The sequence below is a fragment of the Leuciscus leuciscus genome, assembly GCF_965113295.1.
Source record: "Leuciscus leuciscus genome assembly, chromosome: 25".
Taxonomy (NCBI): Eukaryota; Metazoa; Chordata; class Actinopteri; order Cypriniformes; family Leuciscidae; genus Leuciscus; species Leuciscus leuciscus.
The window spans coordinates 21,413,380-21,485,468 of record NC_138724.1 but is presented as its reverse complement, the minus strand read 5'-3'; the positions used below and the strand labels follow the sequence as shown (position 1 = coordinate 21,485,468).

The window sequence follows — 72,089 nt, the reverse complement described above, 5'->3', positions numbered from 1 at the left end:
CTTCTAGTAGGATTCTGATGTTTAGATAATTTGCCTCTCACTCGTTCTGCAATCTGTAAGCACTGGCCTTGTTCTTTGGCTCTGAATCATTATTGTCACAAAGAAAAAAAAACGTCTCGACGTCTATCATGAAAATAAAAACACGATAAAATGATGTGAGCAATGCTTTCCTGCCATCACAATGCAAAAAAAAAAAAGTGCTGGAATTAATGACAAAAATATTAAGGAAACCATCATTTATTGTATTTATATAGACCTATTATAAAGAGTACTGTTATATGTGTAAACCTGAAAAAAATATTAATCTATGACTGTCAATACAACAAATTATATTTGTAACTATTTTAAACCAATTTTAATTTGTGTTAATGTAATAATAATATATTATAAAAATATAATCATAATTATGATTATTATTATTATTTGTTGTAGTAGTAGCAGTAGAATTTGTTTTTATTTATTTATTTATGTAACCACAGTTTGACCTTGAACAGAAGAGGGAGGTAAGTCCGGCAACAACCTTCAAACTTGAATGAATGAATAAATATTTTATATAAAAATGTATTTATCTATTAAACATTATTAAAAACCAAAAATTCTATCATCATTTGCTAAACTTCTTCTGAGTTCCATAGAAGAAAGTCATAAAGGTGAGTAAATGAAAAGACCTACAGTGGATTATAGTGTACAAACCACATTTATGCTACATTTATGCTACATTTATGGTGTTTCTTTATCATTTTTTGAGAATGACAGGCCATGGTCATGTTCACTTTGATGGAAAAGAGCAGCGTAAACATCCATCTAACCATCTACTTTTGCGTTTGACGGAAGAAATAAAATCATGCAGGTTTGGAATGACATAAGGGTGAGTAAATGATGAACTGCATTTTTTTTTCATAATAAGTGCCCCTATTATGCTTTTTCGAATATGACCTTTCATGCAGTGTGTAATATAGCTGTTTCTGGATGTAAAAGGTCTGCAGAGTTTCAAAGTGCAAGTCTCACTTCCTGTTACACACCTATGTAACAATGTAACACATTTGCATAATGCCAGATAAGGACTTGTGCTGGAATTGATACGGAGAAAAAGTTACGCCATTGTTTGTGTCACTGTATCAAGTGCTGAGGAAGCCTTCGGAGCTGAAATTCAGATATGGTAATGTGTGTTTAGTTTCCAACCCGCTATAATCGGTACACTCGGTCGTCTGACCAATCAGAGCAGAGAAAGCTCTCAGAAAGGAGTGTAGAGACTGTATCTTCGAATGAACCGTTTTCAGACTCTTTGAGAAATGAGGTAATATGCAGTGTATATTATTAGTGTTTTTTTACCTTTGATGCATGTAAAATGCAAGACAAAATTAAAGTGGCACAATAAGGGCACTTTAAAGTGTTTTCTCATTTCATCTCAGTCTGAGATGCCGCAATCAGCCGGATCTCTCTCAGAAAGGATCGTTTTCTCTGTCAGAATGGATGAGAATGTATTGCTGGCATGAATGACCCTCTGCACCTGCATGCTTCCCCCTGAGATGTCTGGAGGAGCGGCGTAATGACAGTAACAGAAACTAAAGAGTAATGGAGTCTAGAAGTGCCTTACAGTACATGCCATACACGTATTTTCTAAACTTTCAGCTTCTGCTGCAACGTGTTACTCAAGCTATCAACTGTACGTCTTTGCTGATGTGGCTAGTGGGAGGGAGGACGTTTCTAACCTGTATCCTTTAATTAGGGGGCGCCGGCAGCGTGGATTTAAATCTGCTGTGTGCCACAGAAAAGATAAAGGAACGAGGTCTTGACTGTTGAAAAATGCACTGTTTGCAAAATTAGCGCCTTTAGGTCAGAGAAGTCCGTTCCTTAGTTCTTGACAGTAATGAGAGGCTGCGCTCGTTAAAAACCATGGAGGCGCCAGCGAACAGCTCGACTGGCTCGTTCGTGAGTAGCGTAGCTTAGTTTTAAGCCCCCAACTTGTTATGTAATGCTAAAGCAGAGCTAGCATCCGTCAGAGAACTTGTGAAAGCTATAAAGTTTGCATATGAATCAATCTACTGTTTTTAAATGAGTATACGCCGCCCGAAAAAGATTTATTGTCAAGGGGTGTTGCAGTAAACAGCTCTGAGAGAGACTGGGCACCTTTGTTTGAGTATGTGAACGTAATTGCTTTTAAAAGGGAAAATGAATCCCGCTACACAACAGCTAAAGTCATTAAAGCATTAGAAGGCTTTATTATTGAAGCTGCTAACGGTTATGAATAGCTTCTCTTTGGGATGCTTGAGTTTGCAGATCATTCATTGTGATTAGCCTCCAGACAAGACGATTTGACGTGAGCGTTTGAATAGAATTAATGGAGGACATGTCTGAAGTAAAAAGCTTTTTAATCAACAAGCTGCTCTTTCTTTCCTGCACTAAATGGGCACTAGAGATGATCATTGCACACCAGACAAATTGTTGGGGTTCATCTACTCTGAGTAATCAGGAAAGAAAGGCAAACAGAAATGTCCCTCGTCGAGTTTGGATGTCTGCTAACATTTAAGGACGCTTTTGTGGGAAACGAGGGATATTCGTTTCTGTCTCGTATAGCCATACGCTGTCTCACAGTGAGAGTCATTGTCCTAATCATCGTATCAGGTGACAACACAATGTAATAAAGTTGGCTTGAAAGGAGATGGGGTTTCTTTTGCACAATCTCGCCATTTGTTCGGCTTAATCTTGAGCCCTCGGAGGAAAAACCCAACAGATCGGTGAAGTCAGGCTTGGGTCATCTTGGTTTCTCATGATTAGTCAGTTTTAGGTGAACATGGAAGAACATTCCCTCCCATTTCTGCTGGTGTTTGGCACACATGAAGCTATCGGCTAACGCTGAGCACAATGTTTGGCAACCATGGATTGGGTCAGGTGGGGTTTGCTGACATCACTTTGGTGGCTTTTGTGGTTATGTTACTCTTGTGGACCAAGAAAACAGACTTAATGTCTACTTAAAATGCATTTCATTATAAGTAATAGACAATGAGTCAGCAAATTTATAGAAGCAATCTAGAAAATTGACATAAAATGGCAAAATATAACTTGTTGGCATGAGCTTTAAGGCGAATTTACATGAATACAGATTCCTTGATATTTTTCATTAAGGAAAATAGACTATGAGTAAGCAATTTGGGGGAAGAAAATGTAGTTAAAGTGTAAAATAAACCTTGTCAGCATGATTTTTTGAAATGATAACTGTTTGCTTGATACATTTCTTTGTTTACGGCCATTAAAATTTTTTTTAATGTGAATTTCAATAGAAATCTAAATAATAAAGATTATCTGATTATTTCAACCAAAAATCTGTCATTATTTTTCATTTAATGCCTGTAACGAGGTATGTTGTTACGGGAAGAAGGAGGCGGGAACCGGCGAACATTCAACAATATTTAATGAATAAAATGACACAAATACAAAATAAAAGTAAAAGCCAGCAGCCCCTCACGGACGACTGCTGGCAACATAAACCAAAAACAAAACATCAACTAAAACACAGGCCTGTCCTCTCTCGCTCTTCACTGTCGTCGCTCCTCCTTTATGCTTCCGCTCCTCCGTGAGAGATGCGAGACCGGTGCGTCGCGCACGTGTCGCTCATTATCAATCGCGCCACCGGCCTCGCGCCGTCCTCCCACGGCCCTCGACCTCGTCGTGCTCGCCACATACCCCCATCGCCCCTCGCAGGCCGGGGGGCACCCACGAGACTGCGCTTACTCCCCCTCCCCCCCTCCCCGGGGGGACCGATCACGGCGGCTGCGGTACCTGGGCTGGAGGTATGGATAGACGAGGTGAGGGAAAAGGAGACGGAAGCACGAGGAGCGACAGAGACGAGAGAGGGGAGAAAAAAAATAAAAAATTCTTGATCCGGTTCCCGGACACACTGCCGCTCGGTCCTCAACCAGCTGAGAGTCACTCGCGGTGCCATGCGATGGTACTGGACATCCGTTGGGGAACAGCTCGACGCTCCTCCGCCTCCTGGCGGACGGCGATGGCTCCTCCGGTTGAGGGCAGCCGGCAGCGAGTCTCCCGTTCCCTGCTCCGCCCCCATCATGGCCGACGGCAACAGGCTCCGGCCCACGGCAAACGGGACTCCTCCGCTCCCTCTCGGACGGCAGCCACCCCTCCTCGACCCAGGAGCACGGCAGCGAGCTCGAGCTCCGTCCCCCCAGTTCTTCCATTGCTCCAGCACCATCGCCTCGGGCAGCAATCGGCGGCCATCGCTCCCTCGTGCTGCCCGACCTCCTCAGCACCGCGATCCCCCCCAGCAGCGAGGGCTCTCCGACAGCGTGTCCCTCCTTCTTCCCGGGTTTCGGCACCAGTGTAACGAGGTATGTTGTTACGGGAAGAAGGAGGCGGGAACCGGCGAACATTCAACAATATTTAATGAATAAAATGACACAAATACAAAATAAAAGTAAAAGCCAGCAGCCCCTCACGGACGACTGCTGGCAACATAAACCAAAAACAAAACATCAACTAAAACACAGGCCTGTCCTCTCTCGCTCTTCACTGTCGTCGCTCCTCCTTTATGCTTCCGCTCCTCCGTGAGAGATGCGAGACCGGTGCGTCGCGCACGTGTCGCTCATTATCAATCGCGCCACCGGCCTCGCGCCGTCCTCCCACGGCCCTCGACCTCGTCGTGCTCGCCACAATGCCATTCCAAACATGTATAATTTCTGTAGAACATAAAAGAAGAAGTGTCAATGGGGTCGAGAGTTGTTTTGGACCCCATTGACTTTCATTGTATGCAAAAACTGTTGAAAATATAGTCAAAATATCTTGTAAAAGAAAGAAAGTCATACAGGTTGTAAACAACATTAGGGTAAATAAATGATGACAGAATTAAAAATTTTGGGTGACCTATCATTTTAATGAGAACAAATGTTAATCAACCTCACTTGGCGCAGTTATCGGCACAAGAGTACAACGTCCCAGAGGCCGAATGGGTTTGTTTCACCTTTTAAAGGTGAGAAGTGAAACTTGAGGCCCCTATTGGCTCCTCAGGAAGTCTGCTTTTGTAGGTGAGTGAATGGTGTCTATTCGCATCGGTGTGTGTGTGTGTGTGTGTAGCAGATGCTGGAACTGGTGGACAGAGGTGGCGGCGGCAGCTGTCTGATGTTTGTAATGGGGCCCGAGGGATATCTTTATGGAAACACACAGCCTCTTATTACTAACATCATTGCAAAACATGAGCTTATTCAACTGGACCAAAGCATTCTGAATACAAATCCTGGGTCTTCAGACTCTCTCATTCACCACCATCTAAAATCAATGAGTGTGTGTTCGGGCATGCGTGTTGTCTGCATTACTGTCTAAATAAACAGATATACCTTCAGGGCTCAGGAATGAGAATTTTTGCAGCTGGCCTGTCGGTGCATTATAGACAAAATATTTAAATGCTAGATTTTTTTTTTTAGAAAATGTATATATACACACACAGGTTTTATCTTTAGGGATAACAAGTTCAATATTTAACATTAGGTTTTGAAAATGTGATCAAAAATTAAGCGTACATGTTTTAAAATGAATACTTTTAAATGTGTAAAAGGCTTTCGCAAGAGTCTCTTCTGTAAAAGATCTTTCCGTCTCCACATTTCTTAACATCAACCGGTGTTCAGACTATTGTACCCATTCACCAACTCTGCCTGGCTAACTGTTTGATAACTAGAACTTTCTTTGTTCTAATGAGCTCTAATTCTTCTCCGACTTCTGGTAATTTGTCTATAAAAGCTAATTTCTACAATTGATATTCCTTCACAGAAGTGCTAATGACTTCCTTACACTAAACTGATTTTCTTGGGTATATAAACTTTATATAATAGATACATAGACGTGTTCAGCATTGCAAGTCGCTTTAGATATTGTGTACTGCTTGAAATTTAAAGAGGAGCCATTATAATATGCTATTTTGATTTGAAATTTCATTACGTATAATCTTATTTTAATATTTGGTGCAAAGTTTGCTTAGAAAAGCATGTTAAAAACAGATGAATGAATGAATTTATCCTGCTTTCCACACACACAGACCAGAGTTTCATTTATTTTCTAGTCCATTAGCACTCCATTTCATTTAGGGCCTTGCCTAATGAATGTTGACATTGTATCCACTCTCCATCCGAGGCATTTCACTGTCAGCCTGCCGCGACTGGAGTCAGGTTCAACGCATCCCTCTTTGAAATTCAGTGCGTGGCGCTTACATCGATACAATCGCCCTTACACATGCCATTGGACACATGTTCACTTTGATATCTGTCCTTTTGCGCGGAGCAGATTTGCACAGGCCTCAACATCACAACAAACACAGCAATTAGATGTCCCTGGTGTCCCAAATACAACATTATAAAACTGTTTAATATGTATAAGGGTCTGTTTGTTTTGTTTGCCACCTATCAAACAAACAAAGGATAATCCACCCATTGAATATGTCATTGTAACGACCTGACACCATTCATTTTGAAGATGCGCTTTGTCAAATCATGGACGTAACTTGTCACAGGCTGCTGCTCGCAACTGACTGCAGGCGGTCACCCCCCCCCCACACACACACAGTTGTGATCAGAATTATTCAACCCCCATTGCAAATCAGGTTTCTTGGCAAAATTTACAGACTTTCAGCTGTTTGCAAAAGGATGTTCTACAAAGTACTAAAGATGCTTGACATGAAGGGGTTGAATAATTGTGAGACTGCAGAAGGCATTAAAAGTTGAATTTGGGTAAATCAAACATTTGTTGTGTTGAGCTATTTCAATTACTTTTGTTTGATTTGTTCATTACAAACAGCTGAAATTCTGTCAATTTTGCCAATAAACCTGATTTGAAATGGGGATTGAATAATTTCTATTACAGCTCTATATATCACATCACAATGGTTGTAATAATAATAAATCTATCTATCCATTCATCCATCCATTATTCATATCACAATCAGGGGACACCCTGAACAGGTGGGCAGTCCATCACAAGGCAATTATTATAATCATCATCATTATTAATATTACTAATGATAATTTATTTATTTATTACAGTACTGGCAGTTGGGGGGTGGGGGTTTAAATATGCTTACTTACCATGAAAATAATAAAGATAAAATAATAAGCATATAGGCTTGAATTATCTAATAATATATGACTAAAATGGTTAATGAATGAATGATGATGCAATACGGGCCTATATATAATTATTATTATTTTGCATTACTGACAGTGTTGGCGCGGGATTAAATATGCTTAATTGTCATGAAAATAATGTAAAAAAAATAAATAAAAATTAGCCTAATAATGGGTTTCATTTTCTCTATGTAAAATTAAAAAGGACACCTTTATATAAAGGGTGAAAATATTTTTTAAGGTGAAAAATATCCTACTAGACATTCCTTGACAATTTTCATTTGCCTTTATGATCATGCAGCAAGACCACTGATATTTGAAGCACAACATAATTTACTCAAACAAGACGTTCCTGATGTTTTTCCTGAAGCAAAGTTATTATCAATTAATCATGGTCTTAATTCAAATACCAGTGCTAAAACGTATAGAGCAATGACTGGATGACAGAAACATCCAGCTTCAAGAGAATGCTGATCTAAGAACATGTTCTGAACATGTTAACATCATGTTAAGCATTATCTCAGCCAGCCGAAAAGTCCATTTTTTTCTATGTTTTTGCCTCCAGAATCCTCAAGCTTCAGTAAGCTAATGGCTATTGTGATAGTTCCACAATGAAGTCTTTTAATGTGAAGTGTGAGACTGTACTTGTACTATTTCGACTTGGTGAGAAACAGAGAGTTATTAGGCTCTCCCGTACAGAACTCAATCCTTTAATGATAGCTTTGGTGAAGCAAATGAGTCAAGGGCCATTTTAAAAGCTCTTAACCTCTAATTATGTTAGAGGTGAACAGATCCATAATGGCACCGCAGTGGTCATCTGAAGCCTGTGTATTTCTCTTTGATAAGACACATGACGTAGACAATTCCCAGACGCCACATCAAACCCAGAGTCTAATAACTTCCACCTGCTTGGGTCCTTTGCTAGAAAGAATGACACTGATGAGAGAGGCTGTTCTTTTTACTTTGAATATAGTCCTGTTATAAAACAAGTCTAGAAATTCTCGATTTGATTGACAAATCTCTAATTATTAAAGCCTGTTAGTCGCAAAGGGATTGTGTGGCACATTTCTAGATTTGATATGATTCAGATTAACCAGCTCTCGATTAGTTTCTAATTAAATTTTTGTTTGATTCTTTCCATTTATTACGGTATATAAATGGTTATAATATGCATTTTGCATAAATGAGAGAAACTCTCTTAGATATTGCTGTGAATTACGGAGGAACTAAAAATTATGCAAAATAAAAATATAAAAATTAACCACAACTCGAATCTATTCGAATAGATTATTATCCTTTTTACTATATAAATTATGAAGGTTATATATATATATATATAATATATGTGTATATATATATATGTGTGTGCACGGCAAGTTTATTTATATAGCACATTTCATACACAATGGTAATTCAAAGTGCTTTACAGAGAAGAAATGATAATAATCAAAAGAAATAAGAATAATTAAAACAGTATATAAAATGTTTAACCATTTTTTATAATGTCATTTTTATTTTGTTGGCCATGTCTGTGCTGTGATTGACAAAAGAACCATAAAATATGCCAAAAATGCACATAAATTCACAAGTAATCAGTTTAATTTGAGCGCTGTGATCCAAATCTTTAGAATCCATACGTTTGCAAGGAACAGAGAGACCCAAATTCGAAACTTTATTCTGCGACTGCAAACGTCTAACCCCACGCTCATATAACAAATGAAAAAATTGCCGCCCCATGGAAGCTTCACGACATGTTTACGGCAGTGATATCAAACGCTCATTGGCTCTCACCAAATGCATCACATATCGCGACATGCCGTGTTTTGGGTGATGTGCGTTTGAATGAGGAATGCGGATTGGGATCAGCGTTGCAATGTCCGAAGTTTTCCCGCAGAATTGCGCTAATTGTGCTGGCTTTGTTATGATTTTCAGCAATAATTTAAATTCTTCTCTGTACCTCAAACAAAACTAGATGCGAAAGTTCGTCGAGACAAACTTTAAGTTGGCTTGGAAAAGTTTGGACGAGAAGTTTAAAGTAGTTTGAAGTATTACATTATAACTTGATTTTGTCTTTCTCGATCCTTTTATAACAATTACAAATATTTTGTTGCCGTCACATGAAAAACGATAAAATTATCAAATAATTGTTCTGGGTGCACTGTAAAAAATGTATAACCTCTCCAAGTCAAAATTTTCTAGTGACCGGTCACATCAAAATTTTTAAATTGGCCCAAGTGTTTAGATGTTATCAGTCACTAGAAATTTTTGACTTGGGGATGTAATTTTTTTTTTACAGTGTGGTTGCTAAGTGGTTGCCATTGTGTTCTGGGTGGTTGTTATGAGATAGATAGATTAGAAATATTAGATAGAATGGAAAATGAGTCTGGATGGATTAGAAATACTAATAGCCTATAGAATGGCAGCTAATCAAGTCTGATGAGCCTCTCCAACTGTCAAAATTTGAATTTAGTTTTGAGTTAGAAAGAAAGAAAGAACGAAAGAAAGAAAGAAAGAAAGAAAGAAAGAAAGAAAGAAAGAAAGAAAGAAAAGAAAGAAAAGAGAGAAAGAAAAAGAGAGCGAGAAAGAAAGAAAGCTTAAATGAGTCTCAATGAATTAGAAATAGTACATAGAATGGCAGCTGATGGAGTCTAATGAGCATCTCCAACTGTCAAAATTTGAATTTAGTTTGGAGTTAGAATGAAAGAAAGAAATATAAGATAGATAGATAGATAGATGGATAGATAGATAGATAGATAGATAGATAGATAGATAGATAGATAGATAGATAGATTAGTTAGGAAGAAAGAAAGAAAGAAAGAAAGAAAGAAAGAAAGAAAGAAAGAAAGCTTAAATGAGTCTCAATAAATTAGAAATAGTACATAGAATGGCAGCTGAAGGAGTCTAATGAGCCTCTCCAACTGTCAAAATTTGAATTTATACAATTGAAGTTTAAATAGTCTTGGCTCAATTTGAACATTCCGCAATGAAAGTCTATGGGATTTTTCCAAGTCTTGATCAGCAATTTTAGGAAAACTGTTAGTCTGATCAGTCTGAAAAGAGCAAGCAACTCGAGTCAGAACAGTTTGAAGGTTTAGTCTGAGTTTAGTGGTTGTAGCTTGAACAGTTTTTAGGAGGAGTAGCGTGGAGAAATTTTGGCTAAGAATAATACTAATAAGCTTAAATACAATATCAGTATGTTGGCTTTTCCAAGCCAACTTAATTATTATTTAGCCTACCACCAGAGAGGACTGTGACTGCAATGTAATTTGAACATTTTTGCAATAAATAAATTATTGTGTCTGTCGGTTATGTTTTTCTTCATAACTGTAGACCTACATATATATTTTTAAAATGGTTATGGGTGGGATTATCGGCTCCAAATATAGTTTGTTATGCTATATTGTAACTAAAAGTGTCATTTTCCTACATATTTCTGTCCATTACGTTTCATATTCTTTTCATATCCTCTATAAAATGGTTATGTTTAGGGTTGGGGTAGGGTTAACGGAACTAACATGTATCTATAAAATAGTAAAAGGGCAATTTTATAAAATCTTTAGGATATAAAAGATTCATAAATATTTTAGATTTCTTTAGCTGTAAATTCATTAAAAATGTACGTTTAAAAGTTGTCGATACGTCCATATTGTATGGTTTAGCATCTTTTAAATGTACGTTTTGCAAATGTTACGTATTAATAGCCTTTGTATTGACAGTGAGACCCAGGCTCTTGATCAGAAAAAGCCTGCTAACACCTGCCTTCAAAGCCCTGATTTAATATAGCACAGTGAAACTTTTCTCAACATCCTGCTTAAGTTTTTGACAGCTTCAAAGACGGGTTAATATCAGAGAGAAGGAAAAAATGGCCTTCAAACAAAGCCAAGTATAAAACCGCAGCGTTGAAGTAGCTAAAAAAGTATTAAAGCATAAAATATCAATATCACACAATGAACCTACAAGATATGAAAATCAGATACTGAATATTAAATGTCCTTTCAGAGCAATGTAAAGTGACTAATCTGAATGGGCAGGAAGGAAATTGGTTTATATTCAAATATGCTTGAGTGAAAGGAGATTAGAATACAATACATATTCAAATGCTAATGTGGCACATTTGTCTGTGAGGCAGTGGTCCATACTATTTGACTCTCCCCTCAACATAACAAGTGCTAACTCAGGCAGGAGATTAGCAAGTGGAGTGTTTGTCAGAGTTCTGTATGTGCGCGTGTGAGCTGTTCTCATTTTTAATGTGTCGCAGACACCCGCTTCAAGCGAGGGCCACGAATACAATTACACAGCGTTTGCATTCGCCGTATTATCAATGCTCAGCCAGAGAGAATGCTGGGTAATGGCACTAATTACTAATAACACCACAGTGGAGGTGTTTTTGCGGCACAGTAATAAAGGTTTGTGCTTGTGAATGCTTTTTGTTAGAAAAAAAAAAAACATTTATATGCAGATGCACAAAACAAAACTGTGTAAATCAGAAGATGTATTCCTATGGTGCTTGAAAGCCCTGCTGTTCTTTATGCTCTTATTTGAATTACCTCATAGGCCCTGCGGATAAGGTGCCAAAAGGTTGTGCTGCTGTATGAAAAAAAGCCATTGTGTTGTTAAAATAGCTCTGTGTGGATTTTTTTTTTGGCTTGGGTTGAGTGAAACAGCATCAAAGAAAGACTAAAGGTGAAATAAAGAGAGAGAAATTAAGCATTTCACATTTGTTTTACATTATTTGCTGCAATACTAATACAAGACAAGAAAATGTAATTTTCATGTTAATTGTTAATTGCTGTGTGAACAGCTTGTTATCAAACTTATAAAACAAGACTTTCCCCAACAACCTAGGTGGTCTATGAAGGCCTGTAGACTGGTTTTTATCTATGATTTTTATGTGAAGGACACAGGACATTTTCACCAGGAAATTCAAAAGGACGTGACGGTAACGCGCGCTCCCGAGAGCCTTTCTTCCATTCAATCACACATGAAAGTTTATATAAACTATTCAATATAATGCCGAAAGAGCTGTTCTGTGTAATGTAAATGTGTCATGCAAAGAAAATGGATTAGTCATATACTTAATAATCAAAATATCATAGCATAATTTTAATTACAGTACCTCATCTGTCGAAATGATGCCGTGAATTGCAGAGCTGGTGCAGACACACATCGCTATGATCTGGGGCCGGTTTCACAAAGATAGACTTTGACTATGGCTTAGATATAGTAGATAGTCAGACTTCAGATAGACATCTAAATCAGACCCTTGCACAAAGCACTTAAGACTCTGACTATCTTAAGTAGGACTACACTGCAATGCATTCTGGGTAAAATAAGACACTTTTCAAAACAAAAAACATGGCGGATCGAGTAAGCGCATTCAACCGCTCAGTGCAGTTTACCCCAGTGGAAAATATGTGTTTGTTGGAGGAGTATAACAGTTACAAGGACATTTTACTTGGGAAATTTAGTGGAGAATGTAGTAACAAGAAGAAATGTTTAAATTATGAGCCATTTTCCCTTTTCTTTTGGCTGTTTGTAATGTAACTAATTGTTACTGCTGGTTGCCAAGGTAACATAGAGTCTTAAGGCCCGTTCACACCAAGCACGATAACTATAAAGATAACGATAAAGATTACTATATATGCGTCCACACCAACGACCGATAACGGTCTTTTTATTCTAAGCACGCGCGCGCCCGCGCTTCTCTGCAATGTCATCTACCATTTTAAATGCGCGAGACCTTTAAATTAGAATGGATTCTGATTGGCTGTCAGTGTTTTATCGTTGGACAGCTGGAAAAAAAATCGTTCCGAAAGTGATCCCAACGATATCGTTCCTCATATATTTATCGTTATAGTTGTGGTGTGAACTCTGTTATTCTTTAATATGGAGAACGATTTTTAGAATTATATCTTTATCGTTATCTTTATAGTTATCGTGCTTGGTGTGAACGGGCCTTTAGACCTAAGTTAGCCTGGAGGTAAGGTGTCTAATTTTTTGGGTCTAAATTAAGTCAGTCTTTATTTTTGTGAAACAGTCTAACTTGCATTAGACTAGTCTATGAGCAAATTTTAGACTTGTCTAACACTATAGACCTGTCTAAAATAGCTTTGTGAAACCGGCCCCTGCTGCTTTCATTTTTGTTGTGTGTTTATTTTGTTGTTGAGAGGAAAGCGGGCAGCACATCTTTACATTTTTTAACTAAATATCACTGCAAAGATATTTCAAACTTTTCAAAACAAACAACAACAAAAAACTTCTCTGAATCACGTTCAGTGTCTTGTAGGCCACTATGATGATGACTCAACATTATACCTAAATTGAATTACATATTTATAAATATATGAAACGTGAAAAATAAGATAAAATAATCGTATTTATAATTTATTTAGCTTTTAATAGTTTTATTTTATTTTACCGTTATTTATTTGGGTTTATGTATGGGTTATACTGTGCATTTTCCTTAAATGAAAGAAATCCTCTCTCAGGTATTAAACTATGGAGGAACTAATTTGGTATATTATGTAAATATTTAACAATGTTTTTAAACTTATTTTTAAAATATGCAACTCATTTTAAAATAAAATGTAAAAATCAACAACAATCCTATCATTATTCGTATTACTATTACATTTACATTTACATTTATGCATTTGGCAGACGCTTTTATCCAAAGCGACTTACATTGCGTTATCCTATACATTTATACATAGGTATGTGCAATCCCCTGGGATCGAACCCACAACCTTGCGTTGTTAACGCAATGCTCTTACCACTGAGCTACAGGAAAGCCATAGCCGAGGTATTATCTACCTCGATTACTAGTAATAATTATGATATAATGAATAAATGATAAATATATACTATATTAGTATATTATAGTATATATACTATATTATGACTGTAATAATATATATATATATATATATATATATATATATATGTGTATTGTGTGTGTATATATATATATATATATATATGAAATGTGAAAAAATATATAGATTTATTTATTTTACTGCAAAAATTTTATTATATAATGAGAATATATGCAGCCTCCTTAACTTCATGACAATAATTGCTGATTATGGTTATGAATGGTAAAGTATATATTATATATATATATTATACATTAATGATAGTAAATATATATTAAATGAAACATGATATTTATGATTATATAATTATTTGACCACAAAAATTGGACAGGATGAATAAGATGTGCATTTTAGTTAAGAAGGCTGCACAATTATTACAAATAACTGAGTAATCAAAGATTTAGTGGTATGAAATGGTCTCAATTTGATCTTTCATTTAAATTTGGGAAGAGGGAAATAAGGCAACAATGTGACAGAACCCATCCAGTCAGGTAGGAAATTACATTTCATGCCACTTTCCAAAAACAGACCTAAAAACACGTACACATGGGGAAAATTCCCTAGTCGAAACTAGCGCTCAGCTGCATGTCGCTTCTTTGTGAGCTCTCCATGGTGCTGAAATCTGACTGCAGTCTGGAACTATTACTGGGTTAGTAAATGAAACGCGAGTGCACCATGTGGATTTCAGCTTCAAATCAAACTTTTTCCTATTTTTTTTCAGACGGATGACTCGGAGTATAAGACGTCAACCAGATGGGAACTTCATATTAATTTAACAGGTTTAGGGCATGAAAATCCTAGTAGTTACAGTCTCATCATTGAAATTTTCACCAAGTTCAGATATTTTTCAGCAGTAGCACCAAACTGTATTTGAACAGTACAGATGCAGAAGTAATTTAAAACTTAAATTAATAATTAAAACAGATAAGGGCTGTAATTTAGATAACCCAGCTAATGAAGCTGAAGATAAGAGTTTTCCCATTTCCCAACTGCTTGCTATCATCACAGATAAGTGGTAAATGGGACAGAAACACATTTTGATTAATTTGTTCTTATTGTTATCCGTTACTGGATGTCCTTTCAATTATATTTCCAGTTTCCATGCAACTATTCACGGGATGTGCTATATTTTTGTGTTTATCCTTCAAAAACAAACTCGGGAGAAGAAAGTGCACTTCAGGAACAAACAAATACTGTTTATTTTCTCATCAGTGACCAAACTCATTTCGCACTGGTCATGATTGTGCAACCTCCTCTATATGCAAATGAGCCGTTGAAACACTTTAAAATCGCTCTCTTCCTCTCTCTTGGTTCCAGAAAATCTCTGCTGATAGTTAGATATAATACGGCTTAGTAAGAAATAGGGATATTAAAATGTTTTTGGGTTTTTTTTTGCATTTTTGAGTGATCACACAATGAATCTTTCAATCCATTTAAAACTGATAAACTGAAAAGAATGGTTTTGAATCAAAATCATAACTGTTCATCCTGAATCTGATTGAAAATGAAGGCAATTTGCTAAGAGGGTGTTTTGTGTTTTATGAACCATAATTTCAAATCAAAATTATTGAGTGATGATTCAAATGAATCACTGAATCAGAGTTTTGATTCACTGAAACAAAAAAAATTGCTATCTCTAAAGGCATTTTTGCTGCTGTAGATGCTATCAAAACTATAATAAATAAATACTATTATACTTTAATACTGTTTATTCAGACTTTTATTTATGTGACATACTGTGTGAATGACATTTTCATAGTTTATAGTAGAGAAGTAAGCATATTCTGAAGTTGGAGTGATCTACAGGAAACTTAATTTGATATCAGGAAAAAACCTCTTGAATACACCACTAATATTTAATATATCATGCAGACCTAGCAAGAAATACCCTTATTTTCAAGTAAATTAAACGATATGGTCAATACTGGCTTGTTTGTGTCTCTTCCTCTCGTTGCAATTAATGTTTAATTTGGACATTTTTCAAACCAAGTGAAACAGCACGAGGAAAATCAAATGCAATCTGCTTACTTAAGTTTCTAAAGCAAGTATTTCAGTTTTAATGTGGCACCAATATCAATGGCTTGCTTGGATTAACAATGCCTTCCATTGTTCTTCTTTCTTTTTTTTTCCTTCTTTTTTTTTTTTTTGCTGGACAGTACCAGGCTGATTGGAATGAAATTGGACTGCTAAGACAGAGATGTCGAGGAGTTTAAGAGAGAGTGAGTGAATAAGAGAGAGAGGGGGAGGAAAATGAATGGCGAATGAAAGAGAATCAAATTAGAATGCAGAGAGTAAAGAAGGTAGACGGACTGCTGAAAACTGATGGCGGTAACAGACTGAATCTAATTTGAAGCTCACCAAATGAGAAAAGCTGGGAGAAAGTGGTCTAACAAACAGCTCTTCGGGACGCTGGCCTTTAACAGAGTATTTTCATTAGAACGGGCGGCTCACCATCGACTCCCTGGGTCTTTTGCATTACGTTTACACCTGTGAAAAAACCCACATGCATTTATATGCACATCCTCATGCAAACACACACATGCATGTAGGGTAACTCATGCAAACGCACATTTGCCGGCTACTATCCTTGTCCTTTTGAGCTGTGCTGTTATTTTCCTTTCCTCTTTTGGACTGAATCAGTCTAGATCAGCAAGTCAGAGGTATTTTTAGTCGCTCACAACAGGAAATTGTGCCGCTGTCTCTATCGTTCCTGTTTGACAAGAGGAAAGGGGTCATTAAAACGAGAAGCGAATATGCCACCTTGTCATATGCTTGATAAATCATGCCAATGTGAAATTGCTAGATAAAACGTATTGGACAGAGACTAAATGTCAAAGCAAAATGCATCCAGTTCTAAAAATATATCATATATGTGTGTGTATAAATCTATGTGAATGATTTGGCTAGAGATTAGTAATGAATTATTTAAGTTATTAAAGGAGAATTGAAATAAATTACAACAATAAATGTGAAAGTTTTCAATATTGTAATTCAATTTTGATCATTTTAATTCATTTTAATTTATATTTTTATCAGTAGAGCATGGCAGTAGCAAAGTCATGGGTTTTATTTTTTTGTGCAAATAATGTGCATAAAATATGACTTTTGGCATCAAGTTGGTTGTTTGTCAGTTATGCATATATTTTATTTGAAATGTAAATTTGCACTTATTCAACTTCCCACTTGACATGACACAGCTTTATAAGGCTTATTTAGAGGTATTATTCTCATTTCATTTTACTTGAAAAAGGACATGAAAAAAGTGGCACATCTTACCCCACAACCCCCTATCGTTAGAGGTCCAGCAGAGTTTGTTGAAGCAGCATCCAAATAGAGTACTGTATTTATAAACCTCATATGAGACCATCTAAGTGGTTCAAGGTTAAGAAATGACAGACATGAAGTGTGATGTGTTTACGTCTTTTAGTCTCTTGAGACACACATGCACACGGGGAGGTTGGAGAGCTTTCGTTCTCTGAGGAAGTTCCTGTCTCCTGTCATATTTATGGAAATCAGGCTTGCACCAATGCACTTTTAATTTGTCAAACAAGCACCATCAAGTGCAAATCCTTCCTTGTCCCAAAACTACTGCTAACAAACCGTATCATGGGCATTGGACTCCACAGAGCATGTTGGTCAGAATGTCTAATTGCAGATAATGTGACAAATACACCCGAGGCAAGTCTCCATCTGTGCAACACCCTGAATGCCGTGAGCATAGGAAGCCTGGCCCACTTCATGCAAGAGACTGAAATTTCAATTAACACCTATCAAGAGGAATGAGCAGGATATACAGGATATACAGGATATACATATATATATATATATTATTTATACTACAGGGCCGTTGAATGCTTGAATCTGATTGGTTGACGAACGTTCTAAGGTGTGCATTATTTTCAGGGAAACGCACGGCTAAAGTAGTTCCAGGCAAGTCTTGACCGCATTACAGTTCCATATCACTTCGCGTAGTCAACTGTAATAACGGAAAATAGGATACAATTCATAACAAGAAAAAGCATTTAGCCCCATGCGCTTGATCTGCAATTTTCAATGTCTAGCTTCACAATCAATAGAAACATGCAGTTTAATTTGAATAAATAAAGTATATAGTCCTATCTATAATCAATAGAAAATTAAACTGAATATAGGCTAGTCTTGATAGTCCTGCAGCACGGATTTTTATTGCAGATAATTATAACAAATAAATAATTATTGATAGGCCTACTGTTACACTGACAGCTGAAGCAGATGCAGAAGCAGGATCCAATTGCAGCAGGTTTTATTAAACAAACTCAAAAGATAATAAACTCAGAGAGAGATACAGGAACAGCCAACATACAACATTAAGAACTCACAAAGACTGAAACAAGACACAGGGCTTAAATACACAGACAGACAAGCTAAACAAGATAACAAGGGGGCGTGGCTAATGGAAAACACCTGGGAAGACTAATCAACATAACGGGGAACTGCTAAACATATAATGAGACAGGGGAACACAGACATTAATCGTGACATAGCCCCCCCTCTATGGGCGGCTCCCGACGCCCATCAAAACAAAACAATAGTTCAGGAGGGTGGTGGAGCGGAGGCGGACCCGGGGGTGGGATGGAGGGCCAGGCCCGTGGAGTGGAAGAGGACCTGGAGACTGCGGCAAGACGGGAGGCCAAGGCGGATCAGGCTGTGCAGGCGACCAGAGCGGATCAGGCTGTGCAGGCGACCAGGGCGGAGCAGGCAGTGCAGGCGACCAGGGCGGAGCAGGCAGTGCAGGTGAAGATGACCATTCAGGCGGCCAGGGCGGAGACGACGGAGACGACAGGCCATCTGGCGGCCAGGGCGGAGACGACCCTTCAGGCGGCCATGGTGAAGCAGGCTGAGGAGGTGGCCATGGTGAAGCAGGCTGAGGAGGTGGCCATGGTGAAGCAGGCTGAGGAGGTGGCCATGGTGAAGCAGGCTGAGGAGGTGGCCATGGTGAAGCAGGCTGAGGAGGTGGCCATGGTGAAGCAGGCTGAGCTGGTGACCACGGCGGAGAGGACCCTTCGGGTGGCCAAGGCGGAGAAGACCCTTCGGTGGTCCATGGCGGTGAGGGCCCTTCGGGTGGCCACGACGGAGAGGACCCTTCGGGTGGCCACGGCGGAGAGGACCCTTCGGGTGGCCAAGGCGGAGAAGACCTGTCGGGTGACCACGGCGGAGAGGACCCTTCGGGCGGCCAAGGCGGGTCAGGGCTGGACGAGGCCAGCGACGAGGGCAGGTCAGGACTGGACAGGACCAGTGATGAAGAGGGCTTTGAGCTGGGCAGGACCAGCGATGAAGAGGGCTTTGAGCTGGGCAGGACCAGCGGCGAAGAGGGCTCTGAGCTGGGCAGGACCATCACAGACTCTGGCTCGGCGTCGGCAGCCATCTTGTCCAGAGACACTGGCTCGGCGGGCGTGATGTGAAGCTCTGGCTCGGCAGGACTGACGTGAAGCTCTGGCTCGGCAGGACTGACGTGAAGCTCTGGCTCGGCAGGACTGACGTGAAGCTCTGGCTCGGCAGGACTGACGTGAAGTGCAGGCTCGACTGGGCAAATGACTGGTTCGGTGGTTTTGGTGGAACGTGGAGCAGACCTGCGAGCTCCCCGGACGGCTATCCAAGCGGGGTCAAACACTTTAGACACCAGATCAGCACTGTTTGAAATAAGTTTTCGTGCTCTGGGCCATGTGATCTCAGCCACTGGTCCGAAACGGATACGGTGCTCAGCAGGGAGTGGTAATGTGGGTTTGCCTGGGCTGACAGTGTGAGCAGGTTTGGCTGGGCTGGGTGAATGTAGAGCATACTTGGGAGTAAAACTCTCCCAGCAGATGGCAACTGCTTCTCTCCAGTCCAGCCCCAAGAGATCGGGGAGTGGTCGAGGATCGACGCATCCGGCTCCGATTATATAACCTGTTTTTAAAGTTTCATCAGTCAGATCACAGTTTGTAGCTAGCTCACAAAATTTCTCAGTAAACTCAAACAGATCGTGGCTTTCCTTCACTATCGCCGTGAGCCGATCCCAAAACATCTTGAAGGACGCGTACTGCTGGATCCATAAATGGTGAGTTCTTCTGTTACACTGACAGCTGAAGCAGATGCAGAAGCAGGATCCAATTGCAGCAGGTTTTATTAAACAAACTCAAAAGATAATAAACTCAGAGAGAGATACAGGAACAGCCAACATACAACATTAAGAACTCACAAAGACTGAAACAAGACACAGGGCTTAAATACACAGACAGACAAGCTAAACAAGATAACAAGGGGGCGTGGCTAATGGAAAACACCTGGGAAGACTAATCAACATAACGGGGAACTGCTAAACATAGAATGAGACAGGGGAACACAGACATTAATCGTGACACCTACTTGTTAAAAGGGCTTTGTGTTTCATTTATTTGGCTATAGTCTACTGTCATCTGTCAAAAAAAAAAAAAAAAGAATGAACGAATTCATTAAAACGAATTGAATTAATAAATAAATAATAATATTGACGCACATGTCTCATTATTGCAACATCTCTCTCTAATAACTGCATTAATAACTGCATAATGAATGTAATTTGATACGTGTTCAGCGCGTTCAGTCTGTGTTCAAAGTCGGTGTTTAAAATCTGCTGCAGTCGATGAAAACAGTCAGAGAATGTGTCAGCTAGTCGTGTGTCCCCAGCATTAGTCTGCTATCAGTGGCTCAAAATTGACGTTTTGGAATTAGCAACGGAGGCATGGGATTTGATGCGTAAGAAATTAGTCCTACATACAAGAGCATTTTAATGACAAAAACTTTACAAACGTTTTGAAATACATAATCTGAACAATGTTTCGAGGTGTGGTAACTGTAGTATAAGCGGAATAATTGACTTCAGGCCGTTGAATTATTAGAAAAATAATGCACACCCGAGGTGTAACGGCCACTCCGCTTCGCGTCGTGACCGCATTACCACCTCGGATGTGCATTATTTTTCTAATAATTCAACGGCCTGTCGTCAATTATTCCTTACATATATATATATATATATATATATACATACTGTATATCCTGGCTTTGCCAAACTCTACAATAGCCACGCCCAAAACTCTGCTACAGTAGCCACGACCCAAACTCTACAGTAGCCACGCCCAAAACTCTTCTTCAGTAGCCACGCCCAAAACTCATCTTCAGTAGCCACGCCCCAAACTCTACAGTAACCACGCCCAAAACTCTTCTTCAGTAGCCACGCCCCAAACGCTACAGTAGCCACGCCCAAAACTCTTCTTCAGTAGCCACGCCCCAAACTCTACAGTAGCAACGCCCAAAACTCTTCTTCAGTAGCCACGCCCAAAACTCTACAGTAGCAACGCCCAAAACTCTTCTTCAGTAGCCACGCCCAAAACTCATCTTCAGTAGCCACGCCCCAAATTCTACAGTTACCACGCCCCAAACTCTACAGTAGCCACGCCCCAAACTCTTCTTCAGTAGCCACCCCCCAAACTCTACAGTAGCAATGCCCAAAACTCTTCTTCAGTAGCCACGCCCCAAACTCTACAGTAGCAACGCCGAAAACTCTTCTTCAGTAGCCACGCCCCAAACTCTACAGTAGCCACGCCCAAAACTCTTCTTCAGTAGCCACGCCCCAAACTCTACAATAGCCACGCCTAAAACTCTTCTTCAGTAGCCACGCCCCATACTCTACAGTAGCAACGCCCAAAACTCTTCTTCAGTAGCCACGCCCCAAACTCTACAATAGCCACGCCTAAAACTCTTCTTCAGTAGCCACGCCCCAAACTCTTCTTCAGTAGCCACGCCCCAAACTCTACAGTAGCAACGCCCAAAACTCTTCTTCAGTAGCCACGCCCCAAACTCTACAGTAGCAACGCCCAAAACTCTTTTTCAGTAGCCACGCCCAAAACTCATCTTCAGTAGCCACGCCCCAAATTCTACAGTAACCACGCCCAAAACTCTTCTTCAGTAGCCACGCCCAAAACTCATCTTCAGTAGCCACGCCCCAAACTCTACAGTAGCCACGCCCAAAACTCTTCTTCAGTAGCCACGCCCAAAACTCATCTTCAGTAGCCACGCCCCAAACTCTACAGTAGCCACGCCCCAAACTCTACAGTAGCAACGCCCAAAACTCTTCTTCAGTAGCCACGCCCAAAACTCTACAGTAGCCACGCCCAAAACTCTTCTTGTTTTGGCTGGTTAGGACAAACACTGGTTTACATAGAAGAGACAGCTTTAATCGTGCTACTTTATTGAGTTGCATCTGGACTTAAAAAACTGTGCATGAGAACGGTCTTCTGAAGGCTCTTTTACATGTGCAGTTTGACATTGATGAAACCCGTCCTCTAAGCTACCAATCAATGCAAATGGTTCACCTTGTCAGGGTCAAAAGTGCTCCGAAACTTAGTCATTTGTCATTTTACATACTGGTAGCTGGAATGAAAGGATGAGTGAAAGAAAAGCAAATCTTATCAAGGACAACTTCACTATGAACAGGGTTTCTATATGTCCTCAAATCCCCCTTAATATGGATTTATATGCATGGCACTAACAGAGCGAGCACCCATGGGTGGATGACTTCCTCTTTTGCAAACAAACAATAAAGCGTAAAACTGATTACCACCATCCAGTCTGTGGCAAGGTTCCATGGCTTTTTATTTCCATTAATGTGGGAAGAAATAGTTAATGAAGTGTTTGTGCTCCGTAACTCTCTTTCGGCATCTGTCGGGGCTGAGAGAGCCCAGCACTGCAGGACTCATTTTCTGGGAGAGTGGATATTAATTTGCATTAGCCTTTGGGTGAATAGGAACCCAGGCCCAGAAGAAAAAGGAGAAGGCAGGAGGAATGACCATTAATCCTGCGCTGCCCCTGACGTCGCTCCCATTTGGGGGAAAGAACAAGATTCATGACTGTACTTAATGCCCCCATTAAAAAAAAAAAAAGTTTGGCGAGTAATCAGCATTATTTGAGTAAGAGATGAGAAGCATATAGCACCCAGTTCATCTTTGACAACAAGGTGACAGTAACATGCAGGCCTCTAATTAAGACAAATTCATGCTCATAACATTTTGGGGGATAATATACATCGAAATACACAGGCCAAATGTCAGGTTTATGTTCAGTTTTGGATACGTTTTTTGTGTTTCCCAGTTCCTGTGTTTATTTTCTGTTTTCCTTAGTTGACCTAGGCTGTGTCCGAAATCACCCCCTATACCCTCATTCACTATTCCCTACATTAGTCCACTAATATAGTTCACTTAAAGGAGTGAATGAAAACGAGTGAGTGAATTCGGAGTGCACGGGAAGGGCTGCTGCTTTTGCTTGCTGTTTAATAATTATTTGAAACTTGGCAAACTGGCGGATCCAGCAGTATTGAAAATATTCATCTTGAACTCTGTAATGGAAACTATAAACCTTATGTCTCAGAGCACAAAAATAATGAACGTAAACAACTTAAAGAGCACTGACCTGTATCACCTGATCAACTTCGGCGTTGATAATGTTGCCATTGAAATGCATAAATTCGAGTCACGCACCGCTCCGAGTATAACGTCACGGGTTTCCATCTCTTCCAAATTACATGAACGCAGCATAAGCTGGTTGTTTTGGTTCAGGAGGAACTGTAAAAGGTGGCTGCTGTTTCGGTTGTGGAGCTCAGTGACTGATGTCTGTCTAACTCTCCATAGCATGAAATGGCTGATGATGTGTGATCATGCGCAAGCAGGGTGGTTGGAGGTATGGAAATACATACATTGACAGGCAGGTAGGACTCGGACCGAATGCAATGATTGGACGAACATTTTATGGTCTCCAAAGACAATTTATATAAACATAAATACATTTAGACTAAGGCTGCACAATGTATCATTTTAGCATCGATATTGCAACGTGCGCATGTAGGCTAGTGCTCGTGGTTGATCCGTGATCTGTACGGGCCAGCTGCTCCCCGCTCCATAAAGCTTGTGATTCGCGGATTAATTGCAAAGTTTAACCATCATAGAGTGACAGTTTATCATTTTCATGTGTTTTTAAGTCCTGTCAGTTTAAACATCAAGAGCAATTTTTTTTTGTCCACACAGCTGCACACACACAGAGCCACGCAGGCAGCAGGTGAAGTTCGAACACCAAATTCGGACATGTGCATGGAAAATTAATTAAAAATGCCCATCTCTACGAGTTTTCTCGTAAACGCAGTCGGTTATGAGTTGTAAACAGAGAAAGAAAACGGATGCTTGTAATTACCAGGATTGGATACTTGCGTTCGTCTTAAAGGGACAGCAGCCCAATAAACCCGCAACTGTTTGTGTCAACAACATCAAACAACAAATGAGAAAGAGAAATCACTTTTGTAGCTTTAACCGAGATAAACTGTATTAATTATATGAATCATATTTAATTTATACATTGAAGACTATGCAGTGTTATTTTCTATTTGATAATTCAATGTCTGTACCAAGGTTTCGTAAATGAAAACTGAAACTAAGACTAAAACTATTGGTAAAAAAACAAAAATTTTGTTTTGAAACTGAAATAAAATAGAAATTTCAACATAAACTAAAACGAAACGAAACTAACAACAGTTACTGAAAAACTAACTGAAATAAAATAATAATTTAGCAAAAATAAATAATCGTTTTCGTAATTAATAAGTTCTCATTTGTAGGTCTATCATATTTTTCCATTCCACTGCGCTACTTTATTTTTCAATGTATGACCGTTGCGCTCGAGTCTCGCATTTTTTGCAGCGTCTTGTGCATGACACGACATTCTAAAAATGCGGCTCTAAAGTTAAAATAAGTTCAACTTTTAAAAGACGTGTCTCGAGACCTTTCAAAGCAAAACCGCTTTCTGTGTGAACCAGCCCTAAGAAGCAGAAATGGCCAAATAAATATTTCCATCATGTCTAGACCTTATGCAAATAGAGCTATACCTTAGATAACCATCTCATGTGAAACTAAACAAAATACCACACATATTAGACAAGATACCACACTGAGCAGAAAACGGAAAAAACAAATATAGCATGTCTAGCCCACAAATAGACGTTTTTTTCTGAGTAGAAGTAAACTAAATGTCTGGGGCCGGTTTCACAAAGATAGACTTTGACTAGGTCTTAGATATAGTAGATAGTCAGACTTCAGATAGACATCTAAATCAGACCGTTGCACAAAGCACTTAAGACTCTGACTATCTTAAAGCCACACTAAGTAGAAATTGTGTTTTTGTCAAACAGCGACCCCTAGAGTCGCTGTGGAATACTTGCACTGTCGTAAATTATATTATAACATTTTTACATGATTGCAGCTAAATCACAAGTAAATAGTCTATAGTCTAGGCCTACTGTATAATTTAATTTGTGTTGTTTTTATTGGAATGTAAACATTACAAAATGCCAGATAACATCAATTAAGTTAAATGTACGTCGCATTATTTCATAACATTGGCCGTTATGATGTCATTAGACATGATTATTGCAATTTATCATAATAGTTTGCAAATTGTGCTCGTTTACACTATTTACTATCTACGTTAGGCTTATTTATGATAATTATGTGAGATATTGAAAGCTGTTCTCATGATAATCGCAGGAATCAACGTCAACAGCGTTGTCTGATATCCCTCAGGACTACGTGATAAATACACCTCACAACACCTGAGTTCAGCTGGCAAACTAATTCGTGAGGCATAGCTATCTGATTTATCAAAACGATTCCATTTACACCTGGTCACATAAATGTATTTTTGCGAAACGGATTTAAATTCGATCTTCAATTCTCGCGCTATGTGCAGATTTATGAGCTGCATTTTATAGATCATCAGCTAAAATTTCAAAATCAAAGACCGCAATAAGAGAGAGCAGTAACAGCCCTGGTAAGATCATTTCGTTTCTTTACTTTTAATGATGAAGATTGTGTGTTAAGCGTCTGCGACTTACTTTCACTTTGATTTGCGGTAGTTTGCACGTTGGCTTGATGCAGTTGCTCATCTGCGGTGATGCGTGTTCCAGCGCGTCGTCATATCTGGATATAACAAAATAGCCTATACAACGCTCTCACACGTTTTTTTTATTTTTATTTTTATTTTTTTTTAGCATTTTTGGGAGGAGTACAATTTACATATGTGGTTTCAACAACCATATGCATTTACACTTGTCCAGTTTCGTCTGGAATGCGTCCCAGATCTCCTCCTGAAGTGGTTTGAGGGATCGGATTCAAATCCGTCTCAAATGCGTTTCGGAGGGCATTTAAACCTGGACTTTTCACGATCGAATAGCTATCCGATCTGAGAAAATGCATGAAGTGGCCAGGTGTAAACAACCCCCATGACAAAAACATACGCACGAAAGCCGAAAACAAACGCTGGTTGGCATAGACATGTATAGAAAGGCTAGATAGATTACCGGCGCTGAGAGCCAATGGGACCCGACGACGTCACACGGCGGCCATCTTAGGACAGGACCGCTCGTCCAGTTATAACATTAAAGTCTATTGTGCATGTAGTGCTGAAATAACTATATTTTGCTCAATTTTCAACCGATTTTCTTGTGAAAAATTATAGCCACAAACGGCATCAGCACAAATCATAGCCACGTTAATAAGGTTTGTAATAAACCAAACCGTTTGTAAATCCGTCAAGAATTCAGCAAGTTACGAGCATTTTAGTTGGCGTATGTCACTCACCTTCCGTCCACAGCAGCAGGGAGCAGCAGCGCAGTCTCCTGACCTAAGATGGCCGCCAAGTGACGACACAGCTGACTCCGCCTTGAGCCATCTAGCCTTTCTATACATGTCTGCTGGTTGGCCTCTCACGTCCAAATTTGACGAAGTGGTGGGGGAAGTGACGTATGCCGTAAAGCAGTCGAATTTTGTAGTTCTTTTTGTGCTCTTGTTACTACCCGAACACCGAAGTTACATAGTGCCAGTAAAAGCGATACAGACCCTGTCAGGCTATGGCAGACGTGTCATTCAACCTATTGTAAGTCGATGTACCATCACAAGGATCTTGGAAATATATTATGAAGGTTGAAAAGTTACATAGTGTCGCTTTAAGTAGGACTACACTGCAATGCATTCTGGGTAAAATAAGACACTTTTCAAAACAAAAACATGGCAGATCGAGTAAGCGCATTCAACCGCTCAGTGCAGTTTACCCCAGTGGAAAATATGTGTTTGTTGGAGGAGTATAACAGTTACAAGGACATTTTACTTGGGAAATTTAGTGGAGAATGTAGTAGCAAGAAGAAATGTTTAAATTATGAGCCATTTTCCCTTTTCTTTTGGCTGTTTGTAATGTAACTGATTGTTACTGCTGGTTGCCAAGGTAACATAGAGTCTTAGACCTAAGTTAACCTGGAGGTAAGGTGTCTAATTCTTTTGGTCTAAATTAAGTCAGTCTTTATTTTTGTGAAACAGTCTAACTTGCATTAGACTATAGTCTATGAGCAAATTTTAGACTTGTCTAACACTATAGACCTGTCTAAAATAGCTTTGTGAAACTGGCCCCTGGTCTGAATAGAATACATGAATATGAGTATAATTATGAGTGACATTAAACGATGCAATAGACAAAAAGCATAAATGGATCAATACAAGAATAATGTTTGAAAGGATTAATCATAAATAACCATAAAAGAATAATCATACCCATATTTTTTTTTCTTATATGCCACGTTTAACAAGATTTTATCTTTAATATGAATGAGTATGAATGACTAATTTTTACTTTTAAGTTGCATTTGTTCGGTTCTTTGATCAATCTCAAGCAATTCTTTTATTTTTATTATTAAGATTTTTGCACAAGAGTTAACTGTAAACTGCAAACATTAAACTTAGAAATGAAATGTCTTTAACTGGAAGTGTTCTGTTAACTCTGCTAAACTCTAATTACTTAAACTAACACTGAAACTAAATATACAAAAACTATTAAAAAATGATATTTAAAACTGCAAAACTATAATAACCGTGGTCTGTACCTACAGTTAATTAACCTGAAAAACAAAGCAATGCTTATTTCATCTGTGTCTTTGTTCTATTGTATTCATCTATGCTTGTAATTTGTTTATTATGTTCTATGCAGATGCACTACCCTACAAAATTACCCCAATTATTCTAGAATAATTAATTCTTTACAAACAGAGCTATTCAAAAAAAATCAGGTGAAATTGTTTCCATATCGCAATATAGGCTACATCGCAAAAAAACTAAATATTGCAATGTCAGCAGGGCTCGCAAAATTTCAAAATCGCTGGTAGCCCTTCGGGCAGGCACTCTTCAGATTTTGGTAGCCCGAAATGAATTTTACCAGCCCAGATAAAAAGACAATTTTTCAATGTAGAAAATTGGTTAGGAGTCAAAACAATGAATGAAAAACTTTTTTCAAAACACAAAATATCAACAAATATGCATCTGGTTCTAACTGAACTGAAATGTGTGTGACAAGTATGGAACATGAATCAGTCATGTCTGTGGCTCAGCCCCCAATGAGGGTATAAAAAAAAAAAAAAGGTAACACTTTAGTTTAGGGTCTAATACTCACTCATACTCAGTCAGGGGGGTTCGAGAAAATTTTGATTTCTCTGATCTACATTATGTGCATTTTAAGATGTTTTGAAGGCCCCAAAAAATGGATAACAATAGCTTTAAAACCATGTAAGTGGGCAGCTGATTATTTTTCTCTCCTCATCAGCATCACACTACTATTCTCTTTGTCTTCCCCTCCTAAAGCTGAGCTTTGACTGATATAGGCTTTTCATTTTTGTCTGTCAGTGAAGTAAACATAGGGTCATCTGATAGGTTGATTTATTAATCATTTTCTCAGACGCATTAATTTACTGAAAGCTATAGGAAAGCTAGGTAGCCTAAGTTTATTAAATTCATTCACAGTATGTACACATTCATTATTGATCTTATTCCTAATACAGGGCCGTAGACAGGGCTTTATAATCAAAGAGGTCCTGCATTTAAGGTTATTAGGGGGTTCAACTTTTTTATTTCTCTGATATGTCCATTTCAAGACATTTTAAGGCCAAAAAAGGATAAGAAATAGCTTAAAACAACGTCAGTGGGCAGTAGATTATTTGTCAATACCTGCTCTCACTTCTTATCCATCACTCTTTCTTTTTCTCTCAGTCTCCTCATCTTGCCCTGTCTCTTCCCCTCCTAAAGCTGAACTTTTTTAATTCACTGAAGGCTACAAATGGTATATTAATTCTCAACATGTACACATTCATTATTATTCTTGTGCCCAACATGAAAACGGCTTTGTTAATGCTCTGTTAATGTCCCCTCACAATGACAGCAAACTAATTATTAGTCACTTTACATAGGCCTATTTTCAGTTCAAAATGGCGAAATTCGACAAAAGTATATTCGTTTGTCTGATAATTTTTGTCATTCGTTTCACATTTATGACCTAAAAAAACTGTCAAATATGAAATGTTTAGTTTAGCTACTTACATCTTATCTCGCACTTGACCGTAAACTGAAGCGAGTCGCTCTGCTCAAATTCGCGCTCAGAAGCTTCTGTGTATATAAAGCCCGCCTACTTTGATTTGATTGGTCATCTCAAATATTCTGACATTGACAGACCAATGAGATGAACACACACACACACACACACACACACACACCCTGTCCTCTGTTTCTGACGTGCGTTCTTGCTTGGAGCCACTGCGGATTGAAGATGAAGAACGCGCTGAATCTGATTATAACAAGACTTAAGCGAACAGTATTTCAGATAGCCCGTCGGGCAGGCCGGTTATACATTTTGGTAGCCCGAATGGAAAACAATATAGCCCCGGGACGTCGGGCAGGCGATTTTGCGAGCCCTGGTCAGTTTTTTTCCAATGTCATGCAGCCCTAATTTAGACCGCTTAACTTAGTGACTGTTATCACGATGTGAAGAGACTCTCAACCAGCATAACAAAATAACTGCATAACAAATCGCCTACTCTGCCTTTAAACTGACCAGATTTAGACAACATTGCACAAACACTGAATCTGAAAGCACCTTGATCCCTCTCATACAGTATACACTTTTTCAGTGTTAAAACACAGCCAACATCTCGGCGAAAAAGCTATTCTGCTGGTGGAAATCAGCTCGGTGGTCATAATCTCTACCTCCATAACGCAGCAATCAGCGTGAGGCATAAAAGGGTTTTATTACGCCACAGCTGGCAGCTGGTTCTCACCCCCTTCATCAGCCGTATACAGCACGCCTGGCCACTCAATAGATGCAATTATGCAAAAATAGCATTCTTTACCTAACCAGCTTTGGCTAAGATATCAAAATATCAAACGGAATGAACGCTTATGCAAACATAGGGTACAAAGTATTCAAGTTGAAGTTTAGAAAGTTATTTTAAACGCACGCGCACTCTGAACTCTACCTGAGGCAAACAGAAACGAGTTGTTCACGATAGCTTGCATAAAATGCTACAGCGGTTGGGTAACGCGTGTCATTTTGTTTAATTTATCTGCCAGTCAAAGCTCTCCCCTGAGTAGAAATATCAAATTAAATTCAGTGGTAGGCCTAGCCATAGGGTCAGCTTCGGTCCGTTCGCTCTACGTCAGCATTTTTAGGCTGTCGGTTTTCATCCTCTATAATGTCAAGTTGTTTTCTTTTGTGCTCGGATGTTTCCTGTAGCAATTTATTTAATGTGTTTCTTTTCTTGCTCACGCAAAATAAAAGGGTTTCACTCTACCTTCGAGATTGATGTGTAATCATGAATGTTTAATAAAGAGCACTCTTGCACAATACGAGCTAATGTCAGATCAAATTGGTTATACAATAGCCTGTCTTGTATCATACGCCTATTGCGTATTCTGTCATGGTAACGAACGTGCATGTAACAAATGCATACAATATTCAAAGTTTTCAGGACCAACTGAGTTTAATTGAATACATTACTCACGGTGATATTGTCTGTCTGCATCTAAAGAAATTGCAAAAGGACGGAAATAAAAATTGTCACATTGTCATTTTGGAGCAAGTAATTGAGCCAAAAGCATAGCGTGTCAAAAACATTTGCAAACTGTTTGAATTAATCAAATAAAAAAATTTAAGGATTGGTGACATTGCCTGACATTTCAAGTTTTCAAATTTTACATAAATTACTATCTTCGAGCAGGGCCTTGAAAATTCATTATTAATATTAATGTACGGTTGAATAGATAATGGCCTTACAGACTTTTTTAGGACTGCTGAGAATTCATCTGCCATTCAGCATATCTAATTATCAGTTCTCTGATACATGAGAGATCTTGGCATTGAAGGTAAAACTGCAGGACTTGAAGCCCATGATAACTAGCCTACATCTTTTTGCATTTCCGCCTTCCATCCTTCTGTTCCTATCCTGTGTTTATGCAAGAGGAGTTGAGTGCTTGCTTTTTGTTTTATTGTCAAATAAATCTAACTGTCTCTTGGGCATGTAAAGTGAATCACTTTAGTTCAGGTGCAGAGGCTTCAGACAATTTAATCTCACACAATCTCATCAGATAGATATATTCCAGTGGGAACGGACACGCACTCGCACGCATGCGCGTACACACACACCGTTTGTGTGTGTATCCTGCAAATTACCAGCCACTCAAGGCTTCATATGAGAAATTAGATTCAAATAAGACCACATTTTACATTATCATTAATGATACATGACTTTTGGGTGGAGATTTATTTTTCTTGCAAAAAAATATATATAAATGAGCAGAACATTAAATTAAAGTCAAATGTACAAGGATTTTAAATATGAATTGACTAAATGTAATTTCAGTAGCCTATCCACCCACAAAAATAGGCCTAATGTTAAAACTGGTTCACTGTAAACATTGCTTAAACTACAAAAAGCTTAAAGGGTTAGTTACGACAAAAATGAAAATTATCCCATAATTTACTCACCATCAAGCCATAGGTGTATATCACTTTCTTCTTTCAGCCAAACACAATCAGAGTTATATTAAATAATATCCTGCCTCGTCCAAGCTTTATACATTTTTATGAATGGTACCTTGTTTTTTGAAGCCCAAAAAAGCGCATCCATCCATTATAAAAGTAATCCATACGACTCCAGGGGGATTATTAAAGCATTCTGGAGTGAAATAATGCGTTTTTGTAAGAAAAATATCCATATTTCTAACTTTATAAACTATGACTGGCTTCCGGTAATGACCATAAGCGAGTCTAGTTCCGGCGGAAGAGTGAGCTCTGACCCAACTTTTAATGGATTGACGAACTCGGATGCGCAGAGGATAGAGCAAAACAAAACACCGGTCATGAATTAGAAGTCAAAAAGGAGAATATTTAAGGAGAAATGATGGCAGAGCTTGAGTTTGATTCGCTTCTTGGGGCTTTATAAAACAAGGTACCATTCACTCCCATCATCAAGCTTGGAAGAGCCAGGTATTTTTTAATATAACTCTGATTGTGTTCGGCTGAAAGAAGAAAGTCATATACACCTATGGCTTGAGGGTGAGTAAATTATGGGATAATTTTGGGGTGAACTAACCCTTTAACATAAAACACTCTAATAAATATCTTGCATAGCTTAATATAATAAATAGATAATAAACAATACAATTCATACTACTTTGATTTTTTTATGCATTTTACAGTAAAATTATATAAATTGTCCTTTTAAGTCCTAAAAATATGCCTGCATGGTAACTTACCAAGTGACATGCAGGTCTTTACTGTATTGTACATGTTGTATTCCCTATTACTGAAGTACATTACAATCCACAAAACCACATGAAGCCGTAATTTCTCCTCTCAGGCCTGCTGCCATAAAGAAAAGGGTTGGATTGATCTGTCAGCAGGGAGAGCGGAGGCAGAGGTTCAGTTTTCAGCGAAATACAGGGAGACTGACTTTAAAAGGAGCTTTGGTTCATAGCAGCCGAACCAAGTCTAGTAATTAGAGGCCAAAAAAAACACAGAGGACCGACGTGCAAGCAGTGAAAATGTACAACAAAGTTATCGAGCTGTTTATTTGCGTCGGACAAGAATACTCTCGCAGACTCGCATATTGACGTTAACCGAGGAGGATTTTGAAGGGATTTGCTTCCAGATGAGAGTTGCAATGCTGCGCAGAGTGTGAGGAAAAGTGGGATGCTTGCTGCCTCCAAACGGTCCTTTCCCTGCACTGAGGATTGTAATGATTTATCTTGAATGAAGCAAAGTGTGAAAGAGGTTCAAGTGCCCTTATCGGTGGTTGGAGATGGTTGTTTACCATCTGCACTACATGGTGTGCAATCAAGGGTAGATTGTAGCAGTCACTGTAATAATACTCTGCTCTTAATCATATTTTCCAGGATGAAGGGTTTTATGCAAGATTGCAAACAAATCCCTATTGGATCCTCATAATTCAACTCTAATGCAGTCTCGCCCGGGTGAGTTAACTTGTATGAAAAGTGGATGTTATATGCTATCACCGCAGGTCTGACAGAATAATTGGGATTCCGCTGGTGTATAAAATGGAAGGTAATTCCCTCGAACCCCCTCCATATGAGTTTGTGCAGCATCACATCAATTTTATTACGAGTCCTGGTGTGGCTCGACAATATTAGCCATTTAACCTTTCCGGTTGCTAATAGGAGATATCAGGGGTAGGGGGAGTGTAATCCAATAACAGGCTGTGAAATGTGTATTTTTGGCCATTTAAATGCAAATGGAGTGGTACTGGAGGCTGATGGCTGAGGGCAGCGGTGCATGGTCTGCATGAGACAGGGGTACATGCAATGAGATCAGACGGGCCCAGTATCACATAAGGGTTGGGGGGGTTGAGTTAGCGTTGGTGGAAGGGGAATGGTGGTGACTGTAATGAGCGAAAATAAACATTTCCTGTCCGTTGGAGATGCGATCTAAGGATGATAAATGGAGCGGCCGCAGGTGAGGATGATAAATCGCTTGACTGGGCTGATTGGGACGTGGCTGGTGGGAAAGAGGAGAGGGGAGGGAGCCCTGCTGGATATTAGCCGTACCTCATGCTGTGGGGTTGTGTAGGGATGAGCGAAATATCACATTTTCATTTTGCTATAAAGCTAAGTGCAAATGATTCGAGTACTGAAGCAATAGTTCACCCAAAAATGTAAATTCTGTCATCATTTAACTCATCCTCATGTCGTTAGCTTAGGATATTAATTCATTTTAATATTTCTATCAGCACTGCTGATGAACGAGTCATTCACAAAGATGGCCACCTTTTTTGTTCCTTCATGAATTAGCATTTTTGGGCCAATTGGTTGAATTAAAGATTCAATGACTCACCAATAAAGACTGTCACTGCTTTGTTTCTCACTGGGTGTTTATAATGAAACAGTTGAGTAATGATTATGTGACTCATTCAAAAAGACAGTCATCTGTTTTGTTTCTGAATCAATCATTGTTTTTGAGCAAATTGGTTGAATGAAAGATTCAGTGACTCCAAAAACTGTCACTTGTTTTGTTTCTGAACGAATTAGTGTTTTTGAATGAATCAATTGAGTTCAAAGTTCAGTTACTTCTTCAGAAGAAGTACTCACTCAGTATGTGAATTTGAGCAGCCTTTCGCTTGTTTTGTTCCTGAATTAATCCGTATTTTTAACAAAACAGTTAATTGAATAATTCAGTGACTCAATTATAAAGACAGTTAGGCTATTATAGCTATTTCAAATCAGTTTTTTTTAATGACTCAGTTGAATCCCTGATTAAGATGATCAGCCAATTAGTTCATATGAATCAAACTGGACTGTTTTGTTTGTATGTTTGTTTATTTCAGTCATTTTTTTTAATTGGAAAACAATTAGGCTCAGACTGTCGTGATTGGCTCTTGAAAATCCAACAGCTGTCTGTTGACCTGTCATGACCTTTAACTGGGCTGTACTTGCACTCTGCTCCAACTTTTGTTAAAACTGGTAGGAGCATCTGTGAGGATAAATCCCAGATGAGTCTTTAATCTTCAAATCTGATGTGGAATCGGATGGAATAAGCGGCTCTGGCATTGCCATCAGTGTGTGTGTGTGTGTGTGTGTGTGTGCGTGCGTGTGTGTATCAATTTAGAGGTACATTTTCAGGCTGATAGAGAGGGGGTCTGCTCTAATCCCACCCTTGCATCTAACTTCCCTTCTCTGATCGATACATGTTTATTTCTCCCCACATCCTATTGATTCCTCAGGATAAGGAACTAAATAAAATAAACAAAAGCGGAGACATTTAAAACCAGTTTCTAAAAATGATGCTTGGTTAGGCAGATGACCCAGAAAGTGAAGATGGTGTGTTCATTAATCGGTGAGTATTCTCACAGGATGATCCAGGTTTTTTTTAGGGTGTATAAAGAAAGCTGGTAACATCCAGCAAGTTAATGATTCAGATTTCAGTTCATTTCTGGTCAGGCTTGCACAACATGTGCTATGAGAATGTTGCGAGAGGCATCAATAATTCATCAGATCACTGAAAGATTTATTTTCAGAATGTTTAAGGCAAGCATCACTATTACTATTGCTCGTACTTAAGGATAAGGGTTGGCTTATTTAGGGACCTAAATACTTTGGATTTGGGATTGGGCACTTTTTACTTGGGCCAGTATGCAAACATCAATAATAAGTTAGCAACCAGGGTCAGAAACTAATCTGACAAAAGCACCACAGATCTAAAATGTTGGGACATAGTGATTTTTTTAATATCAAACTTTTTGTTGTTTTATTCAAGGCCTATTTAGTGCACTTTAGAGAGTGTTGCTGACTGAATGAACTGAACTTGAAGCAAACGCTCCCAAAAGCTCCAAATCTGAATTATTGAATGATTGAATTATGAATTATTTCCAGCTAATGTACTTACTATTTGACTAAAGCTTTTTGATGTTGATTTAATGTTAATTCATATACTTGGGCAGTATACTGTTTAAAATAGTTAAACATGAAGATAAAAGTAAAAAAAATTTGGGTGGCTGCTATAGCCACGTAGCACCTTAGCAACCACAAAGCAACGCCTTGACAACCACTATTGCATCACATCAGAGAGTTTTGTACGGTAAGCCCCGCCCATAATTTATTCATAAAATGCATACGAATGCATAAGCCTACAATGTTTCCGTACATTGGAGAAATAGCTTCAAATAGATCTGGTGTTTATTATTGAACAGGAGTTTTAAGGCCTGAATTGCATCATGTGTTAGGCCTACTGCAATCTGACCACCACTCCAATATATATAGTTATTGCATACTTTAAAGTTCAAAGTTTCTTCAAAAGGAAAAACCAAAAGCTATGAGTGTTGAAAAAAGCCTTCTCGAGTCGTACAAATAAACATCCGGACTATTAGAAGTTCACGCAGGTGACGATGTGTGCGCTGAGGATAGTGGAAAACACAGTGATGTGGAGCTCCTCTCCCGGTAACTTTCCGTCTTTGAGGCGCTAATTACTGGAGTCTTGAAAATCGCTGATCCTCGTGTCAGCAGTAATAAGTCGCCAGACCCCCGGTGGTGATTTTGTTTTTCAGCGAACCATTCATTTCGCAGCTGTAGCGAGTCGGGGAATATTGTTCTCCATCCTGAAGGGCTCTAGGGCTTTGTTTTTGTCGGAGGGTGCAGATTATACGCTTGCTGCGATGGACCATGACCCATTTGAAGCACAGGGTGTGTGGCTCCAGGGCTCTGGAGAGCAAACGATATCAATGTTTGTTCACTGGTTTGTGTCGGTCAACGGAGCGGTGGTGGTTGTAAACATTAAAGTCTTCGTCTATTTCTGCATGGGATAGGTGCAAAATTGCCTGTGATGTCTGGTAGGAGAGATGCAAAGATCCAAACAAACTAAATTTGCATTTCCTGAAGGAAATACCGGTGCTAAAGTGAGTTGTAGAAAAGTTGTAAACACAAATATTATGCATTACCTTTTCAAATGAATAAAGCCAATCACAATTTTAAGCAAACAAATATTAGGCTAAAAAAAGTTGCTGCATTCAATTTTTAAGGACAATCAACTTGGATGTTTAAGGGGCGGTTTCCCGGACAGGGTTTAAATTAAGACAGGAGTTGGCTTTTATCTAGATTAGTTCATCGAGTCTGAGTCCTGAGTCCTGAACTAAAATAAACCAGATTAAATTAAAACCAGCTGTGCTAATCTGAATTAGCATGACAGAGGTTGCCTAAAACATGGAATGAACCAAGAAAATCTTAAAATAGCATGGAACTGAGAAGCAAAAAGATCAAATAAGAAAAAGACTTCAATAAAAAAAGTTTTACTAACAAGAGAAAATTATTTTAAAGCATGCTAAATAATCTGCACACACCAGCTATGGAATAAAATAAAATAAAAGCCGGGAAATCTTTCATAATAATATTATATTATATATATATGAAGTCAATGATGTACAACTAGAATCAATAGTGTTCATTAACAATGAATGGTTATCATTTAAAATGAATTATTCAAATAACTCTATAATTAATGCTTCTAGTTTATTCATGTGATTTACATAACAAACTTACTATAACTTTTCTTTACACATGTGGTGTTCAGTGTTTGCGGTCTAGAAGCAATACTGGTTTCAACTAGAATACTACCACAGTGGTTGCTTTATTATTAATACAAACATAATTCTTGTTAGCAGGTCATTGATCCAAGCACAGGCTCAACACTTCACCACAATGCTAACCCCCCAAAATACTAACATAACAGAAACTTTTACATACCAACATAGAACATTAATTAATAAGTCTCTCCGTTTTCACATCTTGCTAAAAAAAAGCATAAAATATTACTTATTTAATATTAATGATATATTTAATGTTTAAATGCCATTTTAGTCTAGGATAGGCTTAAACTCTGTCCGGGAAACCGCCCCTAAGTCATTCAACTTAAATTACATTAAATAAATGAGATGAATCTTGTATAAGATTCTTATACAAAAATGCTTAACTTATTTTGATGCTTTAAAGCAATGTAAAAACATATGTTGTCATAACTTATTGATCATATCATTTTTTTCAGTGTACAAATGCAAGGTAGCCTAGATGGAATTGTAAAAATGACTGTTGAATAGGCTGCACAATATATACTGCATACCTACTATTTTTTTTATAGTGAAGTAGACATTATTCCACAAATAATAGTTCAGATTACTGTCACGTGACCTAATTTTGTTTCATGTTAAATTCAACAAGCGTGTCCAACCTTGGAAAATTAAAAATGAATATTTAACTAATTTGTCATTTTTTTGTCAATTTTAAGTGCTATTTTTTTCCGGTATAGGCCTACAGACATTTACATATAATTATTAAATAAAATGACTAAGTTAAATTACAGCAGCTTTAAAAGAGATGTACTTTTGTATTCTTAAAATGGTTTCCCCATGGCTGTTCATTACATACTAAAATAAAAAAAGGGGGGTGGGGTGGAAGAAATCCTTTCAAGCTTCTATTAATGGACATTCGGAGAACTTTCAGAACTAATATCTGAAAACCGATAACTTAGACCCCAGAGCTTTCATCGATTTTTTTCTCTTATTAGTTTTATTATGACTTTTGTAGGAAGGCACACACTGATGTAAGAAAGACTGAGGATTTCTCTTAAATCTGATCTCTGAGGACATCTTCTACTGTTCCAAATATATGTCAGAAGGGAAAAACGAATAATGTGAAGTCTTAAATCATATCAGTGTATGATACTTGAGAGTATAATAGCAAAGACATAAAAACAGTCTATGCATAATAAAACATTGATGCATGAAGATGTACAAGTTGCCCTTGATTCAACAGAATGAAACAAATCACGATTATTAAAAAACAATATCATATATCCATATTCAGTAAAAAATTAAATAGCATTAACCACTCCCCTGTGACATTTGGTAACATACTGAAGTGTTATTTCCATGCCATCTGGACATTTCATTTCATTTGTTAACCCTCTACTGCATGAATTTTGATGACACATGATAAAAATTATTTCACATCATTTCCTGGCTCATTTGGGAACATTTTATTGATTTATTGAAAAATGTCCCTCCCCCAACCCCCCCACCCCAAAATATTTTTTTGTTGCCTGAGGGCAACGTTATGCAACAATGGTAAAGAATCATAGAAAAATGATCATTATACAATTCTCAGAGAGCAATACAAAAATAAAAAAAAATATTAAAAAATGTCAAGAAACCATTTAAGTAAAAAGGGAAAAACACTTAAATAACTCTGACTGGCAATCCAATGGACGAATCTGGGTTTGGCAGGAAAACGGTACTTGCCTGACTGCATTGTGCCAAGTGTAAAGTTTTGTAGAGGGGGGATTATGGTGTGGGGTTGTTTGGTGGAGGGGGGATTATGGTGTGGGGTTGTTTGGTGGAGGGGGGATAATGGTGTGGGGTTGTTTTTCAGGGGTTGGGCTTTGCCCCTTAGGTCCAGTGAAAGGAACTCCTAATGCTTTAGCATACCAAGACAATTTGGACAATTTCATGCTCCCAACTTTGTGGGAACAGTTTGTAGATGGCCCCTTTCTGTTCTAACATGACTGTGGATGCTGCACATTAGTGTCACTTTGGTGACTTTGGGTGTTCCTGTGCACCCAGGAACCCTACATCTTCCCTACTTGTAACACATTATTTGCCATTGTGAGGTATTGTCCAAGACATCCTTGAAAAGTACCCCTTATCGCATAACGTTGCCCTGAGGCAACAAAAAGAAAAACTGAATTTGTGAACATGCAAAATAAAAAGAAATTCACAAAACCTGCCAAAAGGCTTCTCTACACCTTCATACACACACACATATTTTTTATGTACAGTTCATGTCATTTTAAATATGATTACTAAAGCAAATAATCTTGCTTTCATCTCACACTATGTGCTCCTGTGACCATGTGTCAGAAAAGGACGTCCCGCCTTCAAATGGTGCTTGATAGTGACTCCCAAACCTTATTGGACTGTTCTTTGATACTTTTTCAAACATTCTAATTGGTTGCAATCATTTAAAGAAAAATGTACTGAACACAGGGCTTAAGAAAACTTTCCGTTGCCTGGGGGCAACGCTATGCAGTAGAGGGTTAATGGAGGATTTGTCTTAATCTGACAGATGGGCAATTCACTATGAACACTAAACAATTTCAGAAAGCAGTATCACGCATTCATTTCTCTGAAAATATTACTGTACTTGAAATAAGACTGTAGAGGGGTACTCAAAGCTGTTCAAACATCTCTAGTTGCTTTGCTCCCTGTTTAAATAGACATGAAATATAACTTGTATAATTCCCTGCGCATTCTGGTGGAACATTCTAGAAAGTACCAGCAAAAAACAATGATTGCATTGTTTGGTTGGAAATGCTGCATGCATTGTTTTAGTTTTAACTTTAGTTTGGTTAAAAGACTGATCATTAATTAAATATAAATGGTTTATGTGGGTGACAACAACAGCAAAACCCATGAAAAAAAGAAAAGAAAATGATTACAGGTTAGGAACGATGTATAGCTGCGATTCCCTAAAACACATCCTTTCAAAACCTCAATATGCAAACCTCAGCTTTTTGGTTCCATCATCCCATTGCAGTTTATACGATTTTCATCCTCCCTCTCTCAGCCTCTCTTAGAGAAAATAAGATTGCTTTCTCACTCATTTATCTGAAGCCCATCAACAGCCAAAGGGTAAGAAGTGCTTCATCCAAAATAGATGCATTAGTGTTTTAAGATGCTGAGGGACAGATTGACGCTTTGCAAAGCTAAGCCGTCTCAAATTGATCTGCAGAACTTTTTCAGAAAATATCTACAAATAATTTATCCTGAAATTGTGTGTTATTTCGCGAGCACTGTAAGACTGAGCCTTGAACTCATCTAATGGCCCTTTTTCTTTTCTATGAGCTTTTGATTTCTTTAAAGTGGTCCTCTTAGGGGAGCATTGATTAACTGAATCAGTCAACAAAAGGCCTCAGTAATTTATAATGCAGTGAAATTATGAGGTCTGCTTATTCGAAGTTTCCACAAACAGAGCTGAAATAGCCCAACTCCAGCAATATAAAACCCCAGGTAAACTTTTAGTCTACCATGTAATTTCCCTCTGTTTTATTGTCCACCAGGCATACCTTCACACCCAACCTTTATACATGCATTTCTTTCTTCTGTGCAACACAAAAGAATACATTTGAAAAATATCTGTGTTTTTTGTCAATGAAAGTCTATGGGGTTCCATGTTGTTTTGGACCCCAGTGACTTTAATCGTACGGGCAAATACTATCAAACTAACCCTTAATCCAAAAGAAATAGTTATGTTTCAGAAGAAAAATGCAATGCATAATAAAAAAATCATAATCTGTCAAAATTGAGTTGTGCAAGTCAAGCTAGGCCTATAGAAGAAAGTTCCATAGTTATATAGTAGAAAAAGAAAGAAAGAATCAGATCAGATTTGTATTGAGATTAAAAATAAATATACAAAGCAATTAAAAATGCATGCGAGGAATAGTCATGAAAGCTCAAAATGATAGATTGGTGTTTAAATGAGAAAGAGAAGTAGGCCTATCACTGGCCCTCATTGCTTTATTTAATAGGGAGAAAGCACTGGTACTATCAAACTTGGATTACCTTGTTCTCTGTGAAAGTTTTATTCAAGAGCGTTTAGTTGAAGAAGTTTTAATGACCCCTTTTGATGGAGATAAAACTCTTCACGGAGCAAATTTCTCCATGATAATGTCTTCGATTGTCATTGCCGGGTGGGTTTTTGTGGGAGATTTTCCGTGTGGGCTGACAGATATGGCTTATAATATCTTTCATCCATATTAAAATTCTACAAAACCGCTATTAAAGTGTCAGACTGATTCATATAAAATCTAGCCTAATATTTGCCATTGAACGATAACATTAAAAAAATAATGCGTATGTTTTGCCACAATAACAGAAAGAACGTTGCGTTTTAAATCTGCTTTTTTTGACTCAGCCTTAAGCAGAGACGGTTATATATCAAATTTTAAGGGAGACATCTGGCCGTGGACGGGCACAGGTAATAGCGCCGGGCATGAGGAAGCTATTATGCCCGCTGCTGCTGTAGTCGATCCGTTATCAAACCCAATTTGGTGGGACAGATTGCACCGCTGGGACGAGCGACTGACCCCTGAGTCTTGTTTGGGTTGGTGTGTGTGTGGTGGAATGGACAGGGTGTCCTCTGCTGCAGACTCATCATCACACACACACACACACACACACACACACACACGTACACGCGCGCTTACACCACACCCATTCATCATTCTCTTTTTGCCGAGCGCCCCTTCACGACGGTGAGAAAGTAGCGGATTGAGCCGGTGCGAGGCACACGGATCACGGTCCTATTCCGGTGAACGGAAGCGTGACCTGGCCTGCAAGAACAGCAATTTAGACAATGCACAACACAAATGAAAACAGGACTGCTCAGAGTGAGGTGAGTCTGACCATCAAGCTCCCAACAGAGAAGCCAGTGCTAGTTTTGGTCGGTGGGTTAAATGTGGAACTCACTAATCACTGTGTAATGGTGTCTATATAGATATATAGGCTTATAATAACTTTTAATCAGATTCTTTCTCAAGGCACTTCACTGAATCTTTTACCTACCCGTAGGCACGAACAAATGGTATGAACAGGTTTCGCAACTGGAATCCGACTGGCTTTAATGTAGGCCTGTATCTCCAGGTAGTCCTCTTCTTTTTGTCTTGAGACGTCCAACTCTGAATGGGGGATTAGAAGTTTTGTAGGCCATCACAAGCCCTCAGGCATCAACAGAGAACTACAGAGAAACATACTCAAAATTACACTTGTGTTAGTGCTTGTAACTTTTTAACCATGTGGTCTACAAATGAAATTCCTGGGCTTTATGGTTTAATGATTCATTCAACACACCTTCTGGTTTCAATTTCCGCCTGGCAAAATTGTCCACCATTTTGTTTTTGTATGTCCTCCCACAAATTTTTAAGATCTTCACCAAATTTGGCTAAGATGATCTTCAGACCAATCCTCATGAAAGTTTTCAATTAGATGTTTGGTTCCATTCTAGACAAATGGCTTCATAAATATGATGCGGATTCCAAACAGGAAGTAATGCTTCTGGTAACAGTTGGTGTATTATAGAGCTACACGACTAATCGTTAAAAGATTGCAAACTCGATTCAAACACTCGCGTGATCAAATGACAATGATTCGCCTGTGTCTATTTAACTGGCAAGTACGATCACAGCGAACATTCAAATCTGCGTTGGCGCTGCCGCAGTTGTCACGAAACAGCTTCACAAACAGTCTTTTCAAACACTTTAGTACACACACACACACACACGTTAAAATAACATGACTGTATTCTAGTAATTTTGACTTTATTCTCAAAATATTCCGACTTTATTCTCGTAATGTTTCGACTTTAATCTCGAAATGCTCGATTTTTTTTACAGATTTTTTTTAACGTTGCGGTTCAGGGCTTCCGTAGCAAACAGATAGAATGTCATGAAAAATTAGTTTGCAAAACACCACCTACTGGTCACAATGTATAAAACACATAACATTTGAACCGCTCGGCTTAAAAATGTAGTGGATTCACCATTCTACGGCCATGTTTATTTAGCTTATTTAGCTTCTAATGCTGTATGGCCCATAACAGCTTACAAATTTTGCCAAGAGAGTCCACATAAGATCATTCAAATAATTTGTTTTTCATATAAAGACTTTTCATAAAGGCAAGTGAGGGAGACAGGTATGCAAAGTGTTTCCAGGATGAAGATAAAAACACGTACAGTGAATGGGGCGGTCGGACAATAGAGTGAATGGAAGTATGTGAATAGATTTCATGTGTCCTCTAAGAAAAAAAAAATCACATTATGGTCTCTGAAAATGTTCTCATCCTCACATTTCGTCCTCAGATAATCAGACTTTGTTGGCTTTCTAGGACTTAACAAGGATGGTGTCATAAATTCCTTTCAATTAAAAATATTTAATCTTTTTGACATTAATTAATTCTGACTTTTGGACAACAAGCTATTTTCAAAACAGACCATAATTAAGTCATATTTTATTCCTTATCATAGCTTGTGGTAAATATAATGTGGATTTCTGGCAAGAATAGACTATTTGGCTCTAACAACCTGATTGCTATCGTTCATTCTCTCGATTAAAACCCCTGATTGAATGTCATACCGTGTTGATCACAGTAATACATCCTGATTGTAATCATGGTTTGGCGCTCTGTGAATAATCAACTGTATTCATGCAAAACCAACAGAGGGGGCTTTTTAATGCCGGCACTTGTGGGAGATTTGGTTATATATCTTTAAAATCCCAGTGGGCAACCTGTCGGGCCTGGTCTCCGCAATCAACAAAATATCTTTTTTTTTTTTTTAAATTAGAGCCATCTGATGTTTCTCTGCAATCGTGTTGACTTGCATCTAGGGACAGATGAAATGACGGATGACATCTATGATCGCCCTTTATGGAACTTTAACGCTTCAATTATTTTTCTCGATAATGGCCTCATCTTTATCCCGTTGATGAAGCGTGTCTGGCGAAACAAACCTGTTTTTTGAAGAGAGGGAATAAGCTGCCGCTACAGAGACTCTGCAGTGCTGATGACCTAAATAGAGAGAGAGAAAAAAGAGAGGCACAGAGAGAGAGAGAGAGAGAGAGCGGGGAATGGAAAGGAACAGCAATTAATTGAATACTTTACATTTTTGCATTAAGATTGCGCTGTATAAGGTCGCGAATGACTTGAATAACAACAAGACCTACAAAGCAAATTGGAACTTTCTTTTGTCACCAGCCAATCAAAATCATTTGGATTTCATACCGTAGCATAGATGTTTCTATTAGTTTTTTTTGTGGATTTATTTCGCCTTAAGCTTTAGCTCGCACTTTACACGGTCCAATAAGTCTGAAGCACAGAAAGAAAATGTATTGAATAAATAAATTATATACCCCAGCTTACTGAGACATCTGGGCCGTTTTCTATCTTATGAAACAAGCTAAATCTTTTATACACCATCAAATGCTTTCACACTATACCAGAGAGTGTATAAGGAGCAGAAGATGGACCATACATAAATGAATGGGAGAAATGTCTCAATATGGCTGCTATAAGAATGAAAGTCTCATCTTAAAAGAGCAAATTATCTTTTTATAGATGCCTGCTTTTTCCTAAAATGTTATGTTACATTTTAGCACAATTTGAGATAGGCATTACCAAGATGGACGCTAAGTGAGTTGAGGAACACTATAGTAGCCGCACTTCCATTACCCTTCAAATTGCGCAAATTTAAAATTGCTAATTGAAAATACGCCCAATGGAAACACGTCAATTTTGCAAAAACTCCCATATATCGCAAAAAAGTTTGTATGCCCATATGAGGTGGTTTTTCACAATTTGAAAAAGGAATATTTCGCAAAACTGCAATGGAAACAGTTTTTTCGCATAAATCACCTAGCTTACGTAAAAGTCGATCATGCTTTAAAGAAGATGCGGTATGCTTGGACAGAAGACGAGACAGAGTTCTTTATTAAACTCATAAAAGACAAAAGTATCATGGATCACTGGATTCTAAACAACAAAAAATGCCACAATTTATCAAGACCTTGAAGAAGATAGGAGGGAAAAACACCTCATGTGTGCCACTCCCAAGTATAAGGGGCTTTCCTTGCCATTAATGCTTGGATAACACGCCTACGTCTCCTTTGGTTAAAAATAATGTCTAGTGCGGTGGCAGGGATATACATAAACTTACCATCATATGTTGCCATGATGTTTGGAATGACTTATCGCGATAGGAAAAAAAATACGCTTTAGTCGCATAGCATCGGTCAAAAGTTTAAAAGTTAAAAGTCTGTAATGGAAACGCGGCTAGTGAGACAGAATGAAGTCTTTTTGTGCCATTCTTACACATTCTTAATACTATAAAAAATTCTTGAAGATGAGAATTTTCATGTATGAACAGCACATTATGTACTTAATTCAGAGCTCAGAACCCTCTTTTATGGGAAACGCCTCCAAAAACCTGTATATAATCAAACGCTGTTTTGAATCAAAATAATGAACAATGCTGAAAAAACAAGCCCTGACAAATAATGAATGGCTTTTTGTCTGTAGATTTGATGAGCTGTTGTCATAGAGATGTTTTACATGGTACACATAGCTTTTTGTTGGATAGTATGCAGATGTTCTAGACACATTTTGTCTTTAAAGATAATGTGCTATTTTGGTGACCAAATTGGAGAACATCTGGTGGAACAGAAACACATTAATTCTTTTAAAAATGATCTAATTATAGTATTTATAATACAGATTTATGTCTCTAAATGAGTCTTCTTCACAGAGCATTTAAAGCGCAGAATCTGCTTAGAGTGCAGAACCGTAAACTAGGAATACAGCAACATTTCTGGGTTAATGTTAATGATAACATATCACAAAGAAATGTAGGTTAGAGGATCAGAAAGAGTCCAACCACCCTCATCTACATGAGAAGTGAAGAGAACAACTCATTACTTATCAAATTATCTCTGCAGGCTTGTTTAATGTTGAACAACAGTAAGATATTTCAAAACAGGAATAGATAAATGGCCTTTAGAGAGTGTGGAATGAGCATAATGCTGAGGCTAATGAACCTTGTTAAAAGGAGAAAAAAGAGAAAACGGTCGAAAATGGAACGTGCAGCTTACTATTTTATATCCGTTAGTTTTTAAGGGTATGGTGAACCCCATGAGTCACGATGTCTCTCTGCTGCTTGAAAACACGATTTGAATTTATGCACTGAATTGACTTGCAGTAATCCTAAACTAAACTGCTAGCCTATTAAGTCCCAAGCAGCAGTTTTTACAAACGTAAATCTACTTCCCTGTGGTGCTGCGTTAGCACTTTACATACTGCACATTTAAATATTTACCTATGTTTATTCCTAGAGCATATTTAAGAGGCCTTCACAATCACAAAATTGTGAAAATCTGCTTAAAATGTCTGATAACTGATAAATGGCAGAAACTAAAATTCTAAATAAATTAAAAGTAAACACAAACTAAAATCAATCATTTACATTTACATTTACATGTATGCATTTGGCAGACGCTTTTATCCAAAGCGACTTACATTGCATTTCAAGGTACACATTTACATTCTTATCATTTGATACAAGTGAGTTTGTAGGCATCACAACATTATAATGTACAGTAAGAAAAATGGATATTCATTTTGAGATTAGTTATTAAATGATTCCTGTTTTAAAAGATGCACTTCTAGTCAGTGTCAGGGGCCGTTTACACGACACCATTGTTGTGTAAACGTACTGTACCCAAAGGCAATGTAAATGCAAAAATAGGAGAAATAATCATTACTCATTAATGAACCATGGCAAATACCCCATCCAGATGTCACATATGGCTGGAGACATGAATAGGTGTCACACCTGCAAAATTCAGCTTGGGCCTCTTCCCAGTCTCATCCCAGTTCCCAATATCGCCCAATATTGTGTATGTGTGCATACATTTTTTCAACAATATCTTGCCATAACCAGGCCATCATTCTCAAAGGGGTTCTCGTCTGAGACAATTCGATTGTCCCAACTATTCTCTGGATAAAACCCTCAAGAGTACACTATTTCAAGGACTGGATAGGCTGTTATGACATAAATATCAAACATAGTGGCTGGTTGAGGGTCTGTATTAAAGCAGTGTTGGGTCACTCATGGGATTTACCCATAATCCAGCCCAGACTGAGAATGACAGAAAATCACTGTAATCCGACAGCTACATGGCTAGGCTTAGAAAATGGTCTTAAGTGGCCTCTCTTCTTTTCGTTCAGAGCTGACAAAACAGCTGTAAAAAAACACAATCAAATTGTTTCCGTGGGCCCTGACATGCCGCTACGTGTGATTTGACCCTGGCTGGACATGTAATTGCTTATAAAAGAAAAACCAGTAGGCTCAGAATACGCATTTTATGTGTACATCATGAAAGTAAAACGCAATTAATGCAAGACTAGAAAAATCAAGACATGTTGTTTTAGTGTGCAGGAACTGCGGTTGTCAATCGCTCTCTAATCACTCGTAACGTATCCAGTGGCACGTTCACATGGGTTTTGACATTAAGTGGATCAACTTCCTCCCCATCAAAAGAGCAGCAGAGAAAGCCGCCACGATCCTCCAATTACCGCCAGGCTGCCATCCTGTTCCGTGCGTCAGTTTCAGGGGGTTATTTTAACCTCTGCTCCAGCTCATGTCCTCCGGCCTGGCACCCTTTCAAAAACAGTCCCGCTCCGCGGTAATGTGACAAACAGTGACAGCTCTGCAGCGCTAGGACTGTTTAGGTGTCTTTGCCATGCACACACATGGCCGAATGCAAACACAAACAGCTGTGCCTGACAGACAGACAAGCAATGGCGCTTCTGCATTATCGACTGGGACAAACAACGTCCTCTCCACTCCTTTGCCAGCTCTGACCTCACATCTCGAAGCCTGTGTTAGGGCTGGCATCAATCTCAATCTCAAGAGCAAAGTGTTTAGAAAATGAGGTCAAGCAGCAAGACATGAACGCCATGTCTCAAATCCAGCTGTCGGATCTGTCGGCACACATCATTTTGTAACATTTATATAAGTCTTTAAAGAAATAAGTCTGAACGTCTTAAGGAATAGTAAAAAAAAATAAAATAATGAATTTAATCACCCACATGTTGCTTCAAGCTTGCAGTTATTTTTACTAAACAACACAAAAATAGCGCATTAGTGTTGGGGATTTATCAATAACTCTTTCTCGAGGTTGCATCATTACACAAGTAGGTGATTCATTCTGGAACTAAACAAGTGACAGTTTTTACAAGTGAGTCATTAAATTATTTACTCAAATGATTCATTCAAAATCACTGATTCAATCACTGATTGGCAAGAATGCCAATACTGGCTGCATCCGAAATCGCATACTCTCTTGAGTAGGTACTTATATTGAACAAGTAATTACTTCACGACCGCTAAAAAAGTATCTTCTATTTAGTATAAATGTAATTACTACAGACGTACTACATTTGACATACTGTCATTATCATGTGACGCCTACCAGCGTCAGTTGCGTCGCTTCACTGTCATTCACAAATCCTCTCCCATGGCCTCATGGGATAGTAAAGTGTCCATCGTATGTGCACTTAAGAATTTCACCGGAGGTAGTAGGTCATCCGGGTACATTTAGCCTACTCTTTTATGAGTACTGTGAATTCTGACTTCTTTTGTCACATATACTGTTTTTCGTCTACTATATAGTAGGAAAGTATGCGATTTCGGATGCAGCCATTTTGTGTTGCTTGGAGATGCGAATCTCGTTCGTTTGGCGGAGAGAACATAGACAAAGTATTGTATCTAAAACATAAGTTTCTTAAGAATAATTATAATTGTTTATAGTTGTATAAAAGCAATATCACAAACAAGTGATATAAAAAAAAGTGCATTAATGTTTCATGAAAAAAAATAACAGTGCATAAATGTTAAGTAAATAATTAACTGTGAATGGTATCACCTTCAAAATCCCATAAGGCATTATTTTGGACTCTTTTGGACCTGTTTCCTGAATTAAGCCATGTTTGAGGGCTTATGAAAACAGAACCCTGTAAAGGGATACGGTGCTTAAACTTACAGCTATGCTACTGCTTTATCACCCCAAGGGGGTTTTTATAGAACGCAATTTCTAAAAATCGTCACTATTAATGACTTAGCTCTTTGTCTCGTTTATGGCTCCTGAAGCATGATTACAAGGCATTTTCTCGTGGATCAAAGCCTCAGAGCAAATCAATGAGAATCAATTCAACCCCTCCTTTCCCCAGCATTCAACTTTTTACAGACAATTAATTCCACAGATGGCAAATCGCTACAGAGGCACTTAGCATTCTCCGCTCACATCGACTTCCCTTTAAGATTACAGTATTCTATGACATCGGATCTTTGAAAAACCACAGGGTGCAAAAAGGCTCCTCCCGTCTAACCCGTAGCCGTTGAATAAGAGGAAGCAAAAACTAAACCTGTTCATTGATCCAGAATATTTTAAAATCAGGGCCTCTTAGATCTTTGCCATGCCAAAGAGCAAGATATTTTAAATCAACAAGGTCACTCGCGAAGCAAAATTATGATCAATCTGAGATTCGCCTTAAGTTGCCTAAGCTCTACACTGTTAGACATTTTATCGTATTTTTGCGGTAACTTACTGGCAGCACTATTGCCAGTAAGTTACTGTAAGTTCCCCTTTACAGTAGCTTACCTGTAAATGTGTTTTACGGTAAGATGCCCTTACCGCAATTTAATTTTACAGTATGATGCCCTTACTGCAATTCAATTTTACAGTAAGATGCCCTTACCGCAATTTAATTTTACAGTATGATGTCCATACCGCAATTTCATTTTACAGTGTTATAGCCCATTTTACACTATTTTATTATTTATATTTTACATGTATGCTATTGAATTTAATAAATTCCAAAAAAGCGACTTGAGTCCATGTACATCAGCATATTCTTTATTCACTCTCACAATCAATTACATCCATTTGATTTATTTATTGTGATGCAACATTAGGCAAGGCCTAGTTTTATTTATATAGCACGTCATACACTTTGGCAATTTACACAGTAAGGAATTAAAATAATCACAAAATAAAAGCAAGGAAAATTAAAGTGCCCCATTATGGATTTTTGAAAATGACCTTTCATGTAGTGTGTAACAGCTCTAAGGCCTCGTTTACAAGTGAAATGTAACCCAATTCAGATTTTTTGCTCATGTGACACAGATCGGATGTGTTCTATGACAGTGTAAACAGGAAAAAAGTGCATGCATTCAGATATTTCGAGATCGGTTTCAGGCCTCATTCATATGTTAAAATAAATCAGATATAAATCGGATATGTGCCAATGCGACTGTCATGTAAACAGGCAGATCGGATTTTCTGAGGCATTAGGCTACTTCTCCGCGGTTTAATGACTAGAGCAACCCCGATGCGCGTCTGCAAAGGGACGGATGGCCTGTCGAAACGTGTCGTCGTAGGAGAGGAATGTGGACAAACGTTGACACAACATATATCAAAGGTTGGCTTGCTCATCCTAAAATTTCGGACCCACTGCTTCTCGTTAAAGCTGGCCACAATATACTCCTACCAGTCCTGAGATCCCTCTCGCACACAATAACTGAAGCAAATGCACAGGCTGCAATGATTGCACTTTTCGTCCTCCTCCGCCTCATAATCATGGTGATGTTTGGCGAACAGAGCTAGTATCAATCATATTTTGCGTTCGTCCATCTGTGTAAGATAATTTAACCCTTTAAGCATGCGCGATGTTTCAGATAGTATGGCTAGTGTAAACACATGATTCGGATATGGGTCACAATTGAAAGAACGTGTAAACGGACGGTCAAAAAAAAAAAAAAAACGAATATAGCCAACAAATCAGAATTGGGCATCAAGACCTGCAGTGTAAACGAGGCCTCTGAGGCCTAATCGTTTTTCAAACGAGCCATAAGCCATTTAGTTGTGACGTCAAGACAAAACATTAGCATATTGCTGACACCAGGGAAAACTTGAAACCCTTCAAACACCACAGCTGATCCCTGTGGATGCTGGATAGCATCATGTTGAGAAGACGCTGTGCTCTACAATGTGACGTAAAGCCAGTTTTATTTTCACTGCCCAAGGACGAGCATCAGAATCAGTGGTTAAAGTTCATCTTTACCATGATATCATAGCAGTGTAATCCTAAACTTTTGCTGTGTTCCCTTTATTTCACTGACGACAGCTTCTCAAATCTCGGAGTTAAGTGCACAGGGATTAAAGTGAAAAAACATTTTTTTTTAGGCCAAGCGCTAGTTTTACAAGTTTTTCATATTCCTTTAACTTTTTTAATAGGAGACCAATAGCGTTTTCAGGGGAGACGTTTTAAACCACTTTAATATTGCCAGTAGGCGTATTTTAAAAGCTATTTTAATCTATGAAAACCAGGCAGGGAGCATGTGTACTGTATAGAGCACGAACGGCAGCATTGTGACTAGCTTCTGATTGATGGCGACCTAGCACTTTTTTGCCATTATTGCCATATTGAAGTCTCCTGTGACATACTGTGCAAAGAAACGTACCTGGCTGTTTGATTTTTTTTTTGTCCATGAACTAAAAGGCTTGCCATTCTCCCATGGGCGCCAATTTGGTTTGCAATGTGCTGGGGACAGAGACCCATTCGGAAGTGCATTTTCAGAAGTGCTAGGTACAATGACGCATTCATTTTTTTTCTCTTTCGCACAGGTCATGTTTTGAAAGACGATGTCCTGTAGCTCAGGCACGGCCCCACTTTTCAACAGGCCCACCCAGTGGTGTAGTCTAGTTTTTTGTAGTGAGTATACTCTAATATAACACCCCCAGCCCCCCCCCCCCATACTCACCCAGCCCAGAGCGTCACCCCATAAGCACCACCACACTCACTAATGCATACAGTATGCATCGACATGTAATTGAGAGCATTATGAAATACTAAGTGTTATCAACTTATTTATTTGTTATATGAATATGGTCCCTGAAGCACAGGTTTTATCAGTTGACAATTATCAACAATAAAAATTAAAAAAATATTATAGGCACAAATACAAATTTACTTTTAGAAATGGTGTTTTTGAAAATTTTTTTATTTTAAAATACATTTTACTGTGCAATTCCTTTCTAATTAATTTGAGTTAGACTGAACTTTTATTTTGGTGGGTTGTAGACATTTGAGTTTCTGTGTGTTTTAATAAACTATTATTATTATTATTATTATTATTATTATTATTATTATTATTATTAGGCCTGAAGTATACTCTGTGCAATAGTAATATATTTCTGTTATAATTTCTTCAAGTTATACAGAACTTTTATTTTGACAGGTTGTCGTAAAGACATAACAGTTTCTGTGTGTATATGAAACGAATGAATGACGATAGTTTTATCAAATGAAATGGTGAAATTCTCATCAAGTGACTCTCATAGCAGCTCTGCGATGAAATGCACATGTGTAGCCTACATCATGTCTCAATACAGTGAAACGCTGAAAACACCACGAGCGTGAGTCACGCGTGCTTCTGTGTGTGTGTGTGTGTGTGTGTGTAGTGGAGCACACACTGAGCGCTCATTCCCAAAGACGCGTAGAACAATTGCAGTCTCTTTTAGCTTTAATATTCATAGACACTAGTCCATATCGAGATTTGATTCATTGTACAGCAGCTACTTTTGATTTATTCATTCAAAAATAGCCTAATTTCGTGACGTTCTGCTTTATATAGCAAGTTCCATTTGTGACTGGATTCCGCGATTCGATCCGTCGCTTCGCAAACACAGACGGGGTGAATTTATGAATGAAAGTGTGAAAGTTCTGACACAAAACGAAGTTGATACGTATCCTCACGCTTTTTTTAAGTGGGTATACGCAAATCCTTGGCCTTTTCTAGTGGGTATACGGCGTATACCTGCGTATCACGTAGACTACACCACTGGGCCCAACCAAAACTTTACAAAAAAATAACGACTTTATTCCACTATTCATTTCCTTCTCTCTGGGCCTCGAGTTTTTTCACGTAGTGTTTTAGCTCAGCGTGTCTGTGTTGTACGTCACACGTAGGCTCACTATTGGCCGACGCTGGTCATGTGTGTGATGCGTGTGACGTACAACACAGATGCGCTGCGCAGTTATACTACGTGAACTTACTCGAGGCCCAGAGAGAAGGAAATGAATAGTGGAATAAAGTCTTTCTTTTTTGTTGTTTTTTTGAACAATGGACTATGGAGGAGTGAGCCAGCTCTCAGATTTAATCAAAACTATCTTAATTTGTGTTACGAAGATGAACGAAGGTCTTATGGGGTTGGAACAACATGAGGGTGAGTAATTACTGACAGAATTAAAATTTTTGGGTGAACTAACTCTTTAAATACCTATGCTAATCAGTTTGTGGGCCATGATTATCTATAACTGTGTCTATTAATGCAGTGTATCACTGAGAAACGTCCTGCTTGAGTCGTCCTTGTGATGGAGGTTCGGGTTGAATAACTAGTTCTTCCAGTGTTTCATTATTGGACTCGCGTTCGGATTGATATGGTAAAATCGACGTCATTGTTCGTTACTGTGTTTAGTTTACGGTGTAGGAAGCCTCAGGACAGCTGATGTTGTTATGGCAATGGGTGTTTTTGTTTAAGACACGCGCGCTGTATGCAGTAAACCAATCACAACAGACTGAGCTGTCTGGCCAGTAACATGTGGAAAGGAGGGATTTAGAGAGATTGATTCATCTGACGAGCCGTTTAAGAATCTTTGAAAAATGTGGTGATGTGCAAATGTATATTATAATTTGTTACATTTATATAGCGCTTTTTCTGAGACCTCAAAGCGCTTTACATAGAAGGGGGGAATCTCCTCAACCACCACCAATGTGCAGCAGCCAGAACGCTCACCACACACCAGCTTACTGGTGGAGAGGAGACAGTGATGAAGCTAATCAGTATATGGGGATAATTAGGAGGCAATGATCGGCAGAGGCCAAGGGGAAAATTTGGCCAGGATCTATTATGAGAAAATTCAACAGTTTTTTTTTACCTTTGATGCACGTAAACCTGTTGTAGGTAAGTGTTGTAGTAAATAGGATAATAGGGGCACTTTAAAACAGTTATAAAAACAATAAAAAAATGTACAGTACAGTTATAAAATGAATTAAAAGAGTAAAAAGATAATACATAGATAAACTTCTCATCTGGCAATACACCGGTGTATCATATTTTTCACAACTCCCAGTTTTACTCTGAGATTTTCCCATGGTGATTACACTGTGTCTGTGGTGTTCTTGCGGCACGCCTAAGAAATCAACGTATCCAAAAAAACAGATTTTTCCCTAAAATCGTACATGAGAGGCTCTAGGACTGACTCACGGGGTAACCTCGGTTTCACTGCCCCATCAGTCCGCACCCCAAAGATTTGTCCGGAAGCTCTAGGAATGGAATCGATCCAGTCCGCACCCCACAGAACCTCGAGTTTAATTACACGTCAAACTCACTACTTCACCACAGACAGAGGTCATCAGCATGGTTTCATCTCTCAATTTCCCCAATTAAGTAATTTATGTTTGTCTCTTACCCAATTCGCAGTGCCATTTGAATTCAGTTTAGAATCAAAAGGAGGATGCAAAAAGAGAACTGAATTCATAACAAATCAAGGCAGGGATCATGACAATACGCCATAAAAGCATCCCAGTTGGTCTTGACTGGCCTCCATACCGGTAAACCACTGATGGCTGATCTGAAAAAACAAACAAACAAATAAATAAATAAAAATAATAATAAAAAAACAGAGTAAATGTGTGAGAAATGGTTGAGTTTGGAGTTGTGGAGTTTATTTAATCTAAATTTGTTCATGGACAGACGAGGAATCAACTTGTGCAACAGCAGTTACCAGTCGAGTTAGTTTAAATAGTATAGCTTTATTGCACATCCCTTGTTAGGGAACTCTATTAATTGCCTGAATGTACAATTACGTTAAAGGTACACTGAGTAACTTTATGGCCCTTCAAACTTAAATCTGAAATAGAAAGCTTTTGTAACATTACAAATGTTTTTACAGTCACTTTAAGTCAATTTAATGCATCCTTGCCGAATTGAAGTATTAATTTCATTCAACAACCATAAAAAAAAAAAAATACTGACTGAACAGTAGTGCTTTCTATTTCAGATAAATGCTGTTCTTTTCAAAGAATCCTGAAAAAAAAGTGTACAACTGAAAATAATCAGAAATGTTTCTTGATTCTCACAAGTTCTCCTAAAAAAAGTTATGCTGCAAGTTATGCAAGTTATTTATTACAATATGTTAATCACATAATGCATCTGATAGTTAGTCAAAACATACTTACAAAGCCAAAGATGCTCAGTGCTGAGGCTCTTAAAAGAGCCTTCGGCTGTAGTTAGCTCCTGTTGACACAGGGAAAAGAGAGAAATGGAAGAAACATTATTTTTCAGCAATGATTATTGGCAAATGACTATATGTTATGAACATGATAAATGACAGATCTAGGATGACTGCTAGATTGATCAATTACACAATCAGATGACAGTTTTACCAATAATTGGCATAGAATTAAAAAAATATATTTTGCAATGAATATTATTTTTCAATAGTCCGCCTTTACATTGCTTTAAATGCCTTACTATTTTAACATGTCATATTTCGGTCCTGTGCAGAGTGAATCCAGCATTTATACGTAGCTGTCCCATCTCTTACATCGTGTCTACACTTTGTTAATGAGAGTTTTCGCGAGCCTGCATAATTCGGCACTGAATAAAAACTCCTGCGTTCTCCAGAGCACGAAAACAAATAAAGCTAAAGCACAAATATGCACTGGAGCGTTTGGTTCGGCAAATCTGTTTCGCCAATATATTATAACCGTATCAAGTAACAGTATCAAAGTAGCTATCTCTTGCTTGTGTTTGAGGGTGCATAGCACCCCCATAGAACCGGGCCTGGGGCAGAGAGAGCGCAAGAGAGTGCCTTTGAGAAAACGCGCTAGGCCTAACTTACTTCAAAACGCCACACATTTAACTGACGAGTAAAATATGCCATAACTGGTCGTAAAAAGGACAGAAAACCTTTGTTTGTGTAAATATTAGATTGGGTCCATCTACCGGAAAAGGCAGTCAGTCAATTCTTTGGCATTTAATGGGATATTAAAGTGGCAGTTTCGAGGAAAATTAGACTGTCATGTGAGCTGTTATTAAACGCCTATTAGATTTTATTATTTACTTTCTTCATAAATTTAGCTATATTTAATTGATATTGGTAATGGTTTACTTTGTAAAAGTAACTTATAAATTTGTTCCGTAAAAAGTACTTACCTCAGAAAAACCCCAGCTGGCGTCTAGCGATCCACTCTCTCTCAGCAGGGACGTCCGTTATGAGCGCGCGCTCGACACGTGACGTCACACAAACCTCAGTTTACATTCTGCCAGGTTGTTGCGCGGGCTTTGCAACAATTACAATTTTGTGAGGTGTAAGCAAAGTTTATATATATAAAGTTTATATTAATTTAAAATAAAATAAAAATACATTTATATAATTTATATTGCCTGTATGGGAACCAGTTGTGAATTTTTGTATATATTTATTTATTTAATTTTATTTAATTTTTTGTTATTGGAGAAAATGCTAATATAAAAATTACTCTGGTCTCTCACTAAGAACTAATTTTAAATCCTTCCATCCACGTGTTTTTATTTATTTATTTATTTTATTTAACTTTTAAACATCCAGTGTTTGCATAGCTTAAAAATGAGAATGCAGATTCATGATTTTCATCTGCAGAACAAGATGGGGGGAAAAAATATAAAACATTATCATATGATATTTTAATATGCCTAAAACATAAATACAATATGCATATACAAACTTAAAAAAATCTGTCTTCTTCATTTACAGTAGCACTACTGCTTTTGCATAAACAGTAAAGTACTGTAAATTCCATATACAGTAAGTTACTGTAAATTTCATAAAAAATACCCATAATGCAGTGCATATTACAGTAGTTAACCGTAAATAATATAAGTGGTATTTTACTGGGCTTTTTTGCGGTAAGTAACTGTAAAATTATGGCAAAGTCTAACAGTGTAGTTAATATTGCAGTTGTGTCTTTCCTTTCCTGGAAAGAGTATAAGGCAAATCTTGAATATGAACTAGAAGGGTTCGGATGTGACGGGCTAGAGGAGAAATCGAGGACAAGCCAGTCAGCTTCTTGAAATGCAACCCTCATGATTATTTTCTGAGGCAGCCGCACGGATTGTATCCCTTAGTACACTGGCTCTCTGTGTGGAAGACCTTTATCTGGGCTGATGTACTGAGTCTGTGCCGCTTGTTTACACATTCAAGGCCTTGTGTTTGCTCGCACACTGTGAGGAAAGTTCCACTCCATTAATCTGTGTGGACTGACATAAGCATCAACTGGCTTCTTGTTGAAATTCAAATGAGCCTCGAGCAACTCTGAACATCAGGGGCGGCGAAAACGATGGAAATAGGAGGTTTGCAGCCATCGATCTGAGTAAAAGAAGGAGTTGAGAAAATAAAAATATTGGGAAAATGTCACCTTTTATCAGAACGACTTCATGAAGTTGTCTCTCAATGATTCAGTGTTTACAATTAGCGTTGTACCAGGGGAAATGGTCCACATTGATAAATAGAAAATTTAATGTGAAATATTTCAAGGTGTATTATAGTAGCACAACTAGATTCATTTTAATGAAAAAAGTGCATGTGATGACTGCATGTCATTTTCATAAAATGCATGTTCAAGTGCAGCAAATGTATGAAAATCTTTTGAAAAAGCTTCCAACAAAGCTGTATTCCAGCACAATTATCAGTTATCGCTCTGTTTTTTTGTACGTGGTGCAACTGTGCACAGCAAATTACTCAAATTATTCCCACTTGTATGTTTTTACCTTTCAAGTGAAAAAGGATTCGGCTTCTAAATCAATAATAATTTAGCCCAGTGAAAAGAAAACCCATCTGTTTCTAAATGAAGCCTAAACACATTTAGTGGCCGCCACATGGTCGAGTAAAGTAGAGATTCCTGGTGGTTATAGAAATGTTGAATGCAATCTCAATGCTTAGAGAAGATGAGTCTCTTGAGATGGGCTACTTGCAACTTCACATTGCTTATATCTTATTCAGGACTGCAAATTCAAAAACGCCTTCGGAACACATTTCCATTCATTTCTCCTGCGGCCATGTTTACAATAAAAGTGCTGCGCTGGCTCTTGGCCAGTCTCTGAGGGATTTTACTGAATTTCACTTCATGTTCATACACCAAGAAATGGTATTTGAGCTGGAGGCACGCGTCAACAACAATAAACAGCCTTGCGTCGCTGTTGCATCTTCAAAGTAATGCATGTGCAAGCTCTGCATTGTCCATTTGCCGCATTGCCTTCCCGATAGACTCCGGCTACTCTGGAACTTAATTATCCTTGGTGGATAGCGACTGGCGAGCATATCCTCTTTCTTTTATGATGCTTAACAGTGGGGCGATGTGCATGGGCAATCATTTACGTGGTCATTTGGGGGACTAAATTTCCAATCCAATTTGCTTTATCTGCTCATTTGTTCTCCTCTTTTGCAGTGTTTTGTTTAGGGACACGCTTAAGAGATACGGCCTGAATTGTTGCAGTTCGTGATTAATGTGGCCTATCAAAGTGTTAATTGAAGCGAAATTGGACTGTGCTGCTCGTGTTTGGATTATCTGTTTGCATAGAGTTGTTTTTTTTTAATTGGATCTTCTTTTAATTTGAGTCTGAAGCTCTCTGAAATCCATCTGTATGATTACAATTTATCATAATTTTGTGCGTTATGTGTTAACAGAGCTTTTTATGACCTCTTCAGGGTTATTATGATAACGCTTCCATTGTGGAATCTAGTTAACTTATTTAAAAGAAAATTGGGCTTGTTAAAGATGCTTTTAGCTACCAATAAGGCTGCGTTTACACTGAGAGTCTTAATGCACAGATCTGATCTTTTGACCATATCTGTTTTTTTGTCCCACCTGTACATTTATTTTAGACACGACTGGTATCCGATATCTGTGTTTACATTAATCCCCGCCCAAAATTATTCTGTTGGTGATTGCTTTACTATGCAACATGGTTGGCCCTCGAGTTTTGAATAGCCGTACTAAAATTATCCGTAACACTTTATTTTAAGGTGACGTACACGTTACTACATGTACTTACTATAGTAATAACAGTAAATGATGCATAATTACAAGTAACTAACCCTAAACCAAACCCTACCCATAACTCTATAGTAAGTACATGTGGTTAATTAATATTACTCTGTACTTATTTGAGTAAGTACAATGTAACTATGTTATGATAAAATAAAGGGTTACACTTTATTTTAAGGTGTCATTGTTACAGTGTAATTATATATTTAAGAACTGAGTAATATTAAGCAACTACATGTACTTACTATAGAGTTAGGGTAGGATTCGGATTTGGTTAAGGGTTAGTTGCATGTAATTATGCATAATTTTCTGTTATTATAATGGTAAGTACATGTATGTAACAAGGACACTGTCAAATAAAGTGTTACCAAATTATTTTACAATTTACGTTGAGTAGCCATGATTATTTACCAGGATGGATAATTTAAAAGCTTTTTCGTTTTCGTGTAAACGTTTTCGTTTGCTAATTTATTAGCGTGGTATGATTTCATTTGTTTGAATGAATTAGAAGGAATTAAAGGTGCAGTATAAGTGATTTTTGAAAAACGGTGTTGAAAAGTGAATAGAACCGAGCACCAAAACACACTTGTAGCCAATCAGCAGTAAGGGGCGTGTACACTCATGTTGGGGGAGGAGAGAGAGCTCAGTGCACAAGACAGACATTAGCAGATGACTATAGAAAGAGAGAGATGGCAGAGAAAATACAAAAGAAGAAAAGGCCCTAGGAATACAACTTTAAAAAGAAGGGTTATGATCAGGCAAAAGGTAAGACCCGTGTTATTACCGGAGAAGCTGTCCAGTGCAGCAGAGAACTTAAGGAGCGGGAGGCCTGAAAACGGATGCTGAGGTTGCTTTATTTCTTTTTGAGTAAGGTTTGTTTTGCTGTGTTTCACAGAACTAAAATATGCTGTCTTTTGCTTGAAAATACTCATGTGTCATCTTCACTTGTTTGTTTATTTGCATTATTAATATTATTTATAAGCCTGGAATGTCTAAACCTACTCCACCGCCCGTTTCAAGAATTGGCTCCCAAAGTGTGTCCGAAAAGTGAGATAACATACTCCTAATATATGGTTTTCCTATGGTTCCCCTTTTAGTGATCGCTATAACCCCTTACTCTTGTTACATTTGTACTATATTAGTTACTTGGATTTGGGAGCTATTCATGAAAACTGTGTTTGTTTTTTGGAATGGAAGGGATGACTTTGCAATCAAAGGAGTTGAGGAGATAAATAACAATTAGACATTCGACCTGAATTCGACCTGAGATTGTAAATGGGGATTACCTGCGTGCGTCTGAATGTAATAGTGAAGCTTGTTATTTACAAAAGCAGCAGAGTTATTATCACCTCATTAACCACATTTTGGCCGTCTGAGACAAATTTAGCAAATCCTAAAAGATTCCTCTGATCCTAGGCTAAAATCGGAAGTCTTTGATTGTTAGTTTGACATGTTCATCGACAGCCGATTAATGACCGTTGCGATCAAATTTTACCTCAGATGAAATTCTGGCAGTGTCAGAAGATTTGACTCACAGTCCTGCAGTGTGAATCTCCTACGACGACCGTCAAATTGTCTTTGTTTTTCAAGACAAGCCATGACCAAAATTGACGTTAGAGATTTTTTTGTAGCCACCATTTCATTCCCCCGTGTAATGCAGCTCACATCACCGAACGCATCATTGATTGATGATGGAAAACTCCAGACAAGTTTTCTTGCATGCATCCGTTTTTAATGTGTCTTAACTTACAGTGATGATCATGTTTGTACAGTCTGACAAGTAACAATCGTAAAGGACTATTATTAATTGCACAGTCTGCACCCGGCTTAAGTGTCTAGAACTCTTAATGTGCGTTTACTGTTGCAATAAGAAGTAAGAATTTCGTAAAAGAATGCAAAGTTTTTAGAACTTTGACACAAATTCACAGCACTGACCAGTCTCTTCTTTTAAAGGGTGAAGATTCGCAATTTAGCAACAAAGCAAAACTTAAGACCCACAAGATCATAACTTTGTCCTGTTTAAAACATACATTCTGCAGATTTTGTCCTAAAGTTAATTGTCCTAAAGAAAATTCTGGAAAAAGTAGATTCCGCCTGGGCCTTGTCATGTGCAACTGGAAAAGTCACGGAAAAATCAAGAATTTTACAAACGCCTTCATAAGTCATTCTTCTTTTATTTCTTGTCCTTGAGATGATGCCGCACACCCATGAGACTGTTCCTGTTACTAAAAAAATCCAGAGTCTGCTTAATATCCTCTCTCACCAATAACTGTGGAGTATAACACAGATGGTTCACAGGTAAAATCATCTCATCTGATCCTACTGGAGAGGCAGCATGTAATTATGAGGAAGCTTCCAGGCAGGTCTGTCCCTTCCCCCTTTTTCCAGCACAGGGGAGAGATAATTACTGGACCTGCTTTTCAAGGGCAAACAGTGAAGTACTGTCACCGGCGATTGAGTTCTATGCGTCTAGAGCGAGACGACACCGAGATTTTCTCCTGGAACTCCCGGTTCCCTCCGTCTGGTCCTCTGTTCTCATTAATCCACACATACACCATTTATCATCATTAGCATCTCACTCAAGAGCAGGGATCATCCTGTTCTAGGCTCTTCTCGGCCTCCTGAGCGGCGGTTTAACTCGTCACTTGCTTTCCTGAGGAGAAAGTGAGGGTGATTTTCAGCTTTGATCATTTCATTCGGCTAATGCAGTTCACAACTGTGTATAATAAAGTACATATTAAAAACAAAATTTATGTTACTTCGTGCTTTTAGCTCAAGGTTAATTTGGCCAGGCAAATAGTGCCAATTTTTTGCGGCACATTCTAAGACTCATTTGCATATAAAGGAGGTGTGTTTGTGCTAAGAAGAATGACAGTGACTTAATTCATATAGCCTATGCTATTTTTAGTTCTAAACCACTAAAAGGTTTATGCGCTGAAATACAGCACATACTTTTTAAAAGTTTTATTTGTGGCAATTTATATGCCTTTATAGGATAGGATAGAACAGAGAACAGACAGGAAAGCATGGGTGGAGAGAGGGGAACAGGATCGGCAAAGGACCTTGAGCCAGAAATCGAATTTGGGTCGCTGGAGGCGCTGCCCACGAGGCTATCGGCTCCAACAAAATATAGCACTTAATTGAATTAGATTAGTTGATTTGTTTTATTTTAAAGGGATGGCTCACCCATGAACATTCTGTAATCATTTACTCACCTAATGTTGAAACCTGTATGACTTTTTTCTTCTGTGGAACACTAAAGAAAATATTTTGTAAAGCAAAAAAGATATGAAAGTTTGAAAGGTATATTTTTATAGATAGATTAAACAAAGTTGTTTTGGACCCCATTGACTTTCATTGTATATACAAAAACAGTTGAAACCTGCACATTGTCTTCAAAGTAAAAAAATATATATAAATTTCAAACTGAGCCATCCTCAGTGGCCATGTCAGAAACACTCCATCAGAGCCTGGATGAAAGATTTCCAATTAAAAGAAAATTTGATGGTTCTCAGGTGGGATGGCTTTGATAGGATGTTTCTAAAAATGGACGTCTTTTATGCTCGGTTTGACTGCCAAATCCTGGCTCTGCGATCCATCACAATGTAATACATCTGCCCTAATCCAGTATAGGCTTTTTGTGTTGTTTCTGTAATCTTAGAAAAACCATTAAAGCACCCAAAGCTCGTATGATTCCATAATTCAGTCTGTCCCACAAACTCTGCTACAGCTAGAAATGCATCTATTTAGGGAACAAGAGAGAAGAAGAGAGAATAGAGGAAGAGCAGGAAAAGAGAAAATGATTGCAGTAATTTAAGTAAACTGTAGCACTTAATAAATGGATGGAAAGAGTTCATTCCAATAGAGGGCAAAGTAATTAGAGGAAGGTGATGTATTTTCACCAAACGATCCTTCTAATGTGAAGCAATGGGAGTGGTGAGGTTTTGTGGGGTGAAAAAAAAGGTAATTTTAATAATGCTTGAAATATTGAATGATGGCTATGTGGACGTGAGGGTGCTGATATATGATTTGAAACCTGTGTTTTATATTAGACTATACATTAGCCTTTGAATTATGTCTCAGAATTTTTTTTTATGTTCATACTGTGACTCATACAAGGAAAATCAAGTTTCTTTTCAGACCCGAAAAACCTGCATGTAAAGCTGGAATTAAGTTAGCTACGGCAAGACACAAAGACCTTGGTTTCTCAAAAGTGCATTATGACAAGAAATGTGCTCGGCCCCAAGTGTCCTGAATGTTTAAGGTGGCTCTAAATGTTATTTTTGTCATGCGGCTGAGGTGCTTGGAGCAGCAGGTAAAGCAGGTTAAGCTTTTTAGGGGGAAAGAGTAATGCAAGAGTCTCTCTCAAGAGACAGAGACAGAGGTGAGGGCACTGCAAATGAGAGAAGATCATTATTCTGGGAGCGCAAAACACTATCATGGCTTTGCCTTCTTGGTATATATATATATATATATATATATATATATATATATATATATATATATATATATATATACACTCACCTAAAGGATTATTAGGAACACCTGTTCAATTTCTCATTAATGCAATTATCTAATCAACCAATCACATGGCAGTTGCTCCAATGCATTTAGGGGTGTGGTCCTGGTCAAGACAATCTCCTGAACTCCAAACTGAATGTCAGAATGGGAAAGAAAGGTGATTTAAGCAATTTTGAGCGTGGCATGGTTGTTGGTGCCAGACGGGCCGGTCTGAGTATTTCACAATCTGCTCAGTTCCTGGGATTTTCACGCACAACCATTTCTAGGGTTTACAAAGAATGGTGTGAAAAGGGAAAAACATCCAGTATGCGGCAGTCCTGTGGGCGAAAATGCCTTGTTGATGCTAGAGGTCAGAGGAGAATGGGCCGACTGATTCAAGCTGATAGAAGAGCAACTTTGACTGAAATAACCACTCGTTACAACCGAGGTATGAAGCAAAGCATTTGTGAAGCCACAACACGCACAACCTTGAGGCGGATGGGCTACAACAGCAGAAGACCCCACCGGGTACCACTCATCTCCACTACAAATAGGAAAAAGAGGCTACAATTTGCACGAGCTCACCAAAATTGGACAGTTGAAGACTGGAAAAATGTTGCCTGGTCTGATGAGTCTCGATTTCTGTTGAGACATTCAGATGGTAGAGTCAGAATTTGGCGTAAACAGAATGAGAACATGGATCCATCATGCCTTGTTACCACTGTGCAGGCTGGTGGTGGTGGTGTAATGGTGTGGGGGATGTTTTCTTGGCACACTTTAGGCCCCTTAGTGCCAATTGGGCATCGTTTAAATGCCACGGCCTACCCGAACATTGTTTCTGACCATGTCCATCCCTTTATGACCACCATGTACCCATCCTCTGATGGCTACTTCCAGCAGGATAATGCACCATGTCACAAAGCTCGAATCATTTCAAATTGGTTTCTTGAACATGACAATGAGTTCACTGTACTAAAATGGCCCCCACAGTCACCAGATCTCAACCCAATAGAGCATCTTTAGGATGTGGTGGAACGGGAGCTTCGTGCCCTGGATGTGCATCCCACAAATCTCCATCAACTGCAAGATGCTATCCTATCAATATGGGCCAACATTTCTAAAGAATGCTTTCAGCACCTTGTTGAATCAATGCCACGTAGAATTAAGGCAGTTCTGAAGGTGAAAGGGGGTCAAACACAGTATTAGTATGGTGTTCCTAATAATCCTTTAGGTGAGTGTATATATATACATTTACATATATGGAAATCCAATATAGTGTTTGAATTGAGCTTTGATTCCATCATTAAGTCCATTTAAAAAAAATCTAGCTTTTCACTACAATGAAAAAATAATTTGTTTTAACAGATTATGATGGCCATGTATTAAAGTGATATGCAAATTAACGTTAGATTAAAGGTGCTCTAAGCGATGTCATGCATTTTTTAGGCCAAAACTTTTTTTGTCACATCCAGCAAACATCTCCTCACTATCCGCTAGCTGCATGTCCCCTGAACACACTGTAAAAAAAATGCGATCTCTGTAGACAGCCCAGGCTCCACAAACGGCAAGAAAAACAAACTGGCCCAGCCTTGGCCACGAAACATAACAAACAGTGTTCCAGTGTGGGGTGTGGGGAGGGGAGGAGAGAGAAGCATGAAGAGGGAAGTTAGCTAGAAGAGAGATGTCCTAACAACGACTAACGTTAAAATTGTATATTCTTGCGAATTTTGATATGGCCGACACACGACCAAAGAGACACCATTCCGATGAACAAATAACAAATAATAGGGAAAAGGAGAAGGAATGCGAAGTCCCGATTTTACATTGGAAAAACGTTCAAAAGGTGTCGAGAACTCCGCCGGCAGAAGGGCTTCCAATCCAACATTCAGGTGGCTCTGTTTTTGCTGGACAGGTGGGTAAATCCAGTTGTTTTTTTCTAAATGGTTCATGACTGTTTTAGGAAGCACGGAAGGGAGGGGGAGGGGACGGGATGAGGAGGAGGGAGGGTCGAGCTAGCCTCTGTTTTGTTTGACAATACTTCGAACGTCAACAAGAAGTGACGTCACCCAGCATCGCTTAGAGCACTTTTAATGAATTGCTCACTTATTAAAGTCACTATAAAGACTAATTGTAGTGAATGAGGAAACAACCTTGGACAGTATTTATCATATGGTGACATGAGCTTTGAAGTGCAGGGAAAATGTTTAGAATATCAGTATAATAGCACAAAGTGATGCTGCAAATGTTTTAGTGAATTTAATTAATCTTAGTTTAGATTCCAGGTTAAATAACAACCACCCCCAAACAGTTAAATTACATTGCCTTAGGAAATTTATTCCTGGTAGAATTAGCATTGTAAAGTTATGATATGATTATACATACAACTTTTCTTTGGCGGAAAATACTGGTAATAAAAGTCTCAGATTTATATTGAAGAAATGAAGATTACATCCTAGCAAGAATATGCCTTATTCAAAGCAGCGCCATGACAGGTTAGAAAGCGAGGCTGTGAGGGATACACTTACCGTGTTTTCAATGGCATCCGCTGTAAAAGCTGTATAAAGCTCCTATTCCACTTATAATTTTCCACAGCTCATGTTTTATGGAGTTATTATGTCTACTGAAGTTTCTTGGAAAGATATCTTTGCATTGTTTCATCAGCAGAACAATCCAAAAACACAGTACGACCCACTAAAGAGATATATGTCTATCTCTGCCTCGCTTTCATTCAGGTTAAAAATCCAAGATGGCACTGCTGTGAATAAGGTCTATAGCAGCCATAAAGAACAACCAGTAACCACATAACAATCACTTTTTCCATAGGTTACGTTATTACTGTAGCGACAAGTGACTCAGTATGAGTGAGTTATTTGAATCATTCATTCAAAACACTGAACAACTGTCTTTATGAACGAGTCATTGAATCATTTTTCTCAATCCATTTAAAAACACTGAATCATTCAGGAAACAGAACACCATTACTGTGTGTTGCACCACTTGGAACTAGTTTCGTAGTGGAAGTGATGTTTTTGAATTGGAGAATCTTTTGAAGCAAAGTCAGATCCTGAAAAAATGGCTAGAAAATTTGTTTTTGGGAAATCCCTTTTCCTTACTTATTAATATAATTATGATATAACTGTCAAGAGACTGTTTCAGACTGGTAGGTATACCATGAATAAAACAGTAATGGCATTTCAGTAACACCCTTTACTTCGGTTAATGGAAATGTAATGTTTATTGTCACTTTCAGTATAACTGAACAATGAGAAAAAATTACGTGATTCATATATGCCATTGTTAAAAATGACCTTGTATGACCTGACACCAGAAAAACTCATTTTTTAACACAAAATCTCCATTAATGGCTCAACCGCCCATGGATCAAACACCACTGAACGCCCTCAGATCTTATATTCAGTACACTTATCTGCCGTGAAGTCATTACGGTTCTTGTTCTTGTAGCATTAGGGCTGATATGGCTTTTGTAATGACTCTCTTTCAATTAAACAAAGCACAAGAGCAGTGGGCTGAAAAAGTGATTGCTCTCACTTAAAAGCGATTTGCTTGGCATACATCATTATTAGTGGTCCATAAAAGTCACAGAGATTGAAATCACGGTCACGTCTGAACAAAAATAATATTTCCAATGGCAATGATTTATGTGATCTGGGTGTCATGATGGTTGTGTGGGGTTAATTAGCAACAGGGATGAGCCTTCAACTACACTCATCTAGGATGTGTAATTAAGTCTTTCGTTTAAGTGCAAACGACTATTCAATCTCCTTTTAAACTTCAATCTCATATTCAGTGATTCTGCATGACCAAAATTAAATCATATTTAATGAATACTTTAAACCTAGATGCTCTTGGACCTAAGAGGCATATGAAGTTGCAAAAAGCATGTAAATACTCCCTTATTTTGTATGGGGTTTGCAATGTTACATAGAGACATCACAATAGCAGGCCTCATCTTGAAAAGGACATTCTGAATTATTCATAACTGCGCTCTTGACCCTGTACTTTTTCAGTGACCCATTACAAAATTGTGCAGTCATTTATTGCTGCCAAAAATCTCCACACATACATATCCAAACACGATCGGGCAATTACTCCCTCGTCAAGGGCTTCGGGCTGTTTAAAATGCTCTCTGTGCACCCCAAAAACACACTGTGCTGGAAGAAGGGCAGAATGTATTACAAGAGGCCATTAAATATGTCTGGCTCCTCCTTTATCCTGCACAGCAAGGACATATCCAAAATCTTTGAGTAGGAACAGGATGATATTCCTGTCCTGAGCCCTGAGCGTGTCCTCCAGGTAGACTGGACTTGACATGCTCTGTGCACAAAGCAACAGAATACCATCTGGATCAACACCCACACAGACCCTTGGCCCATCATTTCTACCAATCAAAAGGGTCCCCTTCAGACCTGTTCCATCAGGCGGAGGAGACATGCTACAATTCAGGGCAACGGATTTCAGTTTTTCCTGAGTTTAGGACATCAAACGCACATACTGTAGCATGTAATTTATTTGTTATTTGCTGTTTAGTTTGAAAGTGACTTCTGTGTGAGCTGTACTTCATTCATCACTACACTAGTATTGACAATCAACAAAGGACCTTTTTGCCCACAAAATGTCACTAATGTGACTGCACTTTTTACCAAAATGCAGGGTTTTTTTTTTTTCAGTTACAATCATTAATATAATGCTGTTGTTAATATAATAAACCTGTGGCAACTATAAGCTCTCCCTTAGTTCACCCAAAAATTACATTTCTGTTATTATTGGAGCATTATTTATAGTGTCATTAAGGGTAGGTTTAGTGGTTGGGAGGTGTTGGGCATTCGTTAAAGGGTTAGTTCACTCAAAAAATGAAAATTATGTCATTAATTACTCACCCTCATGTCGTTGCAAACCCGTGAGATCTTTCTTTGGAACACAAATGAAGATATTTTTCATGACATCCAAGAGCTTTCTGACCCCCCCAAAATAACAACTTTATTCAGCAATTTCTTCTCTTCCGTGTCAGTCTCTGACGCTGTTCACATAGTAAACACAGTCCAGCTCTTCCGGGTTCTACGACAGAACGCCGGCTCAGTATTGGCCGACTCCTGCGTCAGCATCACACGCATGCGCCGTGGTGCTCATGTGAACAGCGTCAGAGACTGACACTGAGGAGAAGAAATTGCTGAATAAAGTTGTTATTTTGTAGGGGGTGCGGTTTTGCGCACAAAAAGTATTCTCATCGTTTCATAACATTAAGGTTGAACAACTGTAGTAAAATGGACTATTTTAACAATGTCTTTACTACCTTTCTGGGCCTTGAAAGTAGTTATAACGTTGCAGTCTATGGGGGTTCAGAAAGTTCTCGGATTTCATCAAAAATATCTTAATTTGTGCTCCGGAGATGAACGTAGGTCTTACGGGTTTGGAAAGACATGAGGTGAACATGATTTTTGGGTGAACTATCCCTTAAACGAATGCCAAACCTCACCCAACCACTAAATCTACCCTTAATGATGCTATTAGCTCCACCCCAACACTGGTCTGAGACTGCTGGCCTGGCACTGTTGTGACGCATGGCTCTGCGGTTATTCAGTTGGTTATTATTTGGCTTAGACAGCAAGCTGAATGGAATGCACACTTTTCTAGATCCAATCAATTCTCAGCGGGGAAAAAAACAAGAATTGCGCTTAATTTACCCCCACCCCACACAACTCTAGTGCATGATTTTAGAGTTATTTTGACATTAACCGCACAATATTTGTAGTTACCTTAAGATGACTTATAGTTTATTGTATTGTTCTCATCTTCGTTTGTGTATTTTTAAAAATATTTTCTCCATACAGCCCAAGTATACATACAGCCCTTTAGAATTGTGCGTAAAACAAATTCAATAAAACAGCTCCATCGCGGATTCCAGTGATCAAGGGCTTATGGCGTTCCGTTTAAACACATTGCAAGGGTTCTGCCAGTAGTGGGCACTCCTAAGCAATTATGTACATCAAAGTGAGCGAGACAGAGCGAAGTTAGTTGAATACATCAGATCAGAGGGCACTCTTCCGGAACTGGGCTCTCTCGTGAATGCGCGTACTTCCGTTGCCAGAAGCCAGTGATTATAGTTTATAGTTTAAGTACAAAAACCCATCTCTTCAAGTTTTCCGAATGAGTCCTGCGACTCATTACTTTGAACCTGCCCACATCCCATGTTTTTTTTAAACAAATTCATGCTTAACTTGTCTTTCCGTTTGGCTTCTGTGCTTGCCAGAACAGGAATTTGGACGTGAATTAAACAACTTTGGCCAGTATTTATCAATGTTGTCATGAACATTAAAGTTGTATTGAAACATATGACACTGCAATGAAAGTTAATTACGTTAAGATTCTTGGTTCAGTAACAACAACCACCAAAGTGAACCCCTTTGTTTAGGTAAAATATGTGTAAATCAAATGAATCTTATATACAAGAAAATTTCAAAATACATTCAGATTGATACCAATAATAAAAAATACATGGCATTTGAGTAAGACTTTTTCTCATGTGGCTGTTTACTTGATGCTTTCAATGTAATGTGAAATCATACGGTTCTTGTTCTTGTAGCATTAGGGCTGATATGGCTTTCGTAATGACTCTCTTTCAATTAAACAAAGCACAAGAGCAGTGGGCTGAAAAAGTGATTGCTCTCACTTAAAAGAGATTTGCTTGGCATACATCATTGTTTGCAGTCCATAAATGTCATACAGAAATCACGGTCACATCTGTACAAAAATAATATTTCCAATGGCAATGATTTATGTGATCTGAGTGCCATGATGGTTGTGCGGGGTTAATTAGCAACAGGGATGAGCCTTCAACTACACTCATCTAGGATGTGTAATTAGGTCTCTCGTTTAAGTGCAAACAACTATTCAATCTCCTTTTTAACTTCAATCTCATAATCAGTGATGACCAAAATGAAATATTTTTTTTACAAATACTTTTAACCTAGACGCTTTTAAACCTAAGAGGCATATGAAGTTACAAAAAGAATGTCTAGACATACTGTATTTAAAGGGAATTTATTCAGCCTGGGATTTTTTTTATGGGATTTGCAATGTTACATGGCATCACAATAGCAGGACTTGAAAAGGACATTCTGAATTATTCATAACTGCGCTCTTGACCCTTTACTTTTCGGTGACCTATTACAAAATTGTGCAGTCATTTATTGCTGCCAAAAATCTCCACACATACATATCAAAACACGATCGGGCAATTACTCCCTCGTCAAGGGCTTCGGGCTGTTTAAAATGCTCTCTGTGCACCGCAAAACCATGACACACTGTGCTGGAAGAAGGGTAATATATATTACAAGAGCCAATTAAAAATGTCCAACTTTTCCCCACTCACCAACAGGGTCCAAAATCTTCAAGTAGGAAGAGGATGATATTCCTGTCTCGAGACTTGAGCGAGTGGAAGACTTGGTGTAAGAAATGGTCAGCGCCATAAGCAACAAATGTCATCCGCATCGACGGCCACACAGACCCTTGGCCCTTTATTTCTGCCAATCCCCTTCAGGCCTGGAGGAGACATGCTATAATTAAGGGGACGGCATTTAAGTTTTTGCAAAGGCAATATGGGAGAAAGGGATTGTGTTCAAAAATGCATAAGCACAGCATAAGGGACTCAGCAGCCAATGCAAGCTGGACGTTGAAATTGTCTCATGACATAGTTGATTACACTCAAACTGTTTTGTCAGCAATTTTTAGATGAGCTCGGCTACAAAGCTGTCAACTCCCCCGAGGAGATGAAAAACATCGCTTTCTCTTGAGAGGACAAAACCTTCATACGTTTTTTTTGTAATAAAAGTAATCATGAGCACAGATATCTATTCATCATTTGAATAAACAGAGCACTACACTTATGACAAAGATATTCAGGTATGTTAGCCAT

General features: G+C 38.4%; 1 long non-coding RNA gene across 1 annotated transcript; it reads right to left on the bottom strand.

Annotated features, from left to right (window-relative positions):
• Nucleotides 1-42,362: 42,362 nt before the first annotated feature.
• Nucleotides 42,363-71,799, bottom strand: LOC309490987. The gene is made up of 3 exons (XR_014202901.1): nucleotides 71,547-71,799; nucleotides 44,463-44,520; nucleotides 42,363-42,693 (listed from the first exon to the last, which is right to left on the bottom strand). It is a non-coding gene; the product is annotated as an uncharacterized lncRNA (long non-coding RNA).
• Between the last annotated feature and the right edge of the window lie 290 nt (nucleotides 71,800-72,089).